Source organism: Catharus ustulatus, chromosome 8, assembly GCF_009819885.2.
Source record: "Catharus ustulatus isolate bCatUst1 chromosome 8, bCatUst1.pri.v2, whole genome shotgun sequence".
Taxonomy (NCBI): domain Eukaryota; kingdom Metazoa; phylum Chordata; class Aves; order Passeriformes; family Turdidae; genus Catharus; species Catharus ustulatus.
The window spans coordinates 26,762,448-26,823,395 of record NC_046228.1 but is presented as its reverse complement, the minus strand read 5'-3'; the positions used below and the strand labels follow the sequence as shown (position 1 = coordinate 26,823,395).

Sequence of the window (60,948 nt, the reverse complement as noted above, 5' to 3'; positions counted from 1 at the left end):
AAGGCAATAAATAGCTCAGTACAACAAAAGCTGCTGGGGCAGGCTAGTGGGACAACCAAATCACAATAAATATTGGAGAATTTGGGAGCTGCTCCAAATTCCAATACACCAGAAACTTGCTGTTTCAAGCACACAAATTGTCATTGTGTGAAGCATTAAAAGAAAAAAAAAAAAGAAAAAGGAAAAAAGAAAAAATAATGCAAATTTGAAACTGGGCAAAGGCTTTTGGGAACAACATAAGCACTTGAATACATAATGTAGTATCTTAGTGCCTATCCAGGCGTGTTTAATTTATCCTGTTCACTGCAATGGTATTCAGAGTCAGATTTGACATGTGGGTTTCCCTCTAAAGTGGAGGGGAGGTCTGCTTGTCCTCACAATAATTTTTAATTGAATTTAGAGCAATCATGTTATGCTGACTGAACATAAAGATGGCTTCTGTCTGCCCATAATAAGGTTAAGACTCAATTAGTAGTTGCAGCATCTGACAATGTTTCACCACTTGCCAGAAGGCTCAAGCAGCATCTGGCCAGCTTCAGGTACCAGCCCAGCACCCATTTCCCTCTGCAGGGGTGCTGGGCCACCCTCCCCGGGAGCACTGAGCGAGGGATGGGCTGTGCTGGGGGCTCCCTGTGCCTGCTCCATCTGCTCTCTGCACTAAACACTGTAGCACAAACCCGTGCACACATCATTCACACCCTCGCTCTGCAGTCCCCTGAAGGTGCACAGCTGCTAGGAAAACTGCTGAGATGATAATAAGGTTTTTGATGTATTTATGTGAGGATTAAGGGTTTATTCATCTTGGAGAAATTAATTTTACTCTAATCAACAATTGTATCAACTAGTAAGCCTCAAGAAAATCTGAGTGACCATTAGGTGACAAGACTCCATATAAAGCCTGTTGTGCTCCTTCCTAACGTTTTCCTTTTCCATTTCTGCCGGCCTGACCCTGGTAAACTCATTTTTGCACTATATCCTTAGCACAAAACAAATTATAGCTCTTTCTCTCTTCCTTTTAAGGTATATTCAGTTTTCCCATCAATCTTATCACTTACGCAGAAAGTTACCAAACGTTGGAATGTATGTGGTGTCAATATTAACTGAAACACTAATTTTACCATATGTGTATAGGCATTTGGTCTTGGTTGTAACGTGATTAAGAGCAGGTAAATAAAAAATTACATGATTTCTGATTTATGTGTTTCATGTCTATTGCATGTCACATATCCCGGGGCATGTCCCACGGTGTGTCCCATGTGTGTCCCAGGGTATGTTCCGTGTCTATCCCGGCGTGTGTCCCATATCCCGGGGTGTGTCCCGTGTCTATCCCAGGGTGTGTCCCATGCCTATCCTGAGGTGTGTCCTGCATCGCGAGGTGTGTCCCGGGGTATGTCCCGTGTCTGTCTATCCCGGGGTGTGTCCCTTATCCCGAGGTGTGTCCCGTGTCCCGTACGCCGGGGTGTATCCCGTGTTCCGAGGTGTGTCCCGGGGTGTATCCCGTGTCCCGGGGTGTGTCCCGTGTCTATCCCGGGGTGTGTCCCGTATCCCGTGTCTATCCCAGGGTGTGTCCCGTATCCCGTATCCCGTGTCTATCCCGGGGTGTGTCCCGTGTCCCGTATCCCGTGTCCCGTATCCCGGGGTGTGTCCCGTGTCCCGTATCCCGTGTCCCGTATCCCGTATCCCGTATCCCGTATCCCGTATCCCGTATCCCGTATCCCGTATCCCGTGTCCCGGGGCGGCGGTGCCGGTGCAGCTCGCGGCCCCGCCCCGCCGTGACCTCACGCGCCTCCCGTGACGCAGGTGCGGCCCCCGCCCCGCCGCTCCCTCCCTGCGCTCCCTCCGCGCCCTCCCCGCCGCGCTCCGCGGATGCGCTGCAGCCTCCGCGCCCCCAGGTCTGTCCGCGCCGGTGAGGGGCGGGGGGCGCCCGGCCGGGCCGGGCTCGGTGCAGGCCCGTGCCCCGCGCAGGCCCCCGGCGCGGCGGGGCCTCTCGCCGTGCGCTGAGGGGGTCGCGCCGCAGGCCGGGCCCCGGGCCTGGGGTGAGCGGGGCGGCCCGGCCCGGCCCGGCCCGGCTCCGGTGAGGCCTCAGCCCTGCCGCAGCGGGAGCGCCTTGGCAGCCCCGCAGGCTCCGGCCCCGGCGGGCAGGGTGAGCGGGACACCGCGTCCTGGCGTTGCGGGGAGGGGCCGCAGAGCAAACCCGACCCTCGCCGCTCTGTAGCCTGGGGTGTGTGCTGGTGTCATCCCTGAGGTACCCGCTGAAGGCGTTTATTCTGGGCAGGGTAATAAATCCGTGAAGTTTTATTCCACCGAGACGCCTCCATTGCCCAGGAGCTGTGCACCTTGCTGGAAAACCTCCTGCAGGTCAATGTTCTGTGTGGAGAATTAGGATTCTCTATACAGCGTGGCATATCTGTGCTGGGGGAAAAGAAACATGTACTGCGTGGGGGTATCCCTGAAGTAGCCTTATTTAATAAGGACATTCCCTGTATCTCTAATTTAAATTATTTATGATAATCTTTTGGAGGGACTTTATCCTGTTCATCCATTTTTTTTTTCACTGTCAGCCTTGTTTTACTTGAATTACTCAGTCTTAAAAAGAACTTTAAGAGTAAGCTCTGTGGGGAATACTGGGGGAAAGTACCATGATAGTGAATGAAGAACTATTTTTATGAAATATAGAACAGACTTTTTAACCACCACTTTTTAACTACCATTTCTGCAGAGCATAAAGAACATTTGTTAACATTGGCAGCAGGACTTCACATGTGTTAAGAAACTCAGTAAAGGGCACTGGCAATACCAGGAGGATATTGATTCATACGTGCAGTGTATTTATACTAAAAGTGATCTTGAAAAGAGCTGGATAAAAACTTTGTTATCAGAAGTGTCTGCTGTCTGTTTTCCACATACTTCTGTGACCCTCTAGAAACCTGGGTAGAATAATTCCCAAGACTGTCCATGTCTTTGGGCCCTTCTAGGTATGGAAGTGCCAAGGTGAAAGCCAGGTTGATGTTTGAGACAGAACAGCTGCAGGAGTTTTCAGCTGCTTAGGACTTTCATTTACTTCCACCATTTTGAGGGTGCTGTGGTGCATTAAATATCAGGTTGTTCTTCTGGTTCACTGCTTCTTTCTTATTTTTGACCTCCAGTAGAGATTTAATTAATACCATTCTTTAGGTTGCTCTTAGCTCAGCTTGATCCCTTTCCAATCACTGTTTTCATTTCAGGGGTGGTTTGGGAAACATAGTGAAGTGGAACAGGTCTGACTCTTCCCCACTCCTGTGTGCTGTCCTGGGTGCTGATTTCTGACTGACAGTCTCAAGGCTGAGTGGGCTGGGATGCTCTATGATCACGCTGGTGGTCTCTGGTTTGTTTAGCTGCTGACAGCTGACATCTGTGCTCAAGAGTGATGTGTGCAAAAGGAAAAACTAGGAAGAAGTCAGGGGTTTTGAGTCAGATTAATCTGTAACTGGAATCTGGCTGGAATGACATAGCTCCTGTATGCTTTTATGGATTGCATATTCAGTAGTTACTGCTTGAAGTATGGCTCTGACCCCATTTTGAAATTTAAATGGAACCGGAGGGAAGTGACTGGTACCACTTACAAGCTCTTTGTTTCTGTTATATATTATGTCATTTGCAGCCATTTTCCGATCTCCCTGACCAATTTATCTTATTCTCTTATGTGTTCTTTACTAACTTCTAGAAGAAAGAACTACACATTCTTCAGGCAGACATATTATAAAGAAAAAAATGTAAAATTACCCATGCTTGAGAAGCTTGCTGCTGCAGTATGATAAACTGAGAAAAACGTTCCTCTCTTTCCCTTCTCTCTCAAGTCTTTACAAAGCACTTTAAGTAAGAGTCCCTTAGGAATGACTGCATGTGTGCAAAGGTTTTGTGGCAGAGGATGAGATTTGCATGCAGTAAGGTAGGTGCAACAGTGATTTCCATGAGAATGGGCACAGACATAAAGTTGTAAGTGCCATGGTGACCTCTCTGTTCTTACTGTTAGAACATGCTGAAGTCTCACCCAGTTTTGCAAAATGACATCATACATACTTGCTGTTAAATCTTACAGAAAATTACGTGTGCTGACAGTATATGAGTTCTGTCAGTGCTCTTACAGTCACTGAGCTCTTGCAGGGCTTAATCTGCTTCCAAAATGGTGCTGATGGTGTTTGTGTTCCTCCAGTTGCCTGGGAGCCCTGGTCAGAGATGGGTGTTGACACAGGTGTTGTAATAAGCTTTGAATCTGTGAAGTGGGAAGTGACAAGGGAATAGAAGCCAGTAGGAAATAACTGATGAGTGGGGATTCAGCATAGCAGTGGCCCAGCTGTTGCCAGTTTGCTGCACATGCCAGGTGGAGAGAGAATAGTGTGTGCTTTTGAGGAGCTCACAGGTTTAAATGAGAACTGGATGCTAGTTTCAGTGATGCTGCCTTGGAAGAACACTTTTCATGTGCCTGGGCACAGGGAGAACATGGACAAGTGCTTTTTAGCACATCCAGTAGGTGGGTGATGGCTGCTGCTCTTAGGAGCTACAGCTCAGATCTGCTGGTAGATGAGAGTGAAAAGACTGCAGAAGTCTTGAAAGAGTAAACAAGGGAATCTGATATGATCAAAGACAGTGCACTGCTGAGGTGATACAGTTAAAGGCAGTGATTAAGAAAAGGCTCTAGTCATCAGCTTTTAAAATAGATGTTGAGCTAAAAATGTGATACCAGAGAAGAACAAGCTCTAATACTGTTTTATTTAGTAGGAGACCTTTTTCTTTTCTTTTTCTTTTCTTTTTTTTTTAAAGATCACTGTTAATCTTTAAATTTGAGTATGAAAAATATAGCAATTCCTATCCCTTAGAAAATTAGGCATTTTATAGCCATGTATTTTTTTTCTGAAAGGAGGCTGTAAGAGGAGAAACAGGGAAAAATAATTTAATGGGATTTATATACAGAAAATGTTTATGAAACTTTTTATGGTATCTATTTTTGGATAGAGAGAAAGAAATCTTAACATGTAATAGGCGACATTAAATTTTTTCTATGACTTAAAGTAACAGCATTGTTTTTAAAAACCTTAAAAGTTCATTTGGCAGCTCAGTACTTTTGCTTTATGCAGTTGTTCAATCACACCAAGCAAGAAAAGACCTCTGGGTTTTACCTTGGACCACATAAATTATTTCTCCAGATGAACAGCTAAAAAAATTTGAGGTACTTTGGAATTAGTTTTAGCTACTTCAGCATTAAGATGTTATTTCAGGACTAATTTTTAAGATGCATTTTTTATTTTTCATTTTGAAGGTGAGCTCTGATTCTCTTTGCTGGTGCTGGAGCTGATGATGTTCAGCATTCAGAAGATTCAACCCTTATTGTGGGAAAATGAATTGGAAAATTGAATTTCTCAATTCAAAATTTCATGGAATCTACTATCCTTGTTACAAAACTCATAAGAGATCATTGGAAGCACAAGATAAATATTGCCAGTTAGGAAAACAAATTAAAGTGAACCTTTTCTCAGTGTTTCACTGTTGGGTTGAAGGCTAATGTCAGTACGAACACTTAACTAACACTTCTAATTTTTTAGTCAGCTCCATTACTTGTGGCAGAAATTTGGGCTTTTTGTTTTCCACAGCACCTATGTCTCACTGTTTGCTGACCCCACCCTAGTCTGGCTGGGTAAAAGGCCACAGCTTTCCAAACAGAGGGGATTGCCAGGAGCTCCAGAGTGGTCAATGATTAGCAGTACAGGGGCAGGCAGTACAAGTGGTGATTGCTTCAGGGAGCAGGGTGACTGATGTGGGGATGGGCAGCAGCAACCACTCCACTGCTGTGGCTGTAACTCTGCAGGGAGCTTCATGTTAGGCCTGAGCCTTCGTACTAGGGCAATTGTAGCCAGAAACCTCAGTTTTTGCTGTGAGGCTGAAATGTGTCTGCAATTCATTGGCACTTTTTCTGATTAAGTTTGGTTTTATTTTATTAATAGGCTTGGATTGTCTGGCTAATAAACAAACATGAGTCATCTGAAGTTGTTTGCAGCGGTAGTGAAGACGCATGGCTTTAAACTTCTGGAAAAGCAGGATATAGCCAGAAGGGCATTTTTACATGGCCAACGGTATTTTTCATCAGGAACCTCAGAGCCATTCCCAAGTGGGAGTAATTCCAATTATGTGGAGGAAATGTACTATGCATGGCTTGAAAACCCTAAAAGTGTACATAAGGTAAGTCTAAGACTTGAGTGTAATGCTGGGTTAGGAGTGGAATAGGTTTCTTTTACTTTTCTGCTTGCTTTTTTAATAAAAAGTTCAGGAAAAGGTCTTGTGTGAAATGAAAAACATGAAATTAATTTCCCACCTATTGATCGGTGTAAGATGTGATATTGCAACTATAAAAGTATAGAGGAGGTACAGGCATGGTGAGCAGAACGGAAAGAATGAGAAGTCAGACCAGAAATAGCTGCTCTGAAATGTTGTTTCTCCATGGAAAGGCTGGTCTAGCAGTCTGTTAAGTAATTAGTTACATACAGAAGAAGACCCAATAATAAAATAATTTTTTTATATATAGTAAAACTATATCAGAGAATATGTTATATTTAAATAATATGTGTTGATGTTGGTACTTCCAAACTGTGTGAAGAAGAGGAATGTTCAGTTGCCTTTGGATTAAACTGTGGAAGTTGTAACCTTAAAATCGAATCTTGAAATTGTCAGAATGTTCTTCTGAGGTATCTTGAAAAGTATTTTGTTTTGTGTCTCTCCTCCTCTCTCCAGGCAATAGACATTTGTTTGCTATTCTAAAAGCTCTATTACCTAAATCCTTTCTTGTGGACAAAATACATAGGCTTATTTTTTAACAAGCTTTCTGCTGACAAAGAGGGCTCTGTTATGGTGATACATGTATAGTAACTTAAGAAGTCGGTGAGAAGTCTGATCAATTCTAAGACAGACAAGTCATTTTCCAGGAAGTAATGTGAATTGTGCCCAAAATGTTTACCAAATTGGTTGTCTGTTCCGTTATTCTCGAGGCACGTATATCAAAATGTCACTTAGAAGTTGTTGTTCTAAGTCTGATAATCTGTCTAGAGTGTGAGGAAGTGATGCATGCTGAGGGCAGAACTAAAAAGGAGACCAAAAAGGGTGGGTTTGTAGCTGTTTTTTTTCCTTTGGATGTTGTATATGAACTCAACCTTGTTGAAAGGTGACATATGCAGTGCCAACCCTGAAGACTGACTTATTCACATAGCAGATTGATTCTAGGTCTTTTATGTTACACCTGAACTTGAGATAGGTAAACCTTCTCCTGGAGTGGCTCTTTCTCATTTGACTTCGAGCCCTTGTTCTGTAGCTGCCAGCTGAGCTCCACCAGTGTGGGGTGGGGTAGCACATTGTGTGGGTGCACTGAATTTCTGCAAAGCCCAAAGTGATGTGTCAAGACTGTAGATCGATACCAACCCTTTTTTACTGGGCATACTGAAGGGATGAACTCATGCATAAGGAGTGTGTGGTGACATCAAGGTGACACCTTGTTTTTCATTGTATTTGCATTATATTGGCTTCTGGCTAACTTCTTTCCCTTCAGATAAATGAAATTTCTGGTTCAGTCCCTTTGCAGTGGAGTGCACTTTGCTGCTGGGAAGCCCTGCAGGCATCTCCGTGGGTGGGAAGTTCCGCTCGGTTCTGCGGGCAGGGAAGTGCAGAGCCCGGCGCGGCCGGGAGCTGGCCGGGGTGCTGAACAGGGCGGCCGGGAGCTGGCCGGGGTGCTGAACCGGGCGGCCGGGAGCTGGCCGGGGTGCTGAACCGGGCGGCCGGGAGCTGGCCGGGGTGCTGAACCGGGCGGCCGGGAGCTGGCCGGGGTGCTGAACCGGGCGGCCGGGAGCTGGCCGGGGTGCTGAACAGGGCGGCCGGGAGCTGGCCGGGGTGCTGAACCGGGCGACCAGGAGGTGCACACCTGCTTCTTAGGGTAGGCAGAAACGCTGAACGTTCTGCCCAAAGTCCTCCAACTCATCTGGCAGTTCAGGCACAGTCTGATCATGGATCCTGTTGAGGTGATGCAGGTGGTGGGTTGAACAACAAGTGATAAATCAGCACAAGTGAGTTGACAGAGGAATGTAGGGTGTGGCCTAGGGAGTGGGTCCCAGGTGATCCAAGACACATTATTGTTGTGGTTTAACCCCATCTGGCAACCATGCAGCCACTTGTGCTTTCTCACATACGTGTGAATGGGGGAAAGAATTAGCAGGGTAGAAGTGAAAAAACTTGTGGATGGAGATAATGACAGTTTAACAGGGAATGCAAAAGCTGCATGCACAAGCAAAGCAAAACAAACAAGGAATTCATTCACCAGTTCCCCCGGGCAGGCAGGTGGTCAGCCATCCCCAGGACAGCAGGGCTCCACACATGTAATGGTGACTTGAGAAGACAAACACCATCACTCTGAATGTCCCCCTCTTCCTTCTGCTTTCCCCATGCTGAGCATGGTGGGGTTTGGAATATCCCTTAGGTCAACTGGGGACAGCTGTCCTGGCTGTGTCCCTCACAACTCCTTGTGCACCCCCAGCCTCCCCACTGGTGGGGTGAGGAGCAGAAAAGGCCTTGACGCTGTGTAAGCTCTGCTCAGCAATGACAAAAAGTCTCTATATTGCCAACCCCCCTTTGAAATCCAAACCAGTTACTGTGCAATTAACTACCCCAGCCCAAACTAGCACAATTATAAAACTGTGTGAATTTTTTTTCTAGGTTAACTGTGTTTAATAAACTTGTGACGGTAACAAACTGAAGTAAATTCACTGTGTCCCTGATTTATGAGGCTTGAAAGAATATGATGGATGGAAATAACAGATTACAGCTATTCTTGCCTAAATTATTAGTTTTTCATAGCTTGTGAAAAAAGGGGAGGAGAAGAACAATGCCAATTTTACTTTGTTTCATCAACAAAGTTAATTGAAAACCATCTCATTTCATTGGCTGAAAGCTGCAAATACCTTCCCAAGATTTTTGTTGCCACAAATTGTTCAGTTTGAGCTTTCATATAACAAGTTAAAAATGTTAAAAGGTTGAAATCACCCTGTTTTCTTAAAAATACAGAAAAATTTGTGCTGTGATTTTGACTGTCAAGTTCTGCATTTGTCATTAGAGTATGAAAAGGAGAGGAAGTGTTGGAAAATAATGTCAAGAGACACCACAAGGTGTTGATTATGATTTTATTAATGATTTGGCTCTTTGCAGGCCACTCATTTTCATTGTTTTATTCAGTATGTCCAGCATGGTCTAGAGAGCCAGCTTGTGCATTTAGACATTGCATTCTCTTTCCTCATTTTCCTTTTTACACCCTATTTCTCTTGATGTTTCTTCTTAGATAACCCTTTTTCAGAGGGAATGTGCCTCCTCATTGATTAGGTAGAAAAGCTTGATTTTTCCTGGGCTTTAAAAGTCATACTCTATTCACTTGTACTTAAAAACTCCAACTAATCAGGGCTCCTGAACTGATTTCCCTCTCAGAAGATTTGACTGGACATGCTTATTTACAGCTGTTTGAAATATGGCTGTCACGTTCCAATGAGGATATGCAGCGTTTCTAAGAATTTCTCCTTTCTGTGTATATCATGGTTGCATATCAAGGAATATGCATATGTGTGTATATATACATATATATAAAAGAGCTTTTATTCTTTGTGCAAATCCATTTCAGATGATTTCCTGCTTTTCCTTGCCTTTTGTATTTCCTATCATCGGAGTAGCCAAAACAACAATCAGAATAAAATGACGTGGGCTCTGAAAAAGGCATCATTATTTCTCCTTGAAGCTTGGTGTCAGGGCCATAGATCATAAGAGAGAAACTTGACAAGGCTCAGTTATTACTATCACAAGATTAATTACAAAACTGCATGGTTGGCTATGGAGTACATAATGCCTGCCATGTTATCCTGTGTGCAACCACTCTGCTGGAGTGTGTAATCACCTTCTTGTTTATGGACTAGGAAAAAATGTGGGGTTTGTTTTGCTTTGACTTCATTTTTTTCATTTTCTTTTTTAAATATTATAGTGGTGCTCAGTGTATGTCTTCTAAGGAGTTACTGTCCTCGCTGCAGTTGATGAATATTGTGATGGCACTAGGGAAAAAAACCCAAACCATCAAGAAAAAGCATATATTACTTCTTATTTTAATTGCAGCACTGTTTATTATATGACAGTAAAGTGTTGCTACTGAGTCACTTGAATTGTGTTATATTACTTGAGAAATAATGGTTAATTACAATATAGATTTGCTGGCAGAAGAAAAGAAAATGTATCATCTATTACTATAGTAATTTTTTTTGGGTGAATGTATTTTTGTATTATGAATCTCCTCTACCATTTTCTTGAAGAACTTTACTAATTGGGTTGAGGAACTGCAGATTTTCTGTGAGAGGAAGCTGATCTTCTGTCTGTTCAGTCACATGGCAAATGCTGTTGCCAAAGACTGACATTGATACACAGAACTTGAAGACTATAATCTGGTATCAATCTTGAAAGACACTATAGAAATTTGTGAAGGCTTTGATGGATGTGTATCTAGTAAAAACTAATTTTCTGTAGCCAAATGATGTATTTTCCCTCCCCTCTGATTAAATGTCAAGCCTGTCCAACAAATCAATAAGTTCAAAAATGTGATAGGAAAAAATAGTCTGGGTCCATTCTGTCTCAGCTGGCTGCATCTTCAGATGGAAACATTTTCTTGATATTTGTGAGTTTGCATGAAGAAAGAGCCCTATACTGATTCTCCTTAAACAGATCACTTGTTGGGCAAGTCTGTTTGGAGTTTGTTAACAACTCTCAGCAGAGAGAATTGTCTAAAAACACCTTCAGTTTTTTGTGGGACTGTGCTGTGATAACTTTTACATTTAAATGAAAGGTTTTACAAAGGAAATAGTTATTATCATCATTGTGTGTGCATCATGGTGTTAGAAAAAGTAAGGAAGAAACCTTAACATAAGCAAAGCAAATTCTTTATTTAAATTTGAATGTGAGAGATGTTATGGATCCAAATGTGTGTTTAGAATTTCCTAATTTAATGAAAATTTATAACTCTGTATTACCCAAATAATTTCTCCAGTCTAAGTAACTTTAGTAGTTTAAAAAGGGGTTATGATTGTTTTTCGCTGTCAAGGGTCTCCAGACTCTCAGACTGGGTGCTGTGTAGGCATGGAATAACAATACTGTTCTTAACACAAACCAAGAAGGTGTATAGAGAGAATCCCAGCTGAAATACAGTCACACTAATAGGCTCTTATAGACCACTTACAGGATGTAAATTCAGACTTCTAATCTCAGTGAGGCTGCCAAGATGTCAAGGTAAGAAGAATATAGGAAACAGTCATAAATAAGAGAAGGGAGGAGGAATGAATTCTTCATCAGTGTGTCTGGAAGTGGCCACCACACATGATCTGTCTACTTTAATTTGTCAGGCCAAATGAAAGGCTATGTTTAGATAAGCCTGTGTAAGAGCAGGGTGATAAGTTTACTGTATTTGTATTGATGAAGCTTTGTATGAATAAAGAAGCAAGAGGGGTGCATTAAAGCAATGTTTCTTGGCCATGATGAGATTCCCACCCTCAGGTTCAGTGAATCCCCCCATTTCCACAACTTCAACTTGGAACGTTGGATGGTGTTTAACTCCTTTATGCTGCCCCTCTTGTGGTGTTTCTGAACACCTGAGAGCTTTTAGAAATTTCATATAAACAGAAGAACCCAGAATGATGTTTTTTTGTTAATGAAAACTAAGGATTTTGGTTTTTTTTTGTCATGTTATGCTTGTATTACATTTTTTAGATACTTTTGTGGGTTCTGTAATGCAGTTATTAAGTAATATTTTAAAAATTATTGCTTTGGACTACTTTTTCTGTTTTCTGGCACTTGGTTCTTTGAAATGTAATGGAAATCTCCAAGGCTTGCAACCTTGCAGAAATTTCTCTTGCAGTTCTTCTATTCCAGTCACAAAGACATGCAAGTTTTTAAATAGCTTCCTTTTTGTATTCTTAGGTTAGCTGGCTGAGGGAAGTGTTTTACACAGACTTCCTTCTTTGCTGAGTAGAGGTGTCTCACATGTTTTGTCACATTTTGCTGCTCTCTGTTAGCGTTCATGTATCTGATACCATTTTAACCTGGCATAGTGACTACCTCATCAGAATGAAAACAGTTCAGGAAAACAAGATTTGGGCATATGTGAGCGAAGTAGCTTGTGTAAAAGCACAAAAGGGAATAAAAGGATAATTTGTTAGTTGTGATTCAGTTTCTGAGATAAGTACTTTTCTAAAATTGCAACTTTCACCTGAAACCAGGCCCATAATTTCTTTCATGGTAAGGTAACTTAAACTGGTGAGGAAGGCATCTTAGAACAAAAGTTTCACTCAAAAAAAGCTTTAATTGCTTTTAAAGTTTCTTCAAGAAAAAGCATTTAAGGACTGATTCTGATTTAGCATAATCAGTGAGTGTCTTGAAGTACCATGAATTCTGTAAGTGTCATTAAAGGAATGTATTCATTTAGTTTATTAAGGTTCTTTGTTTTATAGGCTTGATAGCTCTTTACCAGCAGCATTTTACTGTACCCATTCTTGGCTGCCTGAATAAACAGCACAATTAAAAAGAGCTGTGTGAATGGATAATATATGAAGATGCTTTACAGATCTGTGTGCTGGAGAGTTTTCTGCTGAGCAAGCTCGATGTAAGAAATGAGAGGGAAAATGTTCTGTGTAAATACAGCACAGTTACTGAGACTGGGACTTAACAGTGCTCTCTTTTTTTGCTCTCTGTTAGTGATGTTCAATACTAATGCAGTGAGGTTCCATTTGCAGCTTGAAAGAACTGCTTTGGATTAGACTTTTGTTTGAAGTAATAAATATTTGTGTTTCTTCTGTGTACACATGTCCAGTCATGGGATGTGTTTTTCCGAAGTGCTAACGCTGGCCAAGCAGCCCATCTGCCTGCTCAGCTGGAAGGAAAGGCATCATTTCTGCAGAGCCATGGCCTGGCCCCCACACCAGGGAAGGCAGAAAAAGTTGTTGAAGACCACCTTGCTGTGCAGTCATTGATAAGAGCATACCAAGTAAGTGTATTTTGGGGTAGGTGTGGGAAGGCCTCTTTTTTGCAAACAACCTTCTTCCTTTTTATGTTCTTATTTGTATTCTGGTCTTAACTATTGTCTTGCTTTTGATCCAAAATGCCTTGAACTAGACAACCTTTCTTTCCAGCAACATGGAAATGCTGATTTCAGACTGGGGTGATCTTCTGACCTTTAACAAACTCCTCATTCAGATTACCCACAGCCCTGATTTAGTTGGTCATCTGATTTAGCCCAGAAGGACTTTATGGAGATAGTAGTTTGTGAAAGTCTGCCTTCACCTCTGGGAATGTTTGTACTGCAGTTCAAAATGTTACTGTCATTCTTTCTTAAAGAATGGAATGTACTTGCCTTCTCATACACCTAAGGTGAATCTTGAGATTCCTGATTTGAGCGGGATTATAGGTAAAGAGAGAGAGGACAAATGATGAATTAACCAGAAACTGCATTTTGGGAGGCTGACAGTACTGAATTTGGGTTAAGTTTGATGGATTCTTTTAGAGAGCTGTTCATCAAAATCGATTTTGTTTCACACTCAGATTTTTAACCCTTTTCTTAAATTGAGAAATTAAGTCTAATTTCATTATTTTTCCTCTAAAAGAAGAAGGAATTTGGAAATAGGACAGTGGGTTTTGTTAGCTATTTTCCAAATGAAAAACAAGTTTAAATATTTTTTGTTTAGACTTGTATTTAGTATCTTGGTTTCAATAAAAGGCTTAAAATTGATGTTAAAAAAACCCGAAAACAACCAACCCATGCAACTAGATCTGTGTTTAACAAAATATTCTACAAGTATTTTTTTAATTGGAAACTTCCCAAGAAGTTCCCTGCAGTTTGATTTGAGAAGATCTGTTCCTCCCTGCCCTAAATATTTAAATCCTGTTTGTGTTATGAAAGGAATAGAGGAGGAACTTCTTAAAAGACCTTTATTTGTACACATTGCATTGTCACCATTGAGTTGGAGGGTTGTTGTAAAAGAGTAGAAATGTTTGTGAATATAAAAAACGTGAAATTTGCTTAGAAATAGATACATAGAAAATAACCAATTTTGCAGTAAAATGTTGATGAAGTATTAGAGAAAATTGGGGTGTGTTAGACTGCTTTGACATAATTTACTTGAAAATACTTCAAGGATTGCAATTTTGCTTCTGTATTTGTCAAGTGATGGAACAGAAATGTCTGTAGAAATGGCAGGCACCCATGTGTCTGCAACAAACAGTCACAGAGGATTGCCTAAGGCAACTGTCTGCTTTTTAAAAGGTATTTAGTACCTTCTAAATTCATTGTTGAAGGGGTATGATAATTTGTGACCTTCCTTTCCCTGATAATGAAATGAAATGGAGAAGGATACAGAATTTTCATTTCTCAACCTGTCAGTGTTTTATGGTTTTTGTGGTAAACTGCTTTGCAGTCTGTTGAGCTGGACTTTGAGAAGGCAGTTAATCTATTGCTTGTTCTAACAGAGAGCACTGGACACACTGAAAGAAGGATTTTCAGTGGGATGTGTGTGTTTAACAAAAGCGAGGCCAGAGAAATCAAGGTCTGGTTTCTGTAGTCTGTACTTGCATTTCGTCATATGGCAATCGATGAAAATTTTCTATGTATGAATTTTCACACGGTTGATCTCTGGTTTTTGCAGATGTGACTATTTCCTGTATTCAGTGAATGTAGTAGCACTTACTAAAAATGCCTTTGTATTGAGGAAAATACTGTCTTTTAAATACCAAACCGCTCCTGGAATACGGCATAGCATTTACTCATCTGCCTTTCTGGGTTTTGGCATTCCTGCCGTGCTTCTTCCTCCTCCTAGTAATACTGAAGAGCAGATGTAGCTTAGGGAGGTGAATTCTTTGCTGTTGATGATGTTTGAGACAGAATTGTTTGCTTTGTTCCAGTCAGATAAACTTAGTGCTGCTGTAAATAGTCAGATGGCACAGATGTTGCTGTGGGCATCATTTGGCCTGTCAGAGTTTCATTACTGGTGATTCATGAGATGCAAAGAATTACAGAAGTCAGGCTGAGTTTACAGGGCTGATGTTCCAAAGAAGAATGCCATATTTCTGCTTTTTTATGACTGGAAACCATTTTGTTGTAAACTCTCCAGCAAATATAGAATAATTGAACAGTATTTTTACAGGTCCCTTCTTGATGACCCACACTGTAATCATAATCTATTACTGTGTGATGCCCTTCACTGTTAATATTGCACTTTATAATTTTGGTTTTTTTTCATGGACAATTAGGATACTAGTAGTGTGAATGAAATTCTACCCAAGGGATGCAAATTCGTTGTTAAAAAGAAAAGCTATAAGGAGAAATTATTAATATATGAATCTATACGAAGATTTTAGTGAGTTAATTTGGTATATGAGAATCACACATAAGAGACATATTAAAAAATGTTCTATATTTGTGACTCTCTGGGATCAATTAGCTATTTCTTCTGTAGTGATGTTATGTGATAATTCACTAGTTTATAGCAACTTGTGGCATGCATTAACACCAGTCAGAGTGATCATTGAAACCTGGCTGAATTCCTCACTCCATTTGTGTTCTTCAGTGTCTTGAATATCAATTCTAGCAGATCAGATTTCTGAAATTTCATGAGTGAAAGCAGATGCTGTCAGATGCTATCTGGTGTGGAGCAGAGCTCAGGAAGAGTGATCCCTTCACTGCCAATATAAAGTACTGCAGCACCAATCTGTTTTAAGTCAGCAATTCTGTATTTTAATATACTGCAGGTGCAGAAAGGAGGATTCAGGCAAAAATACAAAATGACTGAATTGGCAAGTGGTAAGATCTATAGGCTCATTATAGTTTCTTAATTTTACCCAGAGACTGAGTGTACTCTTTAGTAGCCTTCTTCACTAAAACTCCAGTGTAATTTCAGTTAAATTGTGTGTCAGGCATGATAAAGATTATGTTGTAATGTATAATTTTTGATGGAGGTATATATGTAATCAGTAATGTAATACTTATTTTTGTTCTTATGGGAAAACTTGGGGAATGTTTAACCCTGTCATCACATTAGTGGTGTTCGCTTGTTCATCGTAATGGCTGATATACAAACTGTGGAGAGATATTACTGACTTTTTTCCCTTTGTCTGACTTCTAGTGTGATTTCATTTTGCTCTTACTTTCCTCCTCTTCCAGATCCGTGGCCATCATGTGGCTCAGCTAGATCCCCTTGGAATTCTGGATGCAGATTTGGATTCGTTTGTTCCATCTGACCTTATTACCACAATTGACAAACTTGGTATGTAAGCTGTGTGCCTTCCTAATTGCAATGCCCATTTGTGTATCACTGGACTGAGGTGATTTAATAAGACCTTGCACAGATTCATAGAAAGGCTTGGGTTGGAAGAGACCTTAAAGATCACCTAGTTCCAGCTCCCCTCTGTGGGCAGGGATGCCACATTTCAGGGATGCTTCTGCTGCCTTTTCTGCTTGCTGATATCATGACATAGAGCCTTTGAGCTAAAACTTCAGGATGATGGAATTTCTACTCTGAGATCACAAGTGAGGTTCCTGTGAATTCATCTTCTGATTAATGATTGTTATAGATGCTCTGTAAACCTCCTAAATACTTTATTTTTGAACCACACCAGAAATTAATACTAGTCAATACATTCTGCCAGTCTAAATTACTCTTACAGCATTACAGCTCATACTTGAACTGGGGTCATCTGAAGGCTAGTCAATAGAGAAACCAACCAATAAAGAATGCACTGGACAGAGGAACTTGGGGTAAATTTCATACCAAATTTGGAATCCAATGTCTGATACTTAGTCCTTATGTATATCTTGAAAAAGTCTCTTTGAAGTTATCAGAAGAAAATGTGGGAAGCATAGAATTCTTTACCTGTGGATATAATCCAATGGTGATTATATCTTCTGTTACAAACTTTGCTTTGCTGCTGGAAGAGTGTAGTGCACTAAGGGCTGCTTTTGCAAAGCTTGTTCTCATTGATAGGAAGGCTGGTGTCTGAGAAATTGGCACTGATCAATTTCTTTGCTTCTCTCTACTTGACTAAAAAAACACCTGATTGATTTTTCTCTGCTCTTCAATCTACCTGGTTTGTTTAAAATCTGGTTTTCTACTTGATGAAGGCACTGAATCAATTTTTCTTTGATGGGTAGGGAAGCTTTTTCGATCAGACATAAAACATAGTACAGGAAGTAAATAAAACACTCTCTGCTTAATTTTACTATAAGTATATCTACTGCCTCTTTGCTGCTCTGGTTTCTATTTCTGGTGTAGGGAAAGAAGCAGTTCTGATCGTATGAAGGAAGTGGGTGCCTAAGACTAAATAGAGAGGTGCTTACACAAATTAGGTCTTCTCTCTGAAGTTTGTCAGCTTTAATTAAAAGAGTACCTACCAGAAAGCACATGAGACATTTACTGAGCAAGAATTAATTTGGAGCATGGGTGACTACTAGCACATCAGAACACATTTCTTTAAACTCTACAGTTAATTTAGTCCAGGATGTTGTGACTGGTCAGAAGGCATCCACTGATGCCCTTGTGCCCAGATGAAAAATGTGCCAGACCTCTGAATGAGATGAGGGGATCTGTTTGAGAGTGTAACTGAGGAGATTTCAGTTTGTGGGGGGGAAACAAAATTTCTAACCCAGTTTTAGCACAGCTCAAATAGAAGAAGATCTCAAATACCTATCCTTGAATATGCCAAGCAGGAAACTTGCAAAAGGTCTTTGGCAGGAGAGAAAATATTTTAATATTTGATTTTTCTTTGCATTTTCTTTGTCCTGTCTTCTGGTTTCTTTTCGAGAAACCTTGTGGTAGGAAATTTCTGGGAGTTGCTTCTGAAATTGCAGGTAATTGCAGTGTACTTACTGCATGAGTCACAGTATAGAATGGCTTTCAGGATTTCAGTTAGGTTATATCTCTTTAAGCACGAGGTGATGCTTCAGTAAATATGTGGTGCTGTGGTACAAAGCACAGATGTTCTGTGTGTGCCCAAATCACTCCTGTATGTGTTCTGGTTTATGCATGAGAGGATAGCAAGAGCCTTTGAAGTCTGAGGGAAAGTCAGCAAAAGTGAAGAAATAAATGCCCTGCTTTGTTTCAAATGACACTAAAGGCCCTGTCATCCCCTGTGTCACTCTCCCCTCCTGCTGGGACAAAACCTGTTATGATACCAAAAAGGAGAAGTAGTGGTACCTATGCTTTTTTTGACCACTCCAGGTTTGAAATTTTAATATATTATTAAATTTTTTATTAAAAGCAAAATTAGCATTTTAAAATGCATTATTTTAAAGCAAAAACCATATTATTTACTGACAGTGCTGTGTAGGAGAAGTGGTAGCAATGCAGTCCCATGGCCTGTCTTCAACTCTTCAATGCTGTTATTATTTTATCCTTAATTTGCTGCCTTGCTTTTGTTTTCAGAAAAGTCACTTAACATTTAAGCACCTTATTGATTTAAGAGTTATGTGCATGCTGTTGTGTTAAAGTGGATATCTACAGCTTATCTGGAACCAAGATAAAGTTCAAAATTAAAAGTGGAGAAACTATTTTTAATTTTCAAACATTTCTACATGTGCAGGAACATATATAGTTTTAGTGTATATATAAGGTTCTGTAACTGTGGGTAATGTGTGTTATAAATTTTGTACCTGTGCTTCTTATGATTATAAGAAACTCTTCTTCTTTTCTTCATTTAACAGGTCCAAGTTAAACTTGTATCATACAAGGCCTTTAAATTGCATTGATGCCAGTTTTTCAGTCTTGTCTGTTGTGTATTTTGGCTTTTGAAACTGCATAATAGTTAGGTTAAATATTTTCTTAAATAATATTCTCAGCCAGAAAAAGTTCAGATATGTCCAAATCAAGATGGGTCTGTGGTAAAACATGTGGTCAGTGTGGTAAAAGTTTTAGATGGTGGGGGTGTGGAAATCTGTGTATTTTGTAAGGGGTCACTCCCTGGGAACTAGGGCTGTACAGGTCATTACATGGCTATTTCAAACTAATTTCCCTAAAAAGATAAAGAGTGTGAATAGAAATACCTTGAAAGTTCTCCAGAGTGCTTGTACAGCATTTTATTGAACCTGTTGTGCATTCTCTCGGTCTGTCTATTAATGTAAAATTCTTCCAACCAACTGGTTCTGTCGGTGAGAAGGGATTCTTTTTGTGTCTGTTGCTCATGATAGAGTCTGTTATTTTATTAAACAGTGAGTTGCAAGAAGTAGTGTGGAAAATTGATGACATTTATCTTATTATGGTAAATATAAAAAAGGCTTGGATGACTCCAATTTCAGTTGTTTCATCTCAGCATTTAAGAAAGAATCAAATAATGACTATAGAATTCAAAAACTCTTCTAAAATCCAGACTGTAGTCCATTTTACTAATGGATACCTTCAAAATATTCACACTTTCAATTTCTAATCTGGTACCTTCTTTCTTAATGTGCTTTATTATATAATTGCCATGGCTTGATAAGCAATGCTGGTTTCCTTTTTGTCTCCCGTTCTACTTTGTAAATCAATAACGTATCTGTTGTAGGGTTTTATGGTTTGCATGAATCAGATTTGGACAAAGTCTTTCAGCTGCCAACAACCACCTTCATAGGAGGAAATGAGAACAGTCTTTCTCTGCGAGAGATCATCAAACGCCTGGAGGTCAGTGGGACGTGTTTTCACGTGCGATTGCTTTCATTCAGGCCAAAGTGAACATTTCCAGGTGTCAGTCACAAAACCCCCTTATCATCTGCCCGTTATTAATAGAACACATCAAGGATCCCAGCAACACTAAAAATAACCTTTGTGCTATTTCTAGAGGTAGCAACCCCACTGGTGCTATTAGCTGGATGTTGGAAATACGTAGATTAAGGATGAGTTTAAAAGGTGTGAAAATGGTACAATATTAATGCCAACCTTCGTTCTGGAAAGAACTGATATTGTTTAAAAGGAACGTAGAGCCTTTAGAAACTTTTAAATGTTGTACCACAGATAAAACACCAGTACACAGCGTGCTCAGGACATTCAGGGGTTGCTTTCAGATTCCCAGCTCTAGTGAGACCTTTACTTGAGGAAAAATATGAAGGTTGGGTACCCAATTCATGAAAGCCCTGCTGTAGTTTATAAACAGTGATGGTCCTTGTTTTCCATCCCCTGTCTTTTTTCTAGAGTTTCATTATTTGACAGGTGGCATGGTTTATGCCATAGGAAGTCATCAAAGCTAAAATAAGTCAAAGAAAAATTAATTTGAAGGAATAAATATCATTAGAGGCACACTCCAAATAGCAAAGCAGCAATTAGGAATGGTATTGAATTTTTAGTCTGCCTAGTGAGTCATTGTTGGATATTCCCAGCTGCTTGACGTTTATGTTAGCTTAGCTGAGGCATGGTAAATTGTTAAACCACATTATCTTTGTTGTGCGTTTGAGCACTATATTTGGTTGGGGGTTTTTTGTTTGTTTTTGCACTTCTATCTTATCTGTGTAGCAATAATCCTTGAAATTGTGATGTGAAAATTAAAAAAATAATAATAATAAAAAAAAAACTTAATTGCAAAATCTGAAAGCCTTAAGGAGCTGATTTGCATTAAGGAGAGATAACCCTCTGCTTTCCTCTTCTCTAGAGCTTTGGATTTTTTTTTTTTTTTTTTAAATAGAGGTTAACATTCAACTCCATAAAGGCAAGTAGAGAGCACACACTATGTTGAGAGTTTTGTCTCTAACGCACATTAGGTCTTGCTTCTGCTGACTTGTGTTTTGCACATATTTTTTCTAATGAAATACTCATTTTAAGGTGAGAAAAAAAAAATCTAAAAAATTAACAAGGAGGTAAAATTTCTGCCGTGTCTTTGCATTTCTCTCTGTCCTTTTTTTTCTCTCAGCTGCTTGGAATTTTTTTTCACATTTTCAGGTTTCTGAAACTTGACAGTTATCAGATAATTTGTATTAGATTTCATAGCTGTCTTCTCACTGTCTTTATTTCTTGGTCTAAGGTGGCATTTAAAAAAGATGTGATAAAAGACACAAATTTGGATAAACTAATTGAAATCTTTGCTGGTGCATTTAAAAAAGAGTGTACTGTGCCTGTAAGAACAGCACTGAGTTAGGTGAAATGTGCAGGTCAGTGTCAGGCAGGTTTGTTGGCCTACTTTGAGTGTAGCACCTGGGGAGAATCTTCCAGCTTAAAAATTTTGAACTGTTAATTTGTACAAAACTAGATACAGTAAAACAATTTATTCATTTATAGGATTACTTTGGGGGAGATATTGTGGAAGAGGAAGACAGGAGAGTAACAAAGAATATAATTTTAAAAAAAATTAGTTTCTTTGTGGCCCACTAGCTCCTAAAGCTTCTCTGTTGGTGTTTTCACTTGCCAGCATACTTACTGCCAGCACGTTGGCCTGGAGTACATGTTCATCAACGATGTGGAGCAGTGCCAGTGGATCCGTCAGAAGTTTGAGACGCCGGGAGTTATGAAGTTCTCCAACGAGGATAAAAGGACTTTGCTGGCAAGGCTGGTGCGCTCCATGAGGTGAGGTGGGCTGGGCTGGGACACTGCTCTGGGGCTGCTGCCTGGAAGCTCTGGGGTCTGGGAGCTGCTGTCATAGGGGGGAACAGTCTCACTGAAATCTGGAGTAGAGGTGGGTGTGGTTAACTTGCTGCCATATCAAAGGGAATTGTGTGCTGTGGGGAATCTGTCAGGATCACTGTTGTGACTTAGTCTGTTATCTCAAGAGGCCTTTAGTGGCATGCCTGGCAATGGCACTAGGCAGGATTGAGGAGGTAAACTAGGAAAAAGCTGTTTCAACACACTACTAGTATATATTTGTGTTAAAAATTTGTAGCCTATTTCAGAAAATAAGTGTCAGAACAATGTTGATGTGTGATTTCATGTCCTGTTTCTTCCCGTTTTGTTTTGAGATGGGCCAAGATGTGTTGTGCTGTTGCATGACTTGGCAGCTGCAGTTTTAGTATGTACAATAAAAGAAAGCATATTTGGAAATAGCTTGTTGACTGCCTCCACTGTGGCTATCTGTGTGGAAATGCTGTCATCCCAGAGATCAAATTATCCTCTTAGCCCTGGAACAAGCTTCTCAGACACAAGATTTATTTCAGTCCCTACAATCTGCAACAGTGCGTACGTCCTTTGTTAAACACAAGAGTCAGGATTTGTAAAGGCACAATTTTTTGTTTAAGATTCTATATTCAAAACCTAAAAATGAAGTGCTTATTGGAGGTGTTAAGAGATTTTTGCCAGGTGTTTTTTTTTTGCCAGAGTTATAATGTCTCATTAAAAGTTTCATTTAAACAGAAGCTAAAATGATACTTAATGTTCAAGGAAATATTGAGTAAGTTTGTCTAACAGGCCCTCAGTACAAACCATCTCCATTTATCCTAAGACAGGAATTTGTGCTTTTATTCCTGCCTAAACTGTGGAAAGATCTGGGGTTTCTAGTGGCATGAAGGTGCCTAATATTCATCTTCTGCCAAATTAATTGTCTTCTGAAGGAGGAATAAAAATATTTTTACAAAAATTTCTATCCAGCCATCTTTTTATTTTATTGTTTGAAAAGAACCTAGGAAAAATGTCTGGTTTTATGGAAAACTGGTTGTTCTCTTGAGACTTGTGAATTGTAAAGCACGTTTTCATTGCTTTGCTCAAGACTGTTTTTAAATATGTTCATTACAAGAACTGCAGAGTTCATGTACTTGAAACTGAATTTTAAAGTTGGTTTTCTTATCCCTTGTGGTTTTCACTGATAGGTCATTGAACAGAGGGTAATTTTAAACTCCTCCTTATGTAAAATACTCATTGTGTGTTTCTGAGCTGTTTGGTAATGCTTTAGTAAACATGTTAGACTGTGATGTGGAGTCTGGTCTGGGCAGGGTCCCCTCTGAGAGCAACCAGCTTCCACCAGATGTTTTCCTCTCTGGGCACTGAATGCAGTGTGACTGCATTGGCACGTGGGGGACTGCAAGGTGGGGCTGAAATAGTGTAGCTCTGCACACATGGCAGCAGTTTGCCTCAAGTAATGAACTTGCTGCTTGTCCAGTGCTGGCTTAACTTGCTGCTGCAAAGAGGAAGAAATCAGTGTGTGCTCTGCTTTCCTTCACCCTGTGGGACCTGCTGTTCACATGGCAGAGTACTTTCCCTTTATGTAAAATCTGGCATGACCCCACAGACTTCCCTGAGGAATTCTGGCACAATAGCTCAGTTAAGGGTCTGGCTTTGCTTAGATGGCTGGATTGTATGGTATTGATGGGTGTGCTAGGAGAGACTTTTGGCAGCAATTCATATCACTGCCTTTAGGACTTCAGTCTAAAGAGATAAATGTCAGGATTCTAAGCGAAGAATAAACTGAGTGTTAATGGATTATGGCAGTGTTATGAGGCGAGGCACTGCATAGATGATGTAACCAATACAGTTACTTTCACGAAGATGTATTTTCATTGCCTTTCCTATCTCTAAGCTTTACAATGTATAATCCTTTCAATGTTTGTTAAAAGGTACTTTTTAACCACTCACGTTGCCTCTGGCCTAAATGCATTAAAGAATGAAAGAGCTTAGAGCTGTCAGGGATTGACATCATTCTGCTGCTGAAGCTGAGGCAGGGATACCAGTGTCCTGCTTCTTGTCCCATTCCTGTGTTACATCACACAGGCTGAGAAACCTTGCTATTGAATGAGACCTGTGGAATTAGATGTGTTTTCCAGTCTGGGTTTTTTTTTACAAGTATTAGAAAATACAGATTCTCTGTAATATATTCTTCAGTTCATAGAAGATACTTTGCTGTCACTCTGCTTTCCCAGTGGTCAGAATTGTGTACATGAGAACAGAGTTTAACTTGAGAAGTGAATTTTGTCTGAGGTGGGGACTCTTAATTGTTTCAAAGTCCTAGTAAATAGTTTTCAGGTAGGGGAGAAAGAAGACTGAATTCTCTCCTGTGTTTCCTTCCTCGTATGTGACCTAATTCCAGAGGCATGTAACTTGTATTTACAGATGTTTTAAAACAGTTTAATGTAACTTTATTTGCTATAAGATGGTAAACAATAAGTGTTTGCTACATTACCTTAATACAAATAATTTCTCTTGGTTTTTGTTTTTTTTTCTTTTTGGCAAAGATTTGAAGACTTCCTTGCTCGCAAGTGGTCTTCTGAAAAGAGATTTGGTTTGGAAGGATGTGAAGTAATGATTCCTGCACTTAAGACCATCATTGATAAATCCAGTGAAATGGGAATTGAATATGTTATAATGGGAATGCCTCACAGGTAATGCCAATGGAAACACCCCAACAAATGGGCTTATTGTGTTGGGACAAGTTTTGGGTTGTAGAATTTTATTTAAAAAGTTGATATTAGAGAAGCTGAGGTAGGAAGAGTCAGTCATAACAAGTAATGGGAACACAAAACTGTAGCAAATGCCAGTCAGTAAGAGGCAACAGGCTTCAAAAGTAAATGGTAGAGAAACTCTCCTCGGTGTACTTTGAAGATGCAAACAAATGTGGCAGCAGCCATAGTTTCTCTGCCATTGCATAGAGTCTCTAGAACTGGGAAAGCTAGGTGAGGTAGCTTTGAATTTACTTTTGCAGTCTACCTTAACTAATTTATAATGTGATTATTTAAAGACTGCTAGATAGCTACAAAATTCACTTGGATAAAAAGGTGTTCCAAAATGTGAGAGGGAATGCACTTCAGGAACTTTGTAATGGGAAGAAGGGTTGAATCAAGGGTTTCAGGCTCAAAAGTTTGAAGAGAACATTTACAAATTTCTAACAGGATGGTTTGCAGATTTAAGTTTTATACTGTTGACTCTGTTAGTACCGTTTTTGAGATAACTATATTTGGAATTTTCTTAGGGGTCGGCTGAATGTATTGGCTAATGTAATCCGAAAAGAGCTGGAACAGATCTTCTGTCAGTTTGATCCCAAACTTGAAGCAGCTGATGAGGTAACATGCTTTTCCATTAGATCTGTATAGAGAGGTCAACATTCAAGATAATGTTTTTTTCATAGTAACCATGACCAAAACAACTGAAAACTATCAGTTGCAATGCCTCCTTTTCTAGTTTGAGGAACATGATTTGGTGAAATTTCTTAACAGATTTAAAAATTATATTAAACTTCAATCATGCAGAAGGTCTCTCAAGAGTGACTGTAGATAAATAAGTTCCATTTGATAGAGTTCATAACCTCTAGGCATCTCTTTTTAAGTGAATGAACAGAATATTAATATGCTGTAAGTATTTATCTAACATTTGATGACAACAGTAAGATAATAGAATAGGAACAGTGTCCCAGTTTTAAATTATGGTGTCAAACCCATAGTGCACACTGATGTTCAGGTAACCAGATGCATTTTTCAGGCTGAAGCACCAATTTTAAGCCTAGTGAATCAGATGAAGCAGGAATGACATTCCTGAACTGTGATTGCATCTTTCTTGTTAGGGATCTGGGGATGTAAAATACCACCTGGGAATGTACCATGAAAGGATCAACCGAAAAACAAACAAGAAAATCACTCTGTCTCTGATGGCTAACCCTTCTCACTTGGAAGCAGTTGATCCTGTTGTGCAAGGCAAAACAAAAGCTGAACAGTTTTATCGAGGAGATACAGCAGGGAAAAAGGTAAAGATTGTTTAATATAGTAACTTTTAATGGTAGTTTTTCATGGTATTTCCAATAAAAATAGTTCAACGGTAGTTTCATATTACAGGATCTTCCTCTTTTCCTCCTATGTGAAAGGGATTTATCACCTGTTAAACTAAGTGAGTTTTCTGACATGAGACCTCAATGGTAACTTCAGGAAGTAGGCTTAAAGATTCATTTCCTTTGCAAACTGAGAAAAGGCAGCAGAATTCTGAGAAATTTATGGTTTATTATAAAATTACTGTTTTATAAGCACTACAGAAATGAAATATGGAGCCAGGAAATCCTGCTGAGTAGCTCAAATTGCAGTTTTACTTTCTAATATATGTGTGGTTATGTGTGTACAATTCTCCCTCTTAGGTTATGTCCATATTATTACATGGGGATGCTGCCTTTGCAGGACAAGGAGTGGTTTATGAAACATTTCATCTTAGTGACCTCCCATCCTACACCACAAATGGCACTATTCATGTAGTGGTCAACAACCAGGTAACAAGTACAGCCTTTTCCAACCAACTTCTTTGCTGAATATTTGCCCATCTCTTTTTATTATTTGTTATTAGCTGGGTTCCTTCACCCCTCTGGTTATTAGAATGGTGGAGATGTTTCTGAAAATGATCCTTGTATCTAGCAACTCTTGAGTAGATATTTTATCACCTACGTGTATTCCGTTTAGTTTGTAATACTTAGTTAGATTAGGCTTGCTTTGGTTTTTAAGGGGGCAAAAAGAAGCTAGCTAGTCAAAATGAAAAGCTGATGCTGTTGCTGTGTGAATGGCTATTAAATGCAAACTTCAAAACAGAGTAGAGCCAGGTGCCCAGATTATTTTAATAGAAGTCTCGAATTTTTAGATTGGCTTCACCACAGACCCCCGTATGGCCCGTTCATCTCCGTATCCCACCGATGTCGCTCGTGTGGTCAATGCTCCCATTTTCCACGTGAATGCTGATGACCCTGAGGCAGTGATGTACGTGTGCAGCGTAGCTGCAGAGTGGCGAAACACTTTCAATAAGGATGTGGTCGTTGACTTGGTAAGTCTTGGTTTTCTTAACTTTTCATTTCATGCATCATGTACTACTCTTTATTTTTTTTTTTTTGCAGCTTAGAAGGTCCAGTCAAGAAACATTTGATTTTAAAAAATGTGCATTTTTAAAAGGTATTAATATAAAGTATTATAAATAAAAAGTGTTTAAAAAGAACAAGTAACTAACAGGTTCACAAGAAGCCATGAATGTTTTTTATGTGATAAATCTCTTAAAGTCGCTGTAAAACTATGAAATGGAAATATTCCATTTTACATTTTTCCTTATCAACAGAAGCAATCATTCCCTTTGTAGGTTTGTTACCGTAGGAGAGGGCACAATGAAATGGATGAGCCCATGTTCACCCAGCCTCTGATGTACAAGCAGATCCATAAGCAGGTGCCAGTGCTGAAGAAGTACGCTGACAAACTGATTGCAGATGGGACTGTGACACTGCAGGAGTTTGAGGTACATGCCAGCAGAGTTAGATGGAATCTAAGGAGTTGTAAGGAGAAAGGCCCAACTGTCACTATATGCTGCCTTGTAAACTTTCTTACTGTGATAAGTTGACAATTTGTGATTCAGTTTGGCTTGGATTTTCATGTAAAATACTATTGTTGTAACAAAAGGGCTGGAAGTGCTCTGAAGTAATTAATATATATTGCATGTAAGAAATAGCTTCAGTTCTGAGGGAGAAGGTGATTAAATGAGAACATTGGAAAATAGAGGCATTTGTCAGCTGTTCTTCATCTCTAGAACTTTGTTTCAGCAGCAAGACAGTATTTAATGCTCCTGTTGATAGCTTCATACTGAGACCCTTGGCAGGCTTGTGTCCAGCAATGATGAAATAGAATCAATTTAATATTTTTGTTTTCTTGCATGAATTCATCCAAGTTCAGAGATCATTTGAAGTATTCCAGAAAAATGAAGTGTAGGGCTCCAATGCTTGCAGCTTCAGCTCTTGTACACTCCTCTGTAACACCTGTCTAATGAACTAAATTATTTATTTAGAGTAATGTAGAGCATGTTTCTAGAAGGCAGTTTGATCCTAGATAAAATAAATTTTATTTATTTGCATTATTGTAAATACATTTTCTCATGGAGTTAAATAGCTGGTTTTATCGTGCTGAATGAGAGGTGTCATCTGTAAGATATGAGGGTGTTATGTTTATCCATTTTAAAACCTTTTTGTTCTACAGGAGGAAATTGCAAAGTATGATAGAATATGTGAAGAAGCATATACTAGATCTAAGGATAAGAAGATCCTTCATATCAAGCACTGGCTGGATTCACCTTGGCCTGGTAAGGAGTATCCTTTCACTTATTCTAGTGTTACCCAAATGTGCTTTTATTTTGAGCCCAAAATCTAGGATTTAAAGATTTTATCAGACAGTATTCCTTTAAAATGGAATGTGTGACCTTTGATTTGCACCTGTTAATAGTAAATATAGCATTCTGCCAGTTCAACATGAAATAAATGCTTTTGTTAAAAAATGTGCAAAGTAAGCTGTGACTTTGAAAAAGCCGTTTTCCAGTTTAGCAGAGAAATGGTTTTCCTTTACTGTTAACTGCCTAGGCTGTCAGGAAGAAGGAGTATGTCTCATGTTATTTATTCATTTATTTATTTTTATTTGAGGGATTGAGGTGCCATATACCTTTTATTGGCTGCCTCTGCCCACACAGTTGGACTTCACAGGGAGTGAAAGCTCAAACAAAATAGAGCATTGTGTGCCTGTAAGATCAGCTTCTGTTGTCCTGCAGACAATCAAAATTGTTTCTAGCAAAAGGGGAAGAGCTAGGCTTAGTCTGCTGCTTGAGTTGTTGAATAAATTGTGGGTAATATACATATCTCCTAAACAGTCCTTGGACATCTCACCAAATGTTTTCCTTCCAGGCTTCTTTAACGCCGATGGAGAACCCAAGAGCATGTCTTGTCCTCCGACAGGCATTTCGGAAGAGATGCTGACTCACATTGGCAATGTTGCTAGTTCAGTGCCAGTCAAAGACTTCAAAATACATTCAGGTCAGCTGAAGGCTTTGTGTCTTGTTCCACTTCTGTATTTCTGCATAGAAGTTACTCTTGGACCATTTCTCAAAGAGGAAAATGCCTGTGACTTTTTTCATTTTGACTCTTCCACTCTGTGGGTGAGGAGAATGTGACATTTAAGTCCCTGCTGCTTGTTCTCAGCATAATATTCTTTCTGTATCACACCACTTCTGTTTCATATCTCATTAAAATAGATTTTCCTCTGAGAAAGGTAAAAGTCTCTCTGCAACCTGAAGTTAATAACTCCTTTCATTCTTTGAGTCCTTGCATTTTTTTTCAAGAAGTCTTAGCTTTTGTTCTGAAAAATATTCAGTCCTCCCTTTGGCATCTATTACAGTAAGTGCTGTCTCACTGGGGTGCCCCAACACTGTGTCAAAGTTCTGAGATAGTTTTATTTCCTTGGCAGGTTGAAATCTAGCAACTATTGGGAACAATAACCCGCTCATTCCATGGGAAAACATGGAGACCCTGTGTTTAGGGATCTTTATTCTTTGGTTGACTTGTAGGGTACATACTAAGGATAAGGAATAAAAAGCTTTTTTCTCTTTAAAATCTCCGAAGAGAGAAAGCTAATCCTCTGTAGAGTCATCCATCAAGGAATAAAGTTTGTCTTCTGTAAATATTCTATGTGTTTGTGTTCTTTTGGGAAATGAAGCACAAGTAATGATGGTAGGGCATTCCCAGTTATTAATTGCAGGCTTGTTGAGCAGATACAATTAATGAATAAATTTAACTCTTCTACACATTTGTGCACTTTGTTGTGACACTGATAAATTAAAAATTATAGTTTCTCAATGAAATTTAGTATTAGACATTCTAATTAAAAAGGCAAATTGGTCTCTTGTTAGTAAGTTGATTAACCATTGACACTAGAGAACACTTGCCAGTATATAAGGTAGATTTATGGTTCAAAACAATTATAGTATGCTAGATTCTTTTATGCAGTTTAAAAAGCTGTGAGAGAGAATTTGTAGAGAAATAGAAATTTGAAGTACTTTGTCCTTTCCCTATAATGAAACCGTTTAATATAGTCTTGCAACAAACAGTGGGAAGATAATTTTTTAGAATATACTAAACAATTGTTAAAGGGAAAATTTTCAAGTGGTTTTTTATTTTACTTAAAATGAGGCAATTTCAGTGAGAGTTTTATGTGGAAAGAAAATGAGGTGCTATTCTGTAAAACTGTAGAATGTATAAGGAAAGGGATATATGGGAAAGTAAGATAGGGGACAGCTTACCAAAATCATCAGTGTGAAGGTAGGATGCTGTCAATTGACAGTGAATACAGGTGGCCTCAAAGCTGGAAACACCTGGGTGCAGCTGTAAAGTTTTGTTCCCACTGAAAGTTACAGTGTTGTAACTTGTGGTTTAGCTCATGAGGTTATAAAATCTTTACTGAAAAATCAGCTGTTGGTTACTGACTGAAAATCCATTGGCAGCTGCTATGCTTTTTCTATTTATATGATATTCATAGTACGATCAATCCTGTTTCACTGTATAACATCTCCAAAGTGCAGTAAGACAAATGCCAAGAGAAAATGAGAAAAGGAAGGAAGACAAAAACTCAGAAACCAAATTGCTATTTTCAGTCTCTTATAAAACAGTACTTGGCGTTAGAGATGTGAAAATGAATCTTGGGGGAGAAGAATTTCACTATGAGTCTTTTAAATTGTACTTAGTACTTTCTGACACAGTCAACCGTACTTTCTCCTTCGAAAATAAGGTATGAACATTGCACAAATGTTTGCTTGGGAAGCAAGTTGTTTTATTTTGCCTTCAGTCCTAGAAAAAGAGTTTGTGGACCTGATTTGGTATCTGTGTTTAGCGTCACCAATGAGGAAGGTGAATGTAATGTGAACAGGGAATTTCTCTGAAACAGATCCATTCATTTCTGATCTTTATTCTGATGTAGGACTGTCTCGGATTTTGAAAGCTCGCTCAGAAATGACCGAGAACAGGCTTGTTGACTGGGCCTTAGCAGAATACATGGCTTTTGGCTCTGTTCTCAAGGAAGGAATCCATGTCCGACTGAGTGGGCAGGATGTGGAGAGAGGTACTTTCAGGTCAGTACTGAGATAACTGCTAAATGTTGTTAAAACTGTTTAAGTCCCACACTTAAAGACACAATTTGGCATTTGTTTAAAAAATATGGTCTGCAGGGAAGGGGAAGTTGGGGCTCTTTCTTCAGCATTAATCTGAATATTAGAGGTTTTAAATCTTTTAAATACCATTCCAGTGGTGGCTACTTGGAACTTGTGTACCCTGTGATCAAACATGTTGCCAGTTGGTGAGGTTTTAAAGTGAAATAAGGTCTTTTGTACTGACACTTTTAATGCCCATGGGGCATGTATGAAGGCAGGATCTCATCACTTTGTAAAATATATACAGTTTGCTGCCTTAACTGATTCTCTGTAGAGTAAAATGTTAATGATGTATTTGATTGAAACCTTGGATGTGCTGCCAGTTCCTGGGGTGAATGCTACACTGTGCTTCATTGTGGATGAAGAAGAGAGAAATAAATTTTGGTGTCTGTCTGTTCTGTTCTGGCTAGAATTTGGGAAGAACTGAATATACCGTGTTGTCCTAATAAAACAACACAACTGAGTGCTTTCATTATTTTGGAGCTGCTAAAGAGATGTCTAGAAAATAGTTCTTCATTCAGTATTCCATATGCTGGCTTCTTTTCTTCCTGTTTCAGTCCTCACCACTGTCAATAGATAGAAGCTAGATAAAGCTGCAGACAGAAGCACCAGACCCCTTCTCCTCTTGGAGACAAACTCTTGAGGATGGAGGGAAGGGGGGACAGCTTCGATTCTGTACTGATTTGATGTCAGTGAATCTGAAAATTTCACACGTGCAGATTGTATGTCGGTATATTTCTGGCTGGCCATTTATGCTCATCTTAGTCACCTTTTGCTAGGGAAACACAAAACTTTGTGCTCAAGAAGCTTAACACCAATCTAGGTCTTCTGTCATTGGCTTAAGGACAAAATCAAAATTACAGTGACAGAAATTATTTCTGCCAAACAGCTGCCTGGTGTATGAATTTCTCCCTTTCTTTCCTCTTCCCTCCCTGTGCTGCTCTTCAAAGGTTCAGTCTTTTTTCTGGCTTTACATTTTTGAGTTTTAGATAATTTTCAGGGCTTTTTTGCTGGCATTCATTTTAGCAAAGTGAAGTGCAAACAGATTCTGACTTCAGTGTTGGCAGCTCTACAACACACAGTATTGTTACCAGTACAATAACTGGTTGTAAAGCTGGACATATTGCTGTGATTCACTCAGTCTGCTCAGAGACTTAATGGATTGCAGTAATTACTTCAGTCATCTCTGTTTTGGTAGTATTCCTTGGTGCCTCATTCTAATGCTGATTAATGGTGTTCCAGAGAACTGTAAATGGTGCATGTGAGTGGAAATAGCAGGAAAAAGGATACAACTCCTTCAAGTTTCAGTGCTGAAATTAGATTAGGTTTCATTTTTTTTCATTAAAACCAAACAACAATTGTTTCAAGGAAAATATTAGAATTTGTGAGGAAGGCAGAATGAAATGATTATAATAAAAATTTTGTTCTTCTGAATTTCTTTAATAATTCTGTTTTATAGCAACTACTTCACCATCCTTTTCTCTTTCTTCACAATTCTACTAGCAATGAGGTATTTTCAGTTTCTGTGAGTGCTTGAGCAGCATGGATAGTCAGTGAAAGTCCTTACAGTGCAGCAATTGTATTTAGACATGTGATTGTCTTTCCCATGGTTTCAACCAGACCAGGGTGTTGTGTGTAGCAGAGATAACCATCATGCTTTCTTGCTTTCCAGAATGCAACTTTGATGCTTTGGTTTTGAAAATAGCTCTGTTAATGCCCCAAATGCTTCTTGGCTAGTAAATCTCGCTCAACAACTCTTTGCAGCCATCGTCACCATGTGCTTCATGATCAAGAGGTTGACAAGAGAACTTGTGTTCCCATGAATCACCTCTGGGAGCAGCAGGCTCCCTACACCGTGTGCAACAGCTCCCTCTCTGAGTACGGGGTCTTAGGTAAGTCTCAATCTGCCTGGGGCTTGGCAGGCTGCTAGACAAGAGGCAGATCTCAGCAAGGAAAAGAATGTGGGGAAAAAAAAGCTGTAAAATGATCATATATGGACAGGTGTCAGAGATCTTCCTCCAGGTTCTGGTATCCCTTCAACAAGCATCCCCACATTTTACAATTTTGGGATTCAGGTAAAAGCATCCATCTGCTATTGTTATCTTGGCAGTGCTGGAATGTGCACTTGATACTTTTTTAAAAGGGAAGGAACTGACAAGAAAACCAGAGACGTATTGTCATAGAGATATAAAAAAATCCATCCTGGCCTTATATGAACTGCTATTCTCAATGTACTATTTCAAGAAAACAAATTCTTTTTAGTGATAACATTAATCATAGTGAATTATTTTACCTTCAGCCACAGAGAATGGATAACCTTACTCTGACATGATGAGGGTGGCAAGAGGAATGTGGAGCATGAAACAAATACATCTAATAATTTATCAAAAGTGTTACTGATTCTATGGATAATAAAATATCATGTGAAGGAAAAACTTGAAATGTTGTAGTAGATAAAGGTGGTAGTTGATAGCTGCTTGCTTCAAAGTTCCAGAAATACTTGGTTACTTAGTCATTTTTACAATGCTACATATTACTTATTGCTAATATTAAAATTAAAGTAGTATAAAATTGTACAGTTGAAGCATGGGCTGAAGACCAGATTTTTAGGTACTTTGGTTAGCTCTGTGTCAGAATTGGTGTGAACAGAATCACAGTTTTTGTATCGCTGACATGTAAAGGTAAAATCTAAATAGGAGAGTGTGAGCAAGGATGTGTATAAACAGGAGACAAATAATTGACATAGATAAAAATCAAGAATTTAATTTCAGAGAATGATTGTTTCCAATTTCCTGTTGTTTCTCACAGTGTGTTCTGGGATTTCTTAATTTGAGACTGTTTACAGTGTTGCTGCAAAACTTGTGGATAAGTGGATCATAGGTTTCTGGATTTGGCTTTATAACATTTCAAAAGAAGTGGCAAGTATCTGGATATGGTTGAAATCTGATTTTATTTAAAAAATAACACCTCAATAGGAAGCCTAGTGTTGATATGGTGTGAAGGCAATTCTAACTGTCACAATTCCATTCTTTAAAAAACAAACCAAGTGGGCTCTCTTTCTTTCTCTTTCTTGATCTCATCCTGCTCACTATTGCCCTTCCACCTCACCCAACAAAAGACAGGTGAAAGTTGATTTAATAAAATTCATTGAATACAAGCAATAGGGTAAAATAGGGTTTTGTTTGTATGCTGAAAACAAGAATATAATTTCTGTGCACTTGTGCTTCAGCAGATGGAATGACAGGTTCTTCAAAACTAATAATATTGATACTTTTAATTTTCAAGGACTTTAAATCCATTATGTCCGAGATGTTTTCTAATTTTAAAGGAGATTAAATTGATACAAATAGTTAAGTGATGTGGCTTTTGTTTGTTTACTGGATTGGGTTTTTTTTAAACTAAAAATGCCATGTTCTGTGTTGAAATGATTTTATAATGAAGTTTTCCCTCTCTTAATGGCTTTTATATATTGACCTTTTCCAACATGTGTACTCTAGTCTATTGCCTCCATAGACAGACAGTTTTGGGATAAGCAGCAGTGTGAGAACATGTCTTTTCTAATTAAGGCTCTGAGTCAAAAAAGAGCTATCAGAATTGATATTTATTTGGCTGGTAACATCACTGGGTCTCCTTTTAAATACATGAAAGAATAAGTGAAGGTTTGCACTTCATGGAGTTGGTTGTTCAGGAGAACCAAAACCCCTGAACACTTTATTTTCTCCAGCTGCTGTTTCTACTATCTAATTCTGTTAAAAGAAGCAGTTTAGAATTAGCACACTGAAGTGTTTGGTGGCTGTAGGGAGAGTTGTGAGATAATATAAAGGGGAAATAATGGTGAAAGAGTGTTAGGAATTTATTCTATGACTGTATTAACATGCAGCATCTCAGAATAATTTTGTAAATTCCCTTAGTTTCTGTGAAGGAGAGCTAAGTAAAAATGGATTAAACAGCCCAGCATGAAGCAACTACATATTATTTCCTCAGCAGGTACATAAGCCAAGAGCTGGTATCTGTTCAGAGCTGTGAGCTTTGCACCAAGTTAGGAATATCTGGGGAGCCATTGCTATATTAAAATGATACTCTGGCAAGATTGATTTCACTTAGAAAGAAAACAAAGGCCAAAGGCAGTCGTTCAACTGTAGTTCAGACAACTGCTTATGTTTTATCTACAGAAGCTCTGGAGTGGCTGTAACCTGGGCATTAAATCAGAGTACTTAACAATCTCCGATTATTTAGAGTATTTAACAACCTCTGATAATTTTGTTTGACATCATATGTCTAGTATTTTTAGTTATACACAGATAATTATAATTTAGTTGTGCATCTATTTGCCTTACCGTAATTTTCCCCTTGTACTGAAACTGAATATCTGGAAGTATAAGTGATGACCATGAGAAGTTATTTAAGAAGAAGATGTTTGTCTCAACTTATTTGCTGATTAGGATAGAGGAGAAAAACAAAAGTAACTTACAGATGCTCTATTCTACTTCTTCAGTGTTTTTTAAAAACTTTAAAAACTTGAAAGGATTTCCTGTCTTTCTTTATGGCACTCAGAATGACTTGTGTAGTGTTGAGTCTCTGTCCCAGAGGTGAGGTTCTTTGTCCTATTCAATACTGCTTTTGAGAGATCTTGTGCTCAGGATATGTCAAGGAATAACAGGCAAGATAGGCTTGGAACTAGTGTGTAGTTCAGGAAATTCCTGAACCACGAGACTTGGAGTATAGTTTTTCAAGGGAAAAAGTCAAGTTTAAAGCAAAAGATGAAAGGAAGAAGACAGGTATTAATGTAAAATTACTTTTTTGTGATACACACCTAGGATGAAATGTGTAGTATTGCTGCTCAGTCAGAAAAATGCATTTTTAATATTGGGGGTAGCAAATGCAAATATGCAAATACCTGCCAGAAATTGTATTAGGAACTAGGACAGACTGTAGTAATCAATGGCATCTGCACGGAGTTCTGAGAATGCATGTCTTCCTGTTTAATAGTCAGCCTCCAGATGGGTATTAACTTCACTTTGTCATGAGCTGTTTTTGGGTTTGTGAAAGGATGCATATCTCTCTGTAGTCCCTGTGCTTAGAATTTCTGTTAAAGATAGCACAAATCTGTCTTTGAACCTTTCTTCATTCTGACATAAAACCCTTGTACTGATAAGGCCTTTTAACCATTAGTTAACATTCATGCCCTAACTCACTTTAAAATCATACTAAATTAAGTTATGGCTGTAGCCTTACTTACATTAATTGAAAGCCAGCTATTCTTATGGCAGTCATGAAAATGTTGTGGGGAAATGCTGTGTAAGCTGCCACTTTGCTTGACAACACTTCTTTCTGTGCCAGAGTGACAGAAGAACAGTGAGGGAGCACAGCAGGCGCTGGACTAATAGAAACAGGCATTTCTGCTGGGTCTGTCATCTAGGGACCATAATGAACTCCAGCAATTCAAACATTAGTTTTGCAGCCTTAATCAAGTGCTGTGTATTTTTCTTTCCTCTGTCTCCTCAGTGTAGAAGTTTACCAAACTGCTGTGCTGGTTCCTCGTTCCCTGTGCCCTGGTGTGCTCTGAGCCCTGAGCAGCTCTCTGCTGTTTGGAGTTGCCTGGTTGATCTCCAACACCCTTTGGGTGTGCAGATTCCTTACCTGACATTCTTTGAAAGCTGTCCTGCTGCCTGGTTGCCTTGGATTTCCTGACAGCTTCAACCTCTTTTCTGTTTCTAGCTGTGTAAGAGTTAATCCTTTAAACCCACAAAATTTGCACAGGATTTTAAAGGAATGTTCAGTTCTTCTGCAGATGCAAAACAAGGTCTCTACTGTAGTTTTGTTGTTGTTGTTTTAATTCTCTTTTTTGGTCTGAGGTTGAGCTCTCGTGAGAGACCTGTGAAGGAACCTGCTCCCCTGGAGTTCATGTCCCATCTCTAGAATGGTGGAGACTTTCTAGTTCAGGTCACCTTCCCTGACCTTGGCTCTGGTGCCCCAGCAATTCCCTTTCAAGACGATACCTCACCCTCTCCTGGGCTGTTTACATTGCATCTGTCTGGATCTCTCTCCACCACCACTTTTTTTTTATTACTATGTAGCAGTTCAGATCTTGTTCTTTAAGCAATTTTCTCCCCATGAAGGAGGTAGTAGTAGTAGCAATAATTCTTAACAGACTCCTTAGTCTGTCAAGAGTTAAAGCTATTCCACTACTACAATCATAATTGGAATAGTTTTAATTTAGTAACTCTCATTGCCATTTCCCTGGTGGAAAATTGAGTTCTGGTATACCAAAGATGCGTATACCACAGACACATGTGCCATGAAATAGTAGTCTCAGCAACATTATTCTCAAAATAATAATCAGAATGTATTGATTACATTTAGATATATTTTCCTGAACATTTTTATAGCTGTCAGCTTGCAAATGGTATCTGTGTTAAGATCACAGTTTTCAATGCAGCTTCACCTAGAACATTGTTACCCTGTAGAGATAAGTGTGAAGTTGTCAACAAGATAGGAAATGAGAAATTATTCTCCTTTTGCCATGTGAATTTTATGGGTGATCTTTTGTATATAAAGTAGAATTATGTGTGTGCTGTGACCAAATTTTACATATACATCTATACTCTTTGAAAAGCACTGTTTGATTATTGATAACTGAGTGGTCAAGACCTTAGTTTGTGCTTCTCTAAAAGCCAGATTACCCCACCCTTACAGAGAGCAGCATATGCACAAATAAGTCGTGAACATATTGCATATTTTCTCAACCATGTCACCCAATCAGTAGAAATGGTCTCTTAATGCTTGTGTAAAATTAGAATGGGATTCAAGCCTATCTAGGGAAATCTATTTTTCAGATACCTTTGGGAATATGATTGAAGGAGTTGTGTAAATTTTTCTGCTGTTTTCATTGTGTTAAGAACAATAGAATGACACAAATGAGGAGGCCAGAGGTGGAAGAAAGGCTGAAGGAAAGGCTGTTCAGGCAGTCAGGCCAAAGGCAAGGCCAGCAAAAGTCATTGTCTCTGGTAATGACCTGTCATGGGGACTTACAGATGAAGGGCTGTCTGTCTGGCTTTACAGTCTTCTTTTGGCCTCTAATGTATCACTTGCCTTTTGATGGGAGCATCTGCTGGAGTCATGGATGGACTGCTCAGAGATCAGTAGTCCAAAAGCCAAGTGACTCAAAGATTTTGTGCCATGGGGATGGTAAGCAAAAAACGGGGTTGGAATTACCAAGGAGTAGACTGTGAAGGCACCAGAAGTTAGTTGATCTGCTGGGGTAAGCTTCAATGAGAGTGTTCCCATATTGTATTTGAAACCAGATCATTATATTTTGTGTAGAGCTTCAACATGAAATGTATCAATTAAATATTTATTCTCTGTGGGTAGAATCAGTTTTGCCTCCATCAGAACCTCTATACCCAGAGCACTGCTATATAGCTCTGCTTTTTACTAAGAGCTTTAACCTTTTTGGTTATAATCACTCCAAACTATAGGTGGAGAATCTGAGTATAGATATTCATTCAGAACTCCAGGCTTTGTTGTATCAAAAGATCAAAGGAAAATATGAACAGAGATGAAATACTTTAACACTGAAGCAGATACCTAAGGGGTCCTTAGCCCTGCCTAAGAAAAGACTGTTTATCCAAATCCCAGATGTGTTTGCCATGCAGCTGTTATGTTCAACTTTTTTTGAATATCTGAGGACTAGGATCATGTCTATAGACTGAAAATTGATGTCACTAGTAATTTTCTTCATCATCTGCATATGAGAGGGGAAAAGAAAGATGATGTTATGTAGGGCTGCAGAAATATTAAAATTAATAAATAACTCTTGAACTGGGTTGTAAGTGCATTTTTGCAGGATAAGATAGTAGTGAGCTCTTAAGGAAACATTAAACTAAAGTTGGAGTGGATGGAGGGGATTTAGTTTGTTTAAAAACTCCTATTATATTGAAGTGTTTGAGAAAAGTGTGAAGGATTGAAGTCAAGCTTGGAAATGGTACTGTTGAAAACTGCATCATGTATAATGGGGCTCCAAAAATCCAGTTCATGCTCTAATTTGGGGTTAGTTTTATTTTTAATTTTTTAATGAGGAATGAACAGAATTTTCAGGAAATTTTTTTATTTTCTAATTCCTCTATTTGTTTTCTTGTCAGGTTTTGAACTTGGCTTTGCTATGGCGAGTCCCAATGCCCTGGTGTGCTGGGAAGCCCAGTTTGGGGACTTTCACAACACAGCTCAGTGTATAATAGACCAGTTCATCAGCTCTGGCCAGGCCAAGTGGGTTCGGCACAACGGGATTGTCCTGCTCCTGCCCCATGGGATGGAAGGAATGGTGAGTGCTGCTGCCTGCCACGTGCAGGAGGGGACTGCTGCCACCAGTGCCTTCTCTGCAGCTGGACAAGCTGCTTGGTGGCACTGCAGATCCCCAGAGGTGGCTTGGGAATCCAGTGGTGATAGGAACCCAAGGGAGGAAGGTACTGTGGGACTGCCTCAGTGTTACAGAGAAGAATGTAGGTAGATCGACTGGTGAAAACCAAAAAACCCTGAGAAATATTTCTGAGCTCTTAGCTTTGTGTCCTTCTTAGTGGCATGTATCACTTCCCCCCATTTTTCCCTTTTATTTTTCTTTTCTGTTTTGGTATCTTTCACTAAAACACTGCCTTCTTTCCCTAGCAAGCTGCATTCTCAGTGTACAATAAGAAATCATGTCTAAGAGTGCTTACTTAGTTTTATTTTGCATAAAGTATGTATGTATAAACTCTGCACTAAATTCTCTTGCCATGAAATGGTATAAACAACTGTAAAACTTCTCAAAAATCATTGACCTTGGTTAATTTTGATATAATAAGAAATCTCCCTCATTCTGGAAAGGAAAATGTTTCTACTAGCTGTTGACTGTCTTTTCTTTGGTGGAGGAACTAGACAATGTCTTAGAGGGAAAGGGTGTGGCCACACCCTATGTGTGAAGTTACATGAAGTTCATATCAGCAGTGGAATTGTTCTTCAAATATTTTAAATTATTTTAAAGGTTGTATGACTGTCTTGTCAGTTAAGGTTAATTTTTTCCTTTTCAAATACATTAGCCTTCATGAATTGTTGCATGTATGTTTCTAGTTTTCTATTTAAAAGAGCCTAGTATGTGCCACAGTGGCAATCTCCATCTGTATAAATGCCTTAGACCTTTTCACCACAAACTGTGTCATTTCTATTCTCACAAACAATTTAGTTTATTTCCATTCAATTATGATCCTGTCCTGATACACTGGGGTGCATTCATATCTTATGAATGGCTTTCCACATCCATTGTGCTTAAAGAATAAAGGGTCTGATGCTGTTCACAAGGGTTTTGATAAATTAATTTTTTTGACTGTATCCTGAGGGGACAGCCTGAATGAGCCCTCAGCAGGAGGTGTGGTCCTCTGCAGGGAAGCACTCAGCTTAAGGGGCTGGTTCTCTGCTACTTACAAGACATTTAATCTTTCTTTTCCCATAGCCACTTGGGAGTGAAGATTTGCACAGGTCTTCTAAAACATGCTTATTTTGCTACCAGTGTCAGCTTATTTTGGAATATTTAAGAATCCCACCAGGCTGTTAAAATCTTTTATCCTCCCAGAGGACCTTTTCATTACAGGAGAACTGTTCTTTCTATAACTACAGTGTTTGGGACAAGATGATTTGGGGAAGGATTCTTAATGGGATATGGATCCCTTCACCTCTAGGTCATGCATTCACAGGCAAGTTGGCTGTGATTGAAAGACTCTGCAGCCTAATGGCTCCTTGGAGACTCATCTGAAAACAGCTAATGGATTCAGTATAGTCTCACTGGATAGGTGGTCACAGTAGAAATAAACCCTACCCCGTCCCACGCAGCAGTTGCTGGCAGTCTGATTGGTGGTGTCAGCACAGAAACCGAAGATGGATGTGAACATTGAGGCTCTGGACTGAAGTTGTTGCTGGGTCAGTATGTGAGTGATGGGGAAGCCTCATCTGCCTCTCCTGTAATTGTTTGCTGGTAACATCTCTGTTCCCAGTGTACTGACTGCAATGTGCTTGTGAAGCACTGGGTTTGTGCTGTGTATGCCATGCTTAGTGCAGGATTTGATTTTCTGCAAACAGATGTGAACAGCAGAGGTGCTACAATAAACTGGGCTGTTACGGTGCACCACACTTTTTGTGCAGCTTTGCTCCTTGCACTCAAGTCCTTACCAGTCTGCGACCAGATTATTTAGCACCTCAAAAGTGGAGGCAGAATTCAAAGGAGCAATGATACAAGGCACAGCTGCAGGCTGTTTGTGTTACACCTTTGTTGCCAACAGAATTGAATTCCCTTAGTGCATGAAGCAGACTGAATCATGGAGTCATAGAATGGTTTTTGTTGGAAAGGACTGTACAGACCATCTAGTTCAAACCCACCCACCATAGCAGGGAGCCTTTCACCAGGGACTGCTCAAAGCCCCATTCAGGGTGACCTTGAACACTTCCAGGGACGGGGCATCTACAGCTGCTCTGAAAAACCTGTGCCAGTGCCTCACCATCCTCACAGCAAAGATTTTCTTCCTTGTATTAAATCTATACTTGCTCTCTTGAAGCCTAAAGCCATTCCCACTTGTCCTGTTGCTACTTGACCTTGTAAAAAGTCACTCTCCACCTTTCTTGCAGGTCCCCTTTAGGTACTGGAAGATGCTGTAAAATATTTCCCTGGAAACATCTCTTCCCCAGGCTGAACCATTCTGACTCTCTCAGCCTTTCTTCATAGGAGAGGTGCTCTCATCATCTCTGTGTCCCTCCTATGGATCTGGAATTCTGCATTTGGAATTAGGAAGGGTGATGTGTTCAATCAAGGTGGACTACTAGTTGTCAGAATAATGACTGATTTTGGACCTCATGTATTAAGAGATAGCCATATAAAGAAAAAATCTCTTTATGAACATTATTAGCTTAGGAGACATGGAGGGAGTTTAGAGGTGTAGTATTTTGTCTTAGAGGTGTCCTTCCTAAGGGTACCTGTCACTTGAATCAGCCAAGGCTGTCATACAAACATCATAAAGTCACCCCAAGACAAATAGCAATATGTAATAAAGCACATTGCATTCTCACTCTCCTTACAGCTTTCTCTGATCCTTTATAAACAGGGACATGAAAAAGAAAACTAACAGATTCTGCTACATTCCTTACTCCTGATAATTTCTGTGGCCAGCATGCATGTTTTGCTAATGTAAAATGGAGCTAACAGCATCTGTGCAATTCAAGTAATTGCAGTGGGTACTGCTAGTGAGACAGTGGATGGGAGTGTTCAGTAATGACAGAGCATAAAATATCTCCCAAGGAGGCAGAAATTAATCGTAGGTTAGTCTGGCAGATAATGTGTGTATGTATTTTGATCCATTTTAGCTAAAGCATTCATCTAGGTATTTGGTCCTGTACTGAACAGTGAACAATAGTAGGAGAGATCCTGTGCCTACTTTTGTTGCTAATACAGCAAAAGTAGTCAGCAGTTAACTTTGTGTTTGCTCCTGCTCAGCATACATGAAGTGTGAGTCACTGCAGTACTCTGAGGCATCCAGTGTTTCTCTTCCTGGTATTCCTTGTGCTCCTGTTTGCTCTGCATTAGCAAGGTCGTCACTGTGCCCACATGGACCCACTGTCTTTACACTGGTATTCATACTGAGGGTAAAAATCACTTGCAGCTGGTAGAAACATTGGAAATACATGTTAAACCAAATCTCCTGTGAAAACAGATGAGGAATTCCAGTCCTGTGGTGTGTCCTCTCTCCCACTGCTGCTGTTGATGGCTTTGACTGGGGGGCAGGCGAGTAGCTGGTGCAGAGGGGACAGGAGGTACTTACTCATGCAGTGAGTGAGCTAGACTAATGTCTAGCTGCTCATTTGGCTCTTTAACATTGTTTTAAATGATACCTTTACCAGGGTCCAGAGCATTCATCAGCCAGGCCTGAGAGGTTTCTGCAGATGAGCAATGATGATTCTGATGCCTATCCAGTAAGTAGTTTTGTCCTTTTCTTGCTTTTCGCATCCCAGACAATTTTTGTTAGTAGCATCCTTTTAGCTAGGTATAGCAGGTTAGGATTTAGCTGCAAGTATTGGTGTAACATTAGCTTGATCCCAGTAAAAGTAATGGAATTATGCAGCATTGCTGCTCACTGCAAAGCTGAGGTCACATACAATTAATCTCTGGCAGCATGATCTTTTTATGGCTGTTCCTCAGGGCCAGTGATCCCGCATGTTTATATTGCTGTGTGTACCACAAATAGGCATCTCTAGCCAATTTCTAAAGGAGGTCAAGTGAGACTACCCTGGTTCTTTGCGGTGGACCTAAATTGTACTGCTAGGACCATGAAAATAAAGCAACTTCTAATTTTGATTGGGCTAAGATTTTCATAGATTGGTCATTCACTTCTACAGATAAAGTACATAGCTCTACAGGATGGGAGAGAGAGTGAAAGCTAACCGTACACACAGAAATTGAATTGTACTTTAATGTTCTTTCACAGCAATTCTATTTTGTTTCTTCCATATGCTGACATCTTAGTCCTCCTCAGTCATCCTTCCTGGACTTCCCATCTTTTCTGAATTAATGGAAACTTTGTGTCTATTTGCATATATTTTTAGGAAGAAGTAGAAACAGAAAGGAATGATTTGTAGGGATGCTTCCCTAGCTAATAAAGCAATCTCAGCTGAGAGCCACTAAATAAATTTTTGAGGGAGTTGCTGAGAATCAGAAATAGAAGGATGGCTGTCAAGCCTTTTTTCTGATCTTTTAGACATTTTTCTAACGCATTTTAATGTTTCTTTCAGGAGTTCACTGAGCAGTTTGAAGTTTCCCAGCTGTATGACTGCAACTGGATTGTGGTGAACTGTTCAACTCCAGCCAATTACTTTCATGTCCTCCGAAGGCAGATCATGCTGCCATTCAGAAAGCCGGTAAGATTACCTTAATGGACTTGATTATTCCAGGTAAATTAGCCCTCAAACAAGGAGTGGCCTTTGCATATGAGACACTGCTGAAAAGAATAAGGATTGCTGGTGAGAAACCCTAACTGAACACAGGTTGGAAGTTCCCACTTTGATGGAAAAAAGCTCAGCTCTAATTTACTCTGCCTCTAAAACTTGATTTTGAGCTTTGCTTCCATCTGGCTGTGCAGATCTTCAGATGAGCTTGTCAAGATATTAGTGATGTAGCTAACATGTTGCAGAACTATCTGCATGTCTAATTGCTGGAACTTTGAAGACTCAAGATATAACTGTTGAATGTTTTAGTGGTTCATAACCTATGATTTGATTTTGTTGTCAAAAAGAAACATCAGCAGTGAGTTTTGAGAACCTGTAAAAGGAGTAGCTACCTAAGTCTTCTGAATAATTTTGAAACTTTCATGGCTTTCAAAACAGGAAAAAATAATTTACTGTTTGCTATTCATATTAATTTATTTCATATTCAGTTTGTGGTTTTTGTGTGCACAGTGTTACAAATGTTGCACGTGTAATGGAGAGAAAACAGCTTCTGAGTGTTGGAAAAATTTCTGTCTTACAGCTGATTGTTTTGACACCCAAGTCATTGCTGAGGCATCCAGAAGCTAAATCCAGTTTTGATGAAATGGTGTCTGGTAGGTCACCTCAAAGTATTGCAGGGAAATAATTAACTATATCCAGTTGCCTGTCAGGCTGTGAAGAACAGAATCTGCTCTGCAGAATTTGTCTTTTCTTTCGGCATAATTTCTGTGGAGCTGTCATAGTGAGATCTAGCAGGGACTTTTGCTGAAAAATTTCCTTTCACATATAGATTCTTAATTTTAACAGGTTTATCTTGTAACCAGCCATTAATCTTAATGGAAAGTGCATTTCCATCTCTGCAGGGGGTTTTCCCTCAAGAGGCTACCACGTCCCTCTGCTGTTTTTCTCTTCATATAAAACTCTAGTTGTTCTTTGTACTGCCCATGCCTCCTGACCCCAAGACTGAGGGATAAGTTGTAATTACACTGAACTCATTTGGAAGAATAATGTGCCCAGTACTCTTTACAGTGCTTGGTTTGGGGCTGCTGTGTCACACCAGTGATCTAAAGTGAGATCAGTGAGTTCAGAACTGTTGTTGGCATGCCATGAGCACCACAAGATACACAGTGACTGCAGGGGGAATACCAAACACTGCAGTTGTTTTGTCCTGCCTTGCACTGGTTGACTGTGTTGGAATGGCATCAGGAAATGCAGTGATATGTAATGAGTGAGGGATTAAAGTGACTGTTCAGAGTGAGAATGTGGGCATAGGTGTACTGGTCTATCTCCAGTTCCAGTGAGGGTCTTGACTGCTGTCAGAAGAGAGCAACTGCTCAATTTTTTTTAAAAGCAACTTACACTGTATAAATATGCTTAAATATTGTATTATCTTATTTTTGTGTGTAAAATTTGCTTCTTGAGAAAAGGCATTTACTGTTTTTATTACTGTTTAAATGCTTTGTAGAATGTGTCAGATTAGAAATTCTGTAGGCTTTGTGATTTGTCACTTTGTCTTGGAAGTCCCCTCTACTTCAGGCTAACCTCAATGGTGTTCAAACAAATTAACATTGAATTCTGGCACACTTTCATGTTTCTGCTGAAGAGAGCAGGTAATAAAGTGTTTCTGACTCTCAGCTAACCCTTTTTGCTCTGCTTTTAATAGAAAGCTGAGAAAGAGGAAGACTGACTCCAGCTGACCCAATGAAGCACAGATTCAGTCTTTTTTAATGATGAATTCTGCTGTTCAGTGGGACAAGATAATTCTGACATAAATCAGTTCTTCTTTGATATGTTTGTGCTGTTGCTTTTCTTCCCCAAGATAAATGGTTCAAACAGAAGCTTATTCTCCTGATAAGTGGGTGTGCTGATTCAGAATAGGAGGTCGAGCTGCTGTCTGCCAGCCTACAGTTGTTTAATGTGGAAATAGTTCTACTCAATCATATATGAGAGCAAAGAAAAGGATCTTTTAGACCATCAGGTCCCTCTTCCAGCTTCATATATCCCAAGAAAATTTTACTCCTGGGAGGTGGTAGCCGTGAAAATACTTATCTGAAATTATACTTGTACATTAGCATTTATGCATATGACTCAGCTCAGTGCTAATTCTTGCTTTGTCTATTGCTCTTTTATCTCTCAAACAGAGGTTTAAATCAAATATACAGCAGAATGTGTGTGCTTGGGTAAATATTTCTGTAGTTGCCAGATTTATGGATATGTGTTTTTTGAAAGACTTGGAATATTGACAGTCTTCTAGCTTCTTGAAACAGAACTGCTGAAAGTCACTTTAGCCAAGTTACCAGTCTGAAAAGTAGGACCAGAGAGGCAGGAGAGCCCTTTGATCACTGCAACCTGCAGCTTGCTCAGTAATGGACTAAAGGACTGTTTCTTGGGCTGCTTTATTGAAATGCCAGGCCCACTGAGAGCACTTTCTCTAATTTGTACTCCAACTAGGTACCACTTTCCAACGTGTGATTCCTGAGAAAGGGCCGGCAGCGCAGGCGCCACATGAGGTCAAGCGAGTGATTTTCTGCACAGGAAAAGTCTACTATGACCTTGTGAAAGAAAGAAAGAGCCAAGACCTGGAGAAACAAATAGCTATAACCAGACTCGAACAGGTGAGCTCCCTGATCCTCAGAAGACAGGGCCATGGGGATTCCTGTGCTTTTAAATAGACACCCCTCCTAGAATGGATGGTGATAGCTTTTTTGTAGCACTTATTATCTTACAAGATATATTCTAATTCTTCGAGGCCTTGTGGATTGGGAACACATCAATACCATACTGGACAATGAGATTCAGAAAGCTTGATGACTTCCAGAACAACATAACAAAGTGAAGATTACGATATGATAGCACCTTAAATTTGTATATGCAGTCTGCTAGATTTAAATGTTGTGAATAACACACTTTGAAGCTATAGTGTCCTTCACTGATGAGGGACATGCAACAGCTACTTCACTAAAAAAACTGCAGGAGTGCAGGTGGTCTGGACTACAGCCTACTTCTGTTCATACTACTGCAACTATAACATACTTGTGTATTCATTTCTGACCATTAAATCAATTAGAGAAACATGAGTCACTCTCCATGGAAAAGTAATGACTCACCATGGGCTAATACCACATAAGAGAAAGCCTTGACAATTATTACCCTTTTCTTCCAGATCTCACCATTCCCCTTTGACTTGCTGAAAGAAGAACTTGACAAGTATCCAACTGCTGATCTAGTCTGGTGTCAGGAGGAGCACAAAAACAGTGGATATTATGATTATGTCAGACCTCGTTTCCGCGTTATTGTGAACCGCACTCGACCCATCTGGTATGAGACTTTTAAAAATTGCTCTTTCTCCTGGGCTCATTTGTTTGCTTTTAGATTTAGTTGGGGTTGTTTTTAGGTATTCATGGGTAAGTCAGGTTCTTCACAAATCAAACTCTCTGAATCTTGGTGAAGGAGGGAAAAATCTGGACTACTATTTCACAAATACAAAGTGCACAAATTGCTGTTCCTTGTAGGTCTAAAACAAAATCAGTAGCAACTCGGTCTGTATTTGTTGCTACTTAGCACAGCACTTAACTCTCTGTTGTCCAAGATTTTGTCATTTTAAGAATTTCATTCCAGATGTTAGGTTTCTGCAGGAAACAGCTGTTTAAGAGCTCAGTCCAGGCACCTTTGCATTTGTTTTAGATGACTGACTCTCAGATCTGCTCGTGCACCTGTCAAAAGAATGAGAGTCTTCATTGCCAAAAGCAAGTTATCTAATTATGAGACAGTGTACCTGGCTGCCTGCGAGGGATGGGGAGAAGACACAGCTTAACAATGATGGGAGGGAGGAAAGAGAGGGAATCTGACCAGAAGGTATAGCATGGTACAACTTAGATTGATTTTTATTTAAGAAAGATTGATGACTAAATATCCAAAACTGCCAAGCTGACTTGAATGCCTGTTCTGGTTTAGGGTAAATTTGGGAGAAAACTTTTGAATGGTGTTCTTTTAGGAAATAGATTTAAGTAGTTTTTCTTTTAATTGGTTTGGGGAAATATTTTTTTGAAGAGAAGTGGAAAAAAAGCCTGTTTATTTAATAGGTAAAACATTTTTAGGAACAAAACTCCTCATTGTTCTGAAGAGATGATAAATTCAGAAGAGTTTCTTTTGTGGGTTGTAGTTTGGCTCACTCAGTTTGTTATCAGTCCTTCCACTGTTGGGAAATGCTGCAGTTTAGGCCAGGCCCCAGTGGGCCACAGGTGTGAGCTCCCAGTGCTCCTCTGGGTTTTCAATTTAGAGTAGGTTTGAACAATTTCAAGAAAAAGGAAGGAAAATAAAAACAAACCACAGTCCAGGGAGCTTCTTTGCCTTAGTTAGCTAGAAACTAACCAAAAGCAAAGGAAAGTTCTCTTGCTGTCCACTGCAGACAGCACAGTCTGTGTGAAGGATGCAGGGGAGCAAGTGCAGTCTCTGATAACAAACTCTGCACCTCTTCTCTCCCCCTTCACTGCTGGAATCAGCCTTAAAACTGCAGAACTCAATATTCAACACCAACAGAACAGACAACTGGGATACAAGCATCATAAAGTCACCCCAAGACAATGCCTTAAGCAGCATGTTCTCATGTTTATTATTGTCAAAATAGAGTATCTTCTCACCTCATTTGTCTGCCTAATTCTTTTTCTCATGAAGGTATGTTGGCCGAGAGCCTGCTTCTGCAGCTGCCACAGGCAACAAGAACATGCATCTGGTGTCACTCAGAAGGTTCTTGGATACAGCTTTCAACCTGGAGGCCTTTGAGGGGAAGACATTCTAACTGCAGGGCCCTGACCTGTGTCTGACTGGTGGTCTCTCAAAACACTGCATCCAAAAGGAAAGTGGGCAGAATACTGGATGAATGATGTATTTTTGCTTTACCAAATAAAAGGATCCAGCAGCTGATTTCATTATTCTGTACCTTGCTCCCATTTTATAAGGAAAAAACAATTCCAGCTTACCTTCCACCATTTTTTGTCACTTGTCTATTTAAATTGGAACCTCTTTGACACAAGAAGCTTCTCCTATCCCAGAATGCAACGTGTGGCTCATATCTCTCTCTGTGGGCACTGGTTAATTACTGTAAGTAAAGCAGGCATGGACAGCACCACAGTTACGCACACAAGAGGCATTACCACAAGGAAAATAAATTACTTATTGCTGTCTATATATCAGAGAAGAGTAGTGAAACTGAAAAGCAGAGTTAGTAGATGACTTTGGTAGAGAAATGTACTGACTGTGTTTGTTGGAAGGAGATGGTGAGGCAACCTGGAGATGTGAAGAGGAGGCTGAAAATAGGGGAGTCACATTACAAAGTTGTTCAACTGGGGGATAACAGTAAGTAGTGTGAACCACTTAGCTATGAGGTCAAGAAGGGTAGAAGTAAAAGGGACCAAGAAAAGGATATCTGGGGGTAACTGAAGAGGGAAGAAGTGTACATGAGACCATAGCTGACAGAGCAGTGGGTGATCACCAGGAGAATTCAGCATCAAATGGCTTCAAAAGTAAGAGATGCTCTTGCTCCCTGGGATGCCTGCTTTGATGCTGTGTGCTGTTGGGGAATTCTGGGGTCCTGTAAACATACTTGTTTTGGATGAACAGTCTTCCCCTCACCATAACTACTAAGATGTGCTTTTCTTTGACCATTACAAGATTGTGTTTGGATGAGAAACCTCTGTTTTTGCAACAAGCAGTGGGTTTTCTGCTTTGTCCAGTGCTATTCCCTACCTCAGATCTTGCTGATACTAATTCAGCTCTGAAGTGGCTGTTCCTGATTTACTGACATTTTTTTTAGAGGAAGGTGGGCAAGTAATAGCTGCTGATTTACCAAAGGCACATGCTGTGGTTTTGCACAAGTAGTAATTTATTTTTTTGGTCCCTTACTGATCTGTCAATTAGGATCTCAATTGCCATGTACTTTCAGTATGGACATAAAAGTGAACCCCCTCAAGAGCTGCTCTGTGTCAGGGGGCTGATGTACAGCAAGTGCTGGAGGGGACAGAGCAGCAGGGGCTGTTTCTCTTGCTGGGAAGTAGTGTTTGGCTTCTGGGGAGGCACTGCATGCCAGGGTGGTCTGAGAACCATTGCTTGTGCTTCCTCCACAGTGCTAGAAGGCAGGTGAGCCCAGCTTTCCTCTCCCCTCTTGACATAAGAACTAGTATTGTCAGAAGTCCTGTTCCTTCTGCGCCACAGAACTCGGCTCTGAGTGACTGCAGGTTTCTGCAGCACTAACCTCTGTAGTGGCAGGAGATTTTTGCCCTCTTTGAACTGGCTGGCAGGGGAGGTAAGCAGTGGGGCAGAGGGATGGCCACCCCTGTGCTGGGGCAGGGAGCTGGAGGCAGCTGCACAAAGCCCTGTGCCCCAGCAGTGCCCTGAGGGTCAGGCTGGGTGTCCTGAGCAGCCACCTGGAGACAGCATAGCAAGTGACTGGAAAACACAGATGAGGCTTCACTCCATTTCCCTGACCTGAGCATGCTCCTTGGGCATGCTTTTGCTCTGGGAGTATGTTTTGCCTGCTGGTGGTGTATGGACTGTGACAGAACGAAGCATGGCAGTTTAAGTCTGATTCAAAGAGTCAGGTGATGCTGGAAAGCTTCTTGTCTCATCAAAATAAAAAGCTGTATTTAAAAATTTCAGCTATGATCAGATACTACATACAGAAGCAGGTTTCCAAAAAGGCCTGTGTGCCTTGTATTGTCCTTTTATTTGCCTTGGATATACTATGATAGTGAAGAAACAATCCTTCTGTCAGAGCATAGAATTGATGTGGTGAGGTACTTACCATGGCATCCCGAACTGAACTTAGCCTGATGTTTGTGAAACTTTAGCATCCTTTCAAATCAGACTGGTTGCCCTGGGCTTTTTCTCTCACTGAAGCATTTAAGCTAATTCAGTCTTTGAAACCTAATGAACTTGGAAAGTACTGCAGTTGACAGCCACAAATGTTGTCTCCTGTCCCTTTATATAGCTCAATACATTAAGCTGATAGACAGTAACCATCACCTAAAGTATTTTAATGTTTTTATGAATGCTTGTTTCTGTAGCAAGAATTGAGTGCAGCTAAATATTGCTGGCTCTGTTTATTGTATTCTCAGTTTGCATAAGGCAGTTAGTGCTGCATGAAATATGATAAATGCACTTTTGCCACAGTATATGCAGAGGTAGGAAGCAAAGTTAACATAGAAATATAAATGGTAAATGACAGATTTTCATTTTTATTGTGTATAATAGGTTGGGCACAATAGTTGCATAAAAATTCCATCAAAGATGTAAAAAAATCCCAATAAAATAAAAGTACATAAGAAGAAAATTCTCTGTTATGGCTGATTTTTTGGACAATTTCTCCTTTGACTAGGGGTATTAACATCCCATTTAGGGTGTTAGGACAGCTCATTTTTCTGTTTTCTGTTTGTTTCCTCAATGGTGGCTTATTTAAATATAGAAGCAGTGAGAAAGCATTTGGACTAGCAGAAGATAATTATTCAAAACCATTGAGTCAAAATTGACAATAACAGTGAAGTTATATTAGAACATTTTCTTTTATTATTTGCTAATTTTTTAAAATAACACATGAATGCATTTTTATTTCAAGGAGAGTTTCAAAAATACTAGAACTAGACTGGAATTAACATCTCTAATTTCTAAACATTGTGTAAATAATTTCTCTAAACATGTTGCGTCTTCAGCTTTGAGATGATAAATGATGAAAAGATTTATCTTTGTATAATGTACCAGAAATATTATATATAGACCTCTTGTGAAAAAAGTGGCACTGAAATTCAAATGACAGCTTTGCAATGTGGAAGAAACAGCAAATGTGAGAGTGAGTTGACTTCATCTACTTGGGGGCATACCATGCTGTGCATGCCTGCAGCAGCAAAACTTGCTAAGGCAATCAGCTTCTGTCACTTCATTCCTGACAGACAGCAGGAGTCTGCTTCATGGAAACCTTTGCTCTGGCCATGGCACAGTCAGTCTGTGCTAGAGCAGAGGAGTAACCTGTTCTCCAGAAAAGAAACCATTCTGTTTGTTCCAGGAGGTAAAAACTATTGTACGAGACTATCCAAAAACCAAGAATGTGTGTGCATTGTTTGAACTGAGTAGCTGAAAGTGTGTGCCTTGGGGGGTGTTGTCTGTTTCTTTTCTTTGTTTTGTTTTAAGTATTTCTTGCCAGAATCTCTGGCTGCTGTTCCAAGAGCTCTGGGTAGCTCTTACCTGGGTGCACAGCCAGCAGATGTGCTGCCTCTCATACAGAGCTTGGAATACCCACTGCTACTAAGAATAACAACAAAATGAAAGCTTGGGAACCTCTATGCTATGCTTTCACACATGCATATATATATGTATATGTGTGTGTATGTATATATATATATCTTCTTTTAATTGCTGTTGGCATAGATAGCAACAAACATTGCTTAAAACATTAAATGGAGGCACACTCAATACTCATAAAACCAGAATGGCCGTAAAAGCAGATAGAATAGATTTGTCATTTAAACAAGTCTGGTCAAAGATGGAAGAAAAGAGTCCACTGTTCTCTTTTCTATTGGTTCAATGAATTCAGAATGTTTTGGTTTTCCAGGCAGCTTCTCTGGCTGGTGCTGGGCTCTGGGATGCAATGAAGGGTGTTGTTGGAATTTTAGAAACAGGGAGTTTTGAAATTTTTTTTTTTGGTATTGATTTCTAGAAGAACACTGCTTTTGAACTTGAGGCTTTGAAGAAGGCTTCAAAAATTGAATGATAGAACTAGAATCACTAGTGTGTAGTTTGAATAGAAGTAGCAAATATCACATGGTGAAGGGTTTGGAATTTGGGGTTTTAGAATATGGTAATAGGTGTGGGACAAGACGGAAGTTTTAGGGTGGAGATTTTCTTTCTTCTTGTTCCAATTCTTCTTGGGTTTAGGTAGTACTTTTTAGTTGGATAGGCAATACTGCACTGTGGGTCACAGGTGTTTATGGTCATTGGGCCAAAAGTAAAAATAATTTGGTTGTTAGTTTTTAATTGGACAATTTAGCCTCAAAACACCTTGTAATGAGCGAGATACATCGCCATTTCTTCATTTTTAGCTCGTTAGCTAGAAGTGCTGTAGCACTCGCTGTACTATAGATAAGAATTAATAAACAAATAAGTCCAAACATGAAATTCCACCTCTTATGCCTTTAATCCTGACTCTGACTGAAGAGAAAAGGGAAAATAAAGAGGGCATCAGGGCCCCTGCCAGGCTAAGGAGCAGCCCAGTGCAGGGGGGATAACTAATGATGGCTGATGGGACTGGCCGGGGTGCTGCGGGGGTTAAAGCCCAGGCTGTGCTCACAGCTGGCCCACCCCTCACTAATTTGCTGTCCTCCCCTAAAACCTCCAGATTTCACTTTGTTTTCCCAGGATGGAGGGCTGTGAGGCATGGCTGCCATCTCCACAGCAGGAAGGAGTTATGGAATTAAGGTGAGGGGAACAGGGCTGAGCATGGCTGCTGGGAAGGGCTCAGGAGGGAAAACAGGCTCAGGCTCCCAGATCCTTGAACTCTGTATGAGCAGGTAAGAGGCTGGGAGCTGGGTGGGGACCTTGTCCTGCCCTGGGAGTGCTGTGTAGGAATTATTGTCAGTGCTGCTGGGGGCTGTCAGGTCTGGAGTAACATACATGGCATGGACTTCTGAGGGGAGCCAGGGCTGCTTGGGCAGGAAAACACTGCCACGTGCACTGGGAGTGCAGTGAGGCTGCTTTGGGAAAAATAAGGGCACCTGTTGGGGCAAAGAAATGCATTTTGTTCTTTCTGGAAAAAAAACCAACCCAACAAAGTGAACCCTTAAAATAATTAATTCTCCTTTCCTGGGGAAAGGTATAGAATAACTTGGATTTTTCCAAGGTGCAGCCATCATCCCCAGGTGAGAATGAACTTCTGCTTCTCCCTCTTTCCATGTCCTGTGCAGGTCTTGGAGATTTTGTCAGTACCTGTCATACAACCTTTCTGTGCTGATGGAAGCACATCATTTTAGATATCCTTGCAGATATGGTACTTTTGCATATATCTTTCTGCATTTGTTCCTGAAGAGTAAAGGTTACTGAGTAGAATAACTACAATGTGACATTCAAGATTTCTATTAGATCTGATAAAAATATTTTGTGGGGTTTTTTTTCTTTTTTTTTTTCCCCCTTTGTTCCTGTTGAGTAGTTCTGCAAAGTCCAATTGTGCAGCGATAGGAGTCTTGATTTCATGGCCTCTACTGATTGAAAGATAATTGAAAGTTTTTCTTCATCTTTATACAGAACAAGGACAGAGATTAAATGATTATATTTTCTTAATCATTGGTGTAAGATACCAGTGAACAGCATGCAGTCTAAAATAGAAATTCAACATACTTGCTGGAAGGAAGCAGATAAATATTTTTTTCTTTTCTAATTCATGATTTTTAACATTGAAACCACCTCTTGTTTTAGATACCTCTTAATCGCTACTTCAGGTTTTTTTAATGCTGTTATTTAAAATGTTACCTATTATCCAAAAGGAATAAAAGAACAAAAGGAGTAATTATTCAGGAAAAATAGTATTTTAGAGAATTATTAGCTTTGATTGAAAATGTTTCATGGATTTCCTCAAACTTTTCAATTATTAATAAGCGCACCAGGCAGTTCCTCTGTGATACTTAAGTGATTCAGTCATTAATGGCAAATGGAAATCTAATTTGTTTAGAGGGGAAAACAGTTGTAGTCATCACTAAAGATGCTGTGTGAAACCTTGAATTATAATTTCAGAAATTTTTACTTCCTGTTCAATAGCCCATAAATTCACTGATACTTTTATAAAAAGAGCACCTAGATACTTTCTGCCCATGTCATACACAGGCAATGTGAAATTCTCCTCCACTTCAGGAGGGTGCATTCAACCTGCCACAAGAGGAAGGGGTCTGTGTGAGAGCACAGCTTGGCTCTCCATTGTTTTCCTTGGGTAGGTGTTAGATTATCTCTATAATGGCTTTGTTTTAGTACTGGTTTAAGTGACTGCATTCCAGTTGGAATTCCACCTGCAGTGGAATAACAGCTGTCTGCACATGGACTTGGTTGAAGGGCAGTGATGTTTAGAGCTCTCACAGAATTCCCCATGCACCTGTGATGCTACCTGGGCTGAAGGAAAAGGTGCAGATCAGTGCTAGGAGCTGCCTGAAAACACAGCCCTGGCACCCTGGGGCTTGGCTATTCCACAGAGGAGAGAGACCTGGTTGTTCTCTCTGCTGTGACCTTGCCCAGGCTGTGAGGTCAGCTCTGCAGTGATGCCCTGGGTTCTTTGCTGGGGCTCCCACTCAAGCTCCCCTATCTGGAGTGAGTCAGTTCCACAGGAGAGGCTGGGAAGTAGATGTGAGCAGCCACTGTGTGCTGGCCAACACTTTGCAAGGGTAAAGTTAATTACAGTAGTTTCACGAATACAAGCCGCACGGATTATAAGCCGCACTTCCGGTGCCTCGACAATGTTGCTGTCTTTGTCAATAGATAAGCCGCACCCCGAATATTAGCCGCACTTTCGTTCGTAGCGAGAATCCGTGCGCAGCTTTCACAAATTGGCCAATTAGTAACAGGATCGCGGCATAGCGGGCTTTACTGGCTCGGGGCGGGGCCAGACAGGCTCGGCCCGCTCATGGTTGCCGACGGGGCCGGGTGGCCCAGCCGCTGCCGCCGGGCTCGCTGGCCCCCCTCTCCCGTCAGCACCGCCCCGCTGCCGCGTTCGCTCGCCCGGCTGGCAGGGCTGCCGCCGCCGGGCTCGCCAGCCGCCCTGCGCCGCGTTTGCCCCGCCCCGCGCCTCGCTCGCCCCGCCCCGCGCCTCGCTCGCCCCGCCGGCAGGGCTGCCGCCGCCGCCGGGCTCGCCGGCCGCCCCCTCCCGTCTGCACCGCCGCCGCGTTTCCTCGCCCTGGCCGGCACTGCAGGCCCCCGCACCGCCGGGCTCCCCCACGCTGCTGGCCCCGATTCTGCTGGGCTTCCCCCGCTGCCAGGCAGCCCCACCCGCCGGCCTTCCTGCTTCTGCCATGCTCCCCTGCACTGCTAGCCCCAGTTCTCCCGGGCTCCCCCGCCCTGCTGGCTCAGGCTCTGCCGCCCCCCTGCCCCGCCCTGCTGGCTCAGGCTCAGCCGCCCGCCCCCCACACTGCTGGCCCCGCCTCTGCCAGGCTTTCCCACCTCTGCCGGGGCCGGCCGGGCTCCAGCTTGGCTTGGGGCTGCCGCGGGCTCTCACTTCCGTGTTGGCAGCTTTTAGAATTTTGTTAATGTATTAGCCGCCCCGGAATATTGGCCGCAATTGCGGGTTTCCACCAAAATTTTGGTCAAATTGGTGCGGCTTGTATTCGTGAAATTACTGTAGTAAAAGCCAAAAGACATACGAAGGAAGAGTATGTTTCATACATACTAGAGGAACAATTATATTTCCCCAAATTAATGTACATGCTGCTGGGGGTAAAATAAAGAGGATAAAATAAAATTGTCTAATATAGAACATGAGAAAATGGCCGTACATAATTTCCCATGACTAGAAATAAATGTTTAACAAACTGCTCCCAGTAGACTTGTTAAAGATGAAATATTTATTACTATATGTTAATTACAGGGTTTAAGCAGTTCTTAAGTAATTTAAGGGGATTGCCTTCATCTTGCTTTCAATAATTTTATGTGATTAAATCCTCCATCAGTTGTTCTTTGTGCTACAGCAATTTGCCCAAACATATCCTTGATTAGTCCATGTTTGCAATGTTGGATATTTTATACAGGATGATTGTGGACAGTTTTCTTTGTTTTACGGCCCAAGCAAAATCAAATTCCATCAACACTGATGTTTTTGTGTGTGGACTGAAACACAATAACTTGTCAAGTCTGGAAAAATCTTATTGCTATAGTAAAGTTGTATGCTTACTCTCAGGATACAAAGCCTCTGATGCTACAAATCAGTTTTGAAACAGTCCTTACATACTTTTTTAGGCTGCAGTATGTGAGACAAATACATACTTAACATTAAAGTTTTCCTCTTTCCCCTGAACAGCATAAGGTATCTGTAAATATCTTGCACTTTTACATCTTAAAATACTGTTTTGTGCCAACCCATTTTGCACAAAATTACATTGAGTAAAATTTTTGGCTTATCCTGAATTCCAACTGGTGTTGACAAAACTGTCATCTTGGGGTTGATGAAGAGCTGAAGCTCTGTGTTGCTTAGGGACTCTTCATTGCAACGACCTACTGCCTATTCAGAAGGAAAGATAAACAGAAATAAAGCAACTTAATCTCCAGTGATTCTAAACGGTTCCTAGTTACACTCTTAGATAATTAACTTCTCCTGTGATGTGCTCATTTAATAGATACCTGGTCATATGTGACCATGTTTATTTAATGTGCTCTGCAATATTTATACCACAATACACCCTTCTCATTATAAACCAGACAGTCTTTAATTTATTTACACACACATATTCTGAAGCTTTTGCTTAGACAAAACTCTACAGGCTTCAGGAAAATATATCTGAGTGTGCATGTCAGTTTATGACTGCTCATAAATAGCTTCTGAAGGGATTGCCAGGAAAAAAACCTAGTATTTTTCCTTCTTTTCAGCACTACTGTTCTGATATTTATGCACATTAAAAAATTAGGGACATGCTACATGAAGTGTGATTATTTTTGTTACTTCCATTTTTATTTCATTTTCATTTATCATGACTCTCTGGTCCCTCATTAGACTCACCAGTAAAGTATTTGTCATAGTGAGCATAATATTGCACAGTTCAGGAGCTCAATAGATTTGTGCAGATTTCAACTTTGTGGTACCTGTCTCTGTAACAAAGCCCAAAGGGAAGGAGATCTCTGTAGCCACGTTCTGTTCCCCAGAATTAATTCCGAAGCCTACAACAAAGACCACTTGTTTGTGATGTTTCTGGCTATACTTCATACGACCTCGGTGGCTCATTCCTGGGCACATTTACATATACACTATGTGCTAGCAAATATTTATGTGTCTGAAAAGTGCCTGGGGTGGTGCAGAACAGCCCTGGCTTTTCTTAAAACTGCCCTGCAAAACTGATCAAAACTGAAAGCTGTAGCAAGCAAGGGCGGCATTTCAAATTAGTTTAAAATAATTTTAAATTAGTGATGAATCTTGTCTCTCACTTGAAGCAGCCTATACTGAGGATTGCCACTGTAATTTCCTTCCCATGACCACTTCCATCTCCACAAAAGAGTTCCCAGACCTTTACAGGTCTTTTTTCTGCTTGATAAACTGGTAACCATGAAAGTCTGTATGTCTTGTAGCAATAACTATGCCACTTTTGCATTGGGCTTCTGAAAATTAGCTGCTTGGAAATTAAGTACCTGCTGTCTTTAATATGATAATACGTGGGATAAACACCTGCAGCCTCCCCTGGTAAGGGGAACTGTCCTGTTGCAGTGTATGGCTTGTGCAGCCACTGGGAGGGATGGCCAAGAGCAAAGTCCTCCTGTTTGCTGAGAATGAAGAGAGCCCATCAGTGGTGTCTTGGATAATGCCAGTTTGTTCCTTTTTAAATGTGCTCCGTGTATGAGGAAGAAGCTTCACCTTTCCTAATGTTGTTTCAAACCAAACACCAACGAAGTACCCAGATTAGGAGCCCTGGGATGCTACAGTCTGTGCTTCACAGAGATCTGAACTGCATTGTGGAGCTGCCTCTCTCCATCAGCTTGCCCAGGGCAAGCCAGCTCCTAAACTAAGGTTCACTGAAGTGCCTGCAAATAACTGAGCCAAAGCCAATCTTTGAGGTGTGTTCTGCAAAGGGGAATGGACTGGGTGCCACACAACCACGCTGCCATGCAGCCCATGCTTGCTGCAGTTGTTTTCATTACTTTTTTTAAATTTATCAAATGTTTTTAATTTGTTCCTTGATAGCTAAAGAATTTTGTATATACTTTCCCTCTCCTTTTGAAGAAATTACTGGAAAAATTGTCATATTTTTTGAGCCATTTGCAAAACACAAGGAAACGCACATGATGGAGCTTAATCACGTTATAAGAGATTGTCACTGTGAAAGGCTTAACTATTTTAGTTATATTGGGTTATTGTGCCATTAGAACCGTTTGACTGCCAACTGTGCAGCAGTGGGGCTCCAATCATCAGGAGTCTGTGAGCCTTTTCCATTGCAAAGAGTGCCAAGGATAGGAGGGAGAGAGGCTCTTAGTGGTACTGTTTTTTCAGTGATTAATAATACTTGAGATCCATTTCAGTGATCAGAAATGTGCCTTAATGAGACAATTAGTCAAACCATAAAAGCTGCACAGCAATTTAGTTGGTGTTACTACTGGAATAATTTGCTGTGGCTGCTTTCTTCTTCCTGATTTGACTTTATCACAATAGTCTGGCTGAAAGTTACTGCAGAGAGACTTGGAGGCTAAATTCAGTTTTGAATGTCCATGATTATCCATAGAGCAGATAAGCCCCTTAAAAATTGGGGGAAAGTGGGTATTTAATTATAAAAAAATTACATGCCTTTGTCTATGAGGCTACTGTAGTGCTTTTCAATATCCAGCTGCCTGCTAGTGCTGTGGCAACTAACTGCAGGGAGTGTTTGGGGGCAGGTACCAGGCTGAAAGGGTTACTGCAAATTTGTGTTTATTTCTTCCTTCTGTAACAAAAACGCTGTAAGAAGGTCTGAGCTCTCTATGTGGAGCTATGAGATCTCTTTGAGATGCAACTGATTTTATGTCTCAGTCTCACAGTTTGGTCACCATATTACTCTAAAGCAAAGTCAGAGCAGTTGTCATCAACCCATACTTGTCTCAAAAGCTTGCTGTTTCAAACCTGCACCTTTGTGTTCCTCAAAGCTTGTTTGAACTTACTCCAGCTAAACATGTTGATTTATTAAGGCATAACATCTTCCCACAAAGCTGCTGTTATTCTGACTTGGAGTTATGACAGAAATGTCCTCAGAGTGATGTTAGAGAGGACCAAATACAATAAAACGAACCCACCCAACAAACAAAATAACAAACCAAAAAACATCTGCTCCAAGACTAGTCACACTAGTGAGCTTATCTCCTGGCAGTGTTTCCAGTGATACTTACAGCTTTTCATGCTCAAAGAGATCTGGGGAGTTTATTCTGCTATTTTTGGGAATAAATCCTGCCCAGAACCACCATTATTTAAACTAATTTAGCCTAATTAATTTGCATTTACCTAAGAGGCCAAGAAACAATTTACTGCCAGAGCAGAAAGCCATTTGTTGGTGTCCCAGTGAAGAATGGTAGGTGTGTTTGAGCTGCACTGGAGCTGGTTTATGGGCAGGACAATCTGCTCAGCAGTGGCAGAGAGGGTCAGGGTGACAGCCAGGTGTGAACAAACTCCCTCTGTCCAGGGCAGGTGGTGAAAACACAGTTTGCTGTCTATGTGAATGCTTCCTGCAAAAAGTGCCCCTGGCCAGCTGTGCCAAGCTTAGTTGTATTGATCTGCTCAATCCAGCTCAGTCTGAATGTTCCCACTGTCTGAAAGTTTCCTACTTTCTAAATTTGTTGTGTTAGAGTGGTAGAAAGCAAAACTGTTTCAGTCTTCTAAAGGGACAGTACAATTCCTGCTTTGTTCTTCTTACTGAGGAAAATTGGTTTAATGCCTCTGTCACCCCTAGGGAAGGGGACTGAGTGTGGACACAGTGATAGTGTTATTTTGACACACTTCTGTGTGGGCTCAGTGCTGCTGTAAATGTGGTTTGCCATCTCCCTGCAGATGTCAGCTGGGAGAAGACACTGAGTGACAGGTTTTCTTTGGGTTCTAGCTTTGTGCTGGGCAGCCTGCTCTCCTGCAGCCCTGCTGGAACCTGCAGCTTTGCTGCCTGCTCTTCCTCAGCAAACCCTTGTGTTTCTTGGCTCAACCCTCTCTGTTAGCATGCAAAAATTAACCACCTCCTTCTTTCATAACTAATTATGGCCCAAACTGAATATTGCTCAGGGTGTCAGCATTCTGGCATATGATTATTCTCAAACTGCTGAATTTACCTAAGTGTAAATTATTTTTGAAATAAAATCAAAGTTG

At 40.2% G+C, this 60,948-nt stretch overlaps 1 protein-coding gene across 1 annotated transcript; it reads left to right on the top strand.

Annotated features, from left to right (window-relative positions):
- Positions 1 to 1,790: 1,790 nt before the first annotated feature.
- OGDHL (oxoglutarate dehydrogenase L) lies at positions 1,791 to 48,841 on the top strand. The gene is made up of 23 exons (XM_033065892.2): positions 1,791 to 1,892; positions 5,979 to 6,213; positions 12,899 to 13,072; positions 16,241 to 16,343; positions 19,612 to 19,727; positions 21,442 to 21,596; positions 24,188 to 24,334; positions 24,922 to 25,012; positions 25,510 to 25,689; positions 26,071 to 26,199; positions 26,562 to 26,741; positions 27,048 to 27,200; positions 27,932 to 28,034; positions 28,627 to 28,755; positions 30,692 to 30,842; positions 32,685 to 32,812; positions 39,062 to 39,240; positions 42,834 to 42,905; positions 43,722 to 43,847; positions 44,455 to 44,527; positions 46,365 to 46,528; positions 47,077 to 47,231; positions 48,588 to 48,841. Exons 2-23 carry the CDS (start codon positions 6,007 to 6,009, stop codon positions 48,709 to 48,711), a joined length of 3,039 nt encoding a protein of 1,012 aa, XP_032921783.1. The 5' UTR covers positions 1,791 to 1,892; positions 5,979 to 6,006; the 3' UTR covers positions 48,712 to 48,841.
- The last annotated feature ends 12,107 nt before the right edge of the window (positions 48,842 to 60,948 follow it).

Coding starts and splice junctions, on each gene's coding strand:
- OGDHL (XM_033065892.2), top strand. CDS start 6,007: ATGAGTCATCTGAAGTTGTTTGCAGCGGTAGTGAAGACGCATGGCTTT. Junction 16,344..19,611: donor TACCACAATTGACAAACTTG/GTATGTAAGCTG, acceptor TATCTGTTGTAG/GGTTTTATGGTTTGCATGAA. Junction 21,597..24,187: donor AGGCTGGTGCGCTCCATGAG/GTGAGGTGGGCT, acceptor TTTTTGGCAAAG/ATTTGAAGACTTCCTTGCTC.